The sequence below is a fragment of the Aedes albopictus genome, chromosome 1 (assembly GCF_035046485.1).
Source record: "Aedes albopictus strain Foshan chromosome 1, AalbF5, whole genome shotgun sequence".
NCBI lineage: Eukaryota > Metazoa > Arthropoda > Insecta > Diptera > Culicidae > Aedes > Aedes albopictus.
Window position 1 is genome coordinate 98,178,145 of NC_085136.1, and position 67,945 is coordinate 98,246,089.

General features: G+C 40.7%; 4 protein-coding genes and 1 long non-coding RNA gene across 5 annotated transcripts; 4 read left to right on the plus strand and 1 right to left on the minus strand.

Moving 5' to 3' along the window:
* Positions 1-26,343: 26,343 nt before the first annotated feature.
* Positions 26,344-31,151, plus strand: LOC134285063 (uncharacterized). Its single transcript, XR_009996119.1, has 2 exons — positions 26,344-26,730; positions 30,800-31,151. It is a non-coding gene; the product is annotated as an uncharacterized LOC134285063 (long non-coding RNA).
* Positions 31,152-34,097: 2,946 nt separating this feature from the next.
* Positions 34,098-35,614, minus strand: LOC115256592 (non-homologous end-joining factor 1-like). Its single transcript, XM_029855397.2, has 5 exons — positions 35,351-35,614; positions 35,001-35,195; positions 34,770-34,908; positions 34,427-34,703; positions 34,098-34,366 (listed from the first exon to the last, which is right to left on the minus strand). Exons 1-5 carry the CDS (start codon positions 35,528-35,530, stop codon positions 34,186-34,188), a joined length of 972 nt encoding a protein of 323 aa, XP_029711257.2. The 5' UTR covers positions 35,531-35,614; the 3' UTR covers positions 34,098-34,185.
* Positions 35,615-44,564: 8,950 nt separating this feature from the next.
* Positions 44,565-45,308, plus strand: LOC134288788 (uncharacterized). The gene has a single exon (XM_062854667.1). The coding sequence runs from the start codon at positions 44,565-44,567 to the stop codon at positions 45,306-45,308; it is 744 nt and encodes a 247-aa protein (XP_062710651.1).
* A 50-nt stretch (positions 45,309-45,358) lies between these two features.
* Positions 45,359-47,305, plus strand: LOC134285066 (uncharacterized protein K02A2.6-like). The gene has a single exon (XM_062845079.1). The coding sequence runs from the start codon at positions 45,426-45,428 to the stop codon at positions 47,031-47,033; it is 1,608 nt and encodes a 535-aa protein (XP_062701063.1). The 5' UTR covers positions 45,359-45,425; the 3' UTR covers positions 47,034-47,305.
* Positions 47,306-47,567: 262 nt separating this feature from the next.
* Positions 47,568-48,749, plus strand: LOC134288794 (uncharacterized protein K02A2.6-like). The gene has a single exon (XM_062854675.1). It carries the CDS (start codon positions 47,568-47,570, stop codon positions 48,747-48,749), a length of 1,182 nt encoding a protein of 393 aa, XP_062710659.1.
* Positions 48,750-67,945: the final 19,196 nt, after the last annotated feature.

The following is a 67,945-nucleotide window of genomic DNA, read 5'->3' on the forward strand; positions in this document are numbered from 1 at the left end:
AGGGTAGTGGAGGTATTTTGGACCGGGCAGGTATTTTGGCCCACCCAGGGAGTTTTATGGTATTTATCGCATAATCTCTACTAATTCTTGGTAAATTTTTATTGCAACACGAAAAGTATTCAACTGATGACCTTAATTTTGGATGTCAGTTAAATATGCTGTTCAGTACCAAAAGTAGAGAAAATGTTTTCACTTGCAATGAAACGCACGGAAAAGCACCAAAAACAAAGAAGGTGACAAATTTGTAGTCGGGTTCGAAGAGGTATTAAATTTTACAAATAAATATTTATTTCATGTGAATGTAGTTAGGGCCATGTTAGAACTCAAAATAAACTGTTCTTAACCTCGGTGGAGCGATAAAATTTACTAAAATGGAGGTTTGAGGTATGGCCAAAATATGTTCAACATAATCTGATGTGGACATATTTTGGACCACCTGTCAGATCCATCTCTCCAGTTCCTTCTAAAGGGAGAAAACATTCATACCAACGTAGTGTACTCTGAAAACAGATAAATAGAAGTTGGGACCTCCCGTGATCTGGGTTGTTATACGTTTATTTCACAATGAGATTGTTGTGAGTTCGATTTGTTCTAACAACTTTTCGCCAAGTTATTTCGTCTCGATTCGATTTGTGTCCTAACAACTTTTCGACAAGTTGAAGTTTTCAGGTGTTCAGTCATCCAGTTTAGAAAAGTTGTCTCGGCAATTAGTTGATGACTGAGACAATGTGCTATCTAATGTATGTTTGACAAATTACGTATCATTCAAATTACTTTATTTTTGTTGCCTTTTCATTCATTACAATATGTGTGGAACGCCTTTATATTTAGCAAAATCACTAGACTTTCACACTTCTCATGAAGCGTTACGTAATTTATACATGGTGACTTACGTCATGCAATAGTTAATAAATACACGTTTTGCGTAACATTTTTTTATGAAACATCATACTACAATGCGTAAAAACAAGCAATAGCAACAAAATTTCATATTTTTGCTGTTACGTAATTTTTAAACGTTCCCTGCCTCAAAAAATGAATAGAAAACATTTAAACTTCACGTAGTTTTAACTATGTTTAAGTTTTTGCTGAGGTGGCTTTCATTTAGTCAATCAATTGAAGTTTAATTTGGTGGGCCAAAATATGTGCACTTGGTGGTCCAAAATAAAGTCAGGTGGTCCAAAATAGAAGCCCGAGATCCTTCAGGCGTTTTGATATTTCTTGTATTTACTACAACAGTTTTGAGTTCTGTTTAGCCTTTTTCGACAGAAAACATGTTGCTCTACGTGGTGCCTACTGAAATTATCCATATTTAGAAGTGGGAACCTTCTTTTTTCGCTGAATTGTTCATCCACTTCCTAAAGCGGTCCAAAATACCTCCCTTACCCTAGCCATCAAGCAAAATGCACCGTGATTATCCATTCCCGCGGAAACAGGTGCCCCATTTACACACCGGGTGGCAAGCCGGGTGGTTTATATAGTCACATTATCCAAGCAGCCGCTGGTTTTTATCGTCGAGCCCGTTTCTAAGCAATGACCCTCCGGCTTCTTCTATCACCAATGCAATGCCACGCCACGATTCAAGACCCGCTGTCTGCTGCAGAAGCTCGCCCATGCCATTGAGTATTTGAGGCGGAACAACCTGCAATCATCACCCACACAGCCGCCGCCGCTAAAGCATGCGAAAAGCAGTTTCGCTTCATCGAAAGTACTGCTATTAAACATATTATCATCTTATTAGTCGATTAGCGATTTCTCATTAGACAGTTCCGCATCGAGCGCTTTTTTTTCCCATGACAACGACTACGACGACGATAGAGCCGGATGGACATGCCGCGCCATCGAGAAACGTTGAAAGTGGTTGTTCTCGCACATAAAGCCTCAGATGTCGAAAGAGTAGGCTCGGGGAATTAAAAAAAAATGCTACCGATTGAACATTCCGTTGCATTAGAGTGTCCATTTCCCGGACATTTTTCTCGTCCCGTAAATTGGGGCATGTACTGGGCACGTGGAACTGATCCTGTCGCGGGCGTCGGACATTGGCGTAGCTAGGGGGGGTTCCAGGGGTGCCTGGCACCCCCTAGAACAAATTTGGCACCCCCTAGAATTTTTCCTTGAGCCACCTAAAATTTAAAACTTACCACAATAATTCTAATATTTTTTAATGGTACATTTGAACAAAACTTAATCACACCCGGAAATACTTATATACCTGAACAATCAACAGACTTCTCCATGGATTAATCCAGTAATACCTCTATCTATTCTTACAGTGATTTCTCTAGGCTTCCTTTATGGATTCCTCCCGATATTTCTTCAATAAACTTCCCTTAGAATTCTCCAGGCAGTCCAGATCGGGTCGTACATACTAGAAATTTCTGCAAAGATTGGTCCAGCAACTTCTCCTAGGATTTCTTTGGAAATTCTTATTTTGATACTTTGATACTCGGAATTCTTCTAGGGATTCCTCTGAAAATGTCTATTGGGATTCCTTCAGGAATTCCTGTTGGTATTATTCAACACAATCTTCCTGGGATTCTTTCAGAAGTTCCTCCGGTGATTCTTCCAGGAATTCCTTCAGAGATTTTATTCAGAGATTCTTCCAGAAATTTCTCATGGAATTCCACCAGGAGCTTATATTGGTCTTCCTCTGGGAATTGTGGCTAGGATTCCTAAAGCAACTCCTGCTGTGATTCTTCCAGCAATTTCTCCTCCAAAAATTCTCACTGTGGTACCTTCAGGTATTCTACTGGGGAAGTTGTTCCGGAAATTCTTTCGGAAAACCTCCCTTCTTTTTCTAAAAATCCCTTCGGTGATTCTTCCCTAATTTTTCAACAAATCCCTTCGATGATTCTTCCAGAGATTTCTTGAATGATTTATACAGGTCTTCCTCCAGAGGGTTCTTCCAGAAATTCCACTGGGGATTTATCCAAAAACTTCTATTGACCTTCCTCCATGAATTCCAGCTGGGAATCTTCAAGCAATTCTCATTAGGACTCCTTCAGAAATACTGGCATACTGTAATACATTTGAGAAATCTTTCTGAGATGCCCATAAATTCCAGAAATTCCTCTTGCAATTCCTCCATTATACTTCTACCAATTCTTTCCAGGAGAACCCTAGGTATTCCTTCAGGAATTTGTTAGGGGACTTTTCTTAGGATACCCGGGCATTCATGATTCTAATATATCTGTAGAAATTATTTCTGTGATACCTTCTGGAGCTCTAGGAATCCCTCCATATATTCCAGCTGGGATTACTCAAGCAATTCCTGCGGTTATTCCAGTTATTTTTCCTCCAGAAATTAAGACTGTGGTACTTCAGAAATTATGCTACGGATTCTTCTAGAGCTTTCTCCTGGCTTTTTCTGGGATTTTTCCAGGCAAACTTCCTGGAATTCTTGCAGGAATTCCTTTGATTGTTCTACCACGGGTTTCTCCAAGGACTCGTCCAGGAATTCCTTCATAGATTTTATCCAAAGATTCCTCCAGAAATTCCTTATGGAATTCCTGCAGAAACTCCTTTTGGCCTTCCTCCAAGAATACCTCAAACACCTTCTCCTGCGGTTCTTCCAGTAATTTCTCCAGAAATTTTTACTATGATATACCCAGAAATTCTTCTAGTGATTCCTATACAAATTGATCCTAGCATTGTGCCTGGAAGTCTTCCGGGAAATCTTTCTGAGATTCCTTCAGGAATTCCTTCTGCGATTCCTTCAGGGGCTTCACAATAGATTTTTCAAGAATAGCTCTACCGGTTCTTGCAGGAACTTCTCTAGGTATTTCAAGGTTTTGATCTTTGGATTCCCCCAGGCATTCCTGATGGGGATTCTCTAGAAATTCCTGTATAGTGTCCTCCAGCAATTCCTCCTAGGATTTCTGCTGAAATTTTTACAATGATATACCTCAGAATCCTAATAACACCTTCTGATATTTTTTCTGTGATTTCTTCAGAAGCTCTCCGGTGATTTTTATCCAAGAGATTTTATCCAAGGATTCTTTCATAAATTTCTCATGGGATTCCTCTAGGAACTTCTCTTGGTCTTCCTGCAAGAATTCCAGCTGGATTTCTCAAGCTATCCTTGCTGTAATTCTTCCAGCAATTCCTCCTAGGACTCCTCCATAAATTTTTACTGTAATACCTCCCGGAATTCTTCTAGGGATTCTTCTAAGAATTTCTCAAGGGATTTATTGAAAAATTTGCTGGGATTATTCAAGGCAATTTTCCTATGAGCCTTGCCTTCGGTGTATCCTCCTGGAAATCCTAAAGGATTTCATTTCTGGGATATCTCCAAATATTTATAATTTTTTCAGCAATGCCTCTGTCTCCTCCTAAAATTTTTGCTACGATACCTGCAGGAATTCCTCTAGGGATTTCTCCTGCCATTCTTGCTGGAATTCTTCTGGGCAGTTTTCCTAGGATACTTCCAGAAATGTCGTTGATTCTTCCAGGGGGTTTTCTTAAGACTCATCCAGGAATTCCTCTAGAGTTTTTATTCATGGATTACTCTAGAAATAAATCATGGTATTACTCACGGAACTTCTCTTGGCCTTCTTCAAGGAATTCCAGCTGAAGGAAACTCAATATAAATCTCTAGAGGAGTCCCTAAACGAGTGTCGGGAATACATAGTAGGGATTTCAAGAGAAATGCTAGGAATGTACGAAAAAACTTGTAATTAATTAGAAAGCACAGAATGTTGTTAATTGACAAATTGTGAGATAAATAAAAAAAAAAACGCGTTCTGGTGGGATTTGAACTCACGACTCCGTATTTGCTAGACCGCAGTATGGCTCTTTCTTTGAGGGCATGGTTGTTTTTTTTTTTTATTTCTGCGGTCGTTACATTGGAATTTAATAAGCAAATTCTTTGATTTTTTTCTAGAATTTCAATGGCTATTCCTCTGAAATTATTTCAGCAATTTCTTTTTCAATTATTTTGCAAATTTCTCAGGCAATTTTATCGTGATTACTTTTGTTATTTTTATGATTTAATTGTAGTTATATTTATTGCTTCCAAAAATGGCTGAATTGGAAATTCAGAAATTCTAAACTGGGCTTGCTCGAAGAAAATCCTATGAAATTCACGAAAAACTTCCTGACAAATTGTCGGATAATTTTTCATTACATTTGCCCTAGAACTTTCAATGTAGTTGCCAAAAGAATCCATATAAGAATTACTAGTAAAACTTCTGAATAAAGTTTTAGGGCTTTAAAAAAAAATGGTCAAATCCAATCTCAAAATAAATTGCTGAAATATATTCTATAAAAATTTCTACAAACATTCACAAAACAATTTTCAAAAAAATTCTTGAAGAATTTCCCGAAATCATAAAAGGATGTTCTGAATAAAATTTAGAAACAATTCCAAAAGTAATTGCCGTAGTATCACTATGACAAAATTTTTAAAGAACCGTCAACTTTTTTTCTTCAAATAAATTCTCGAAGGAAATCTTTGAAAAATTTGCCGAATCAATTTCCAAAGGAATTACCGAAGAAGTTCCCAAATTAATAAACGGAGTTTTCAAAATTTCCAAAGGAATTGAAATTCTCAAATAAATTTTCAACGCAAGTAACATCGGAATTGCTGAAGGTTATTACAATCGGAATTGCTGCAGGAATTCCTTACATAATTACTGAAGAAACCTAGAAGAAATTGTCTAAAGAATTTTCATTAAAATTATTGAAGCGATTTATAAACGAATTTCCGAAGGAGTTTTCGAAGGAATTGGCGAAGGAATACCGAATAGTATAGATAATGAAAGTCCAAAAAATAGACGATAATCCCAAAAAAGTAGAATGGCTTGCCGAAGACATTTCCAAGAAAAAAATGTAAGGAAGTTCCCAGCGTCATTGTTGAATGAATTACAAAATAAAAGTATTCCCAAAAGAATTGCCTGAAGAGTAAATGGAGGATTATAAAAAGCAAATATCAATAGAATTGTTGACATAAACAAAACAATGCTTGAAAGACTACTAAAAAAATTGGCGAAGCAACTCCCGAGAAAACATTGAACATGAAGTAAACAAGCCAAATGAATTCCTAATGGAATTGCCGAAGAAATTTCCAAAGCAATTTTCGATGAAAGTTTTCAAAGGATGCGTGAAAGGTGTTCAGTATCAAATTCCAAACGTTTTACCAAAAAAATTCTTAAAGAAATTGCCGAAGGAGATCCAAAGATATTACCGAAGATATTTGCCAAATCCAAAGCAATTGCTGGGAGTTTGCAAAAGAAGACTTAATTGAAATAAATTGCAAAACAATTTCCAAATAAATTACCAGGAATATTCCCTGATTACCAAAACACAAATGTATTGTATTATACGTACAAACCAGACACGATTATTCGAAATGTACGAAGCTGAAATTTTGACTGATTACTACAATGTTTGTTTTAGGTAATCAAATTTTGAGCTTTATACACAACTCCTTTCACCAGATATATTATGAATTAATTCGAAATCGTAATTTGGTGCGAGCACCAGCATCCCGAAGAGAAAAATCGAAGTTCGCTCGCACCAAATTCCGGGTTTCAGTCCTGAATATGCAATTTTAAGTATTTATAACTCTTCCTTGTTCTTGAAAACTATTTTAACAAAGAGGATGTCACAATGAATACAAGTTACATGCAAATTTGTGGATATTTTATGGTTTCAGAGATTTACACTTGCTCTGAAAATGTATTCTTACGGACCTGATTATTTTCAATCCACTAAACAAAAGGGTTGTCTCGATGATTGTTAAGTTCAAACTGAAAATTCAAATTCCATGTATTATACGCAATCAAGTTATCAAGTTTTCAAACCCCTCATATGGCGGGGAAAGTGTTAAATTTGTACAACGGTTCGAATTAAAAAAAAGTGTTCTTTAAAACATAGTACGTTCAAATTTGCGGGCTATTTTTTCCGCTACGCAGTATATCATTATTTCATGAAAGAAATTGAGGATGGTTCGGTATATCCTTTTACGAAAAAGAAGCAAAACAACCTGGAAGCCACTGAAATTGGCACCCCCAAGGCACCCCCTAGGAAAAAATCCTAGATACGCCAATGGCGTCGGAATAGCCCCCGCAGGAACCTGTAACGTGGACATTTCTATCAGGACAACAAAACTATAGTTAAATATATCGTCGTCGCGGTTGAAACCTGAAGTTTCCCCACACCCGACAACCGACTGGTCCTCTATCCAGCGCACTACGCCCGACGTACGTCCGACACGGCGACACACGGTTCAGAAGAAAAATCGATTTTCGCATGTCAAAAATATCGATTTTCAACTGTACGAACAATATTTACCGTTCGACTCGTGGGATGAAAAAATGAGCGAAAATTCTAAAAATCAAAATCTAGTTGGAAGTAGTGGTGCGATGAACCCCTTCGTATGAAGCGGGTTAATGAGGTCTCCGACAAGGAGGAGCGAGGAGTTAGGGTGCCGTTATAGTTACGCGCACGTGTGTGGCAACCCTAACCCTACCTAATGCATCTGACAGGAGCCAACATCTATCGTGTATCCGCAATGGAATCCTTTGTGGATACACAAATGTTTATTACAAGATGTTGGATTCTTAAAAATGGCGGCCTCGCACCCTGGTGGTTACGCGTGAGAGTGAGAGTGCGCGTGTGCGAAGCCGCAAAAAAGAATATCAACAACAGCAAATCCACGAAAATCTTTTGGACGCGCACTCCCACTCTCACTTTGAAGCGGCACTATGGCAGCACCGTTAGGCGCAGGGAGCTGCGTACGCAGCTGGGAAGGTGTTGGCGAAGATGATCTAGATAGCGAGAAAGAATCAAAGCAACCATAGGTTAATATTAAATTTGAATAAAAATTCATTCCTAGTTTGTCTCTTGTCACGTCAAGTTGTTTTTACTTTTAAGAGTAGAAAACCTATCTACGGCCATTTACAATCAAAGAGGTTTTGGGCCCGCTGAGGACATTCAAGAATTCAAGATGGAAAGAACTGGAATCGCCAAACTGACCAACGGAAACTGTGAAACCTGGAAGCTTGAAGTGGAGTTCCTGCTGGTGCGAGAAGGTTTGTGGAAATACGTTGTGCCCGGAGTAAAGCCGGAAGAGGCTGCTGTCGGGACGAATGCGGCGGAGATGGCTGCCTGGGACGAGGGCGACCAGAAAGCACGTGCGACCATCGGGCTGCTGCTGGCTAGGACTCAACACGGCCACATTCGAGCAACGCGAACCGTCAAGGATGTGTGGGAAAACCTACGGAAACAGCACGAGAAGAAGTCGTTGACGTCGAAGGTGCATCTGTTGAAACGGATCTGCGATCTCAAGTTCCAGGAAGAAGACGACATCGATGACCACCTGGTCGAATTCGAAAATTTGTTTAAAAAGATGGCCAACGCTGGAACGAAGCTCGACGACGATCTCCAGGTAATCCTTGTTTTCCGTAGTTTGCCAAGCACGTTTGACGCACTGAACACCACACTCGAAGGATAAAATTATCAACGAAGTCTGAAGGATAAAATTATCAACGAAGTCCAGAAGCGCAGAGAGGCAGTTCCGGCTGTGTTGAAAGTGGACGGAAAATTCAAATCGATCGTGTGCCACCACTGCCAGAAGGTCGGCCACAAGAAGCGGGATTGCACGTTGTGGCAGAAGCAAAATCGTGGTGAAAATTCTCGGAGTCAACAAGCGGTTGCCATGGATAGCAAGAAGGTTGCTAAGCAGCATGCAAAAGCAAGGAAAGGCGGCGTCGACTGAAGAAAATTTTGTGTTCAGTGCACGAGAAGGACCAGCGACAAACTGGATTGTGGATTCCGGCGCCAGCTCGCACATGTGCGCCAACCGGGAATATTTCTTGTCCGTGGAGAAGCCACGCGACGGTACGCCAAGTTTTGTGACGGTTGCTGACGGAAAGAAAGCTGCAGTGAAAGGTGTCGGCAACTGCCGAATCCAATGCTACGGACGTGATGGTGAAGAGAAGCAGGTGGAGCTGACCGGAGTGCTGGACATGAATCTTGTATCGGTAGGAAAGCTTGTCCAGAAAGACGCTAACGTGAAGTTCAATGAAGACGGGTGTACGATTGCTAGTGGTGAAAGGATTGCTGCTGTGGCAAGGCGTTATAATGGTCACTATCATCTGCAAATGGTTGAGCGCGTGGGTGCTGTGGTCGAGCCGTGCAAGGCGAAGAGTTGCTTGCATGACTGGCACCGCAAGCTTGGTCATCGGGACGTCGCGGCCATGCAAGAGCTGGAAAGCCGTGAACTCGCCACGGGCATCAACATCAAGAGATGCAGTTTGGTTTTGCCATGTGAGACCTGTGTGCAAGGTAAGATGACACGGTTGCTTTTCCGAAGCAGGCAGAAAAGAAAACGAAAGCTGCAATGGATCTGGTCCACAGTGATGTGTGTGGTCCAATGCGAACCGTAACACCGGGTGGTCGTCGGTATTTCCTGACACTCGTCGATGACCACAGCCGGTATACAACGGTGTACCTGTTACGGAAGAAATCTGAAACGTTTGATGCAATCCAGGACTACGTGCAGAAAATGAAGACGCAATTCAGCAGACCGCCGAAAGTGCTGAGGTCCGACCAAGGAGGGAAATACCGTGGCTCTAATCTGGTAGCTTTCCTAAAGAGTGAAGGCATTCAACAGCAATTTACAGCAGCATATTCACCGCAACAAAATGGTATTGCGGAAAGGAAGAACCGCTCGCTGGTCGAGATGGCCAGGTGTTTGCTGCTGGAGGCAGGTATATCCAACCACTGGGGTGAAGCGATTAGCACAGGTACGTCATTTTTGCCTTTATCATTTTTCGATGTCCAGCGAATCGAGACGGAGCAACGTGGAACAGCTGGTCAGCCTGAACCGGCAATCGAAGCCAGGAACGACGCAGCCAGTAGCGACAGTGAAGAAGATTTCCCAGGAATCGAGGACGATTCGGATGCCAGCCTATACGAAGATGCGGATACGGTGGATCAAGTCTCTCAACAAGAAACGGAATCAATCCACGACGAGGGTGCGGTCGGCACACCGAGGCGATCATCTAGGATGAACAGGGGTATTCCACCTCAACGCTACGGTGCAGCTGGCGGAAGAGTTGCGCGCCACAATGACGATGAACCTCGTACCTACCAAGAGGCAGTAAATAGTTCAGGAGCGGATATGTGGAAGCACGCAATGAAGGAAGAATTGCAATCAATGGACGATCACAACGTGTGGGAGCTAACTACATTGCCAGCTGGCAAGAAAGCCATCGGATGCCGCTGGATTTTCAAGAAAAAAGCGGACGAAACTGGACAGTGTCGTAATCGGACATGATGAATAAACTCCTACTTCCTCAATAACTGCAGTCACCGCTGTTAAGGACAGACTTGTTAGAATCCCAAAATGGCCACCACAATGGCCGACTTTGGAACCTACTCACGATTTTGAGGGCACAAATCTCTTCGTAAACAAAACCAGAGCAACTGAGCTTCTCATTTTAGGCTTATTGCAAGTGAGCTAGAACAGAATTATAAAATTCATTGTTGTTTGAAACTTGCTTCTGGAGATTTGTGCGTCTGAAGCGGGATGTCAAGACGTTTGTCCTTAACAGTCGAGCAAATTAATTTAGAATAACTAGTGGCCCTGATAAAGGGCCGTTTAGGAAAATTATTACTGGTATCGTGGTGGATAAATTTCTGCAAAAAACTCGCAGCCCTAAAAAGGGCTTTTGATTTGTGGATTTACGCTTACTTTTTCGGAATCAATGCACAGGTCAATCTTCACTCCGCCGCTGTGTTGCGCCGGTACAGTTTACTTCACACTTTGTATCACGCCACCCGCTTGTGGCTCTTCCGTAGTTGGTTACTGCCAACGTCGTCGACGACCGACTGAGGTGGACGCCGCACACCAACGACCGACGGGTGAGCTGGTTTTCGTCGATTCTGTTTTTCCCTTTCGCTACTTCACTACACACTTTGTTTACCGCCGCGCGTGGCCCTGCCGTCGTTGTCGACGGTCGGAGAGATATTTTGCTTTTGCACACGTCACTTCGCTGCTGCTGCTACACTACACGCTACCCGCTCGTGGCTGTGCCGGCGTTTGCTGAACTGCCGACGCTGCTGCTCGGAAAGAGATTTTCTACTCTTCTGCTGTTCACTGCTACTGCTGCAACTGCTTCGCTTTCAACGTTCGACCAAAGAATGAGCTTGCCCAGAAATGACATCGCATTTTATAGCTTGAGAAGACAATCAATCACCAATCACAAACGAGCAAGGGGAAGCAAGGAAGGGGAAGCGATTTAGAAAAGTTAGCTCCTCCTTTTTTGGTTCCGAGTGGAAACTGTGGGGTGTGAATAATGATTAGTGATATTCCCCTTGCGTGTCCTTCCCCTAGTAAGCATCGGTGACAGCAATCATCATGACGAGACAGGGAGTGTGTTGCTGCATCATTGAGGAGTGGAGCTTTGGCGGAGCCAGTCGCCTGAATTGCGAGGTCCCGTATCATGCCAAGTGATTCTACTGCAGTTTGCTAAGAATGTCGGAAACGGATTGTTATAGTGAGTTGCGTAATATTCACATTGGCGATCCTGCCAGGAGTGCATCATAGTTTATTTCAAGTTAATCAAAAGGTAGGTAGAATCACTTGGCATGTAAACAGTGAGAACAATTGGGTTGTTTGTGTGTGTGAAGTGTTTAGTGCTACAAACGCGGCGAGCTGAGAATGCGAAGTAGTTTTTTTTATCCGCGCCGTTGTGGATGTGTATGCTACGGTTCGAGCACATTCACATACACCCAGGCGCGGTGGTATGGTTGACTCTCGTTGTCGACTGATAGCACGTGATAGTTGAATGGGTGGTTCGTTAGTCGATCATTGCGTGCATGCTTGAACATGTTCTTGTTCGGCACTTGTGACCACGCTTTCGTAGGATGGTTCCGCGGATTGTTCATGTGCATGTTGTCACTCGGTTGAAAAGTAAAGGCAAACAAATGACGTGGTGTGTGTGTGGCGGCAGATAAGGTAATCGGTAATTGGGAATAGAGTCGATAAATACTGGCGGTGACTCGAGGCTGGTATGATTGGAAAAACAAGGTAAGCATAAACGGGATTTTTCGCTTTGGAGCGAATTAATGGCATGTGGAACCGCTAAAATTATTCTGCATAAAGAAAATGCAGGGACGTGTAATGAAAACCGTCCTAGAAAATGGCGCGTTGGACAACCGCCGAAACTTGTTCTGCATAAAGAAAATGCAGGGACGTGTAATGAAAACCGTCCAAAGAAATAGCGTGTTGGACAACCGCTGAAAACTGTTCTGCATAAAGAAAATGCAGGGACGTGTAATGAAAACCGTCCAAAGAAATAGCGTGTTGGACAACCGCTGAAAAGTATTCTGCATAAAGAAAATGCAGGGACGTGTAATGAAAACCGTCCTAGAAAATGGCGCGTTGGACAACCGCCGAAACTTGTTCTGCATAAAGAAAATGCAGGGATGTTTAATGAAAACCGTCCAAGCAAATGGCGTGTTGGACAAGTGCCATAAATTGTTTTTGCTAAAGAAAATGCAGGTATGTATAATGGAAACCGTTCAAGGAAATGGCATGTTAGACTGTTGGATAGTCGCCGAAAACCAAGGAAATGGCATCTCTGTTTCACCAATACGAGGTTTCTGTAGCCAAACTGACAACCTGTCTCAACACAGTAGCTTGGTTTTTTTTTTTGCGGGACAAGAAAACAAGAAGACATATCAGTCCCCTACCGAAAACAGCTCAGCATAGAGAAGATCCAGAATCGTTTGCCTTTGTCTGCCGTTGAGAAAAAGCCGTATTACGCGCACATGAGAACTTTTTGTTCGGAATACCATGTACGTCATGTCCCAAAGCAGAAGTTGGATAAGAAAGCGAAGATGATTTTCGTCGGGTACGTGGATGGACAAAAGGCGTGAACAATCCTCGGTACCCAATTACGTAATTTATGTTTAGTCCTTTACTGTCAGATCGGTGTAACACGCTAAATATGATTTACACAAAATGCAATTTACACGGGAAAAATACACGGTAATGCATATTATTGGATACCGGACTGGACACACAAAATTTAATGGTTTTCTTTGGTACATCGAGGTCTTGAAATTAGTTTATGCTAGTATCGTAATACTGACTGCCACTAAAATCGCCTACACTGGGAAAAAATCTTCATTCCTTTTATGTGCCCGGGACATGGATTTTTGCAATGGGGGTAAACCAGGGGGTTGGACACTCTAATCATGATTAGAAAGATTAGATGAGATTAGAAAAGATTAAGCGGGATTAGGAAAATGCTTTACAAAACAAAAATCATCACGCTTTTCGTTCAGTGTTATGAACTGTCATCTTGTTAGTAAAGTAAACAAAAACAAAAAGCAGTTAGCTAGCCGTCCAAAAAGACATCGCAAATAAAAAAAGTCTAAATAAAAATAATACCTAAAACAAAGGTAGGGTAAAAAATATAATTTGGACATGTATGTAATTTGGACAGTCATGGCGTTGTATGTCTTGTTCCGGAGAGCTTATAAAAGTAGATACTTCTCAATATCGATTATTGGATCAAGTAGACCCTATTCTGATGACTTACGGTGAAAATACGCTTAACAATTAAGAATTTACTTCAAAATTATCGAAAATGTAAATTATTTTACTAAAACCCCTCAAATGCACAAGGTATGCAAGACGACATACACTTCGCAGTCACATACAATATTCGCCTCAAAATCGTTGAATTAATAATTGTAAGAAATTTAAAAGCCTTATTACAATGAAACATGTTCAATAAAGAAGCATTAGGCAGCCAATCTCTTAACATTGATCTAGAACGTTTAAAATAGGAGGTGTCCAAAATACATTGCATGGTTTCTACTGTTAATATATTTTGGTCATCTGACGAACTACATGGGGATGCTGCGCGATTGCATACTTGAAGGTGTATTCTGTGGGCCTGGCGATATTTTCTCGATTATAACAAAAACTGCAATAGTTATCAAAATAAATGCCTGTTAAGCGGGGAAAATTGATTATTTGTAAGAAAATATTTGCTAATTTATGCTACTTCCATGATTTAGCAGTATTCATAGCTAAACATTGAGATAATTGCCCTGTCCAAATTATATATACCTGAGGGTGTCCAAAACATATATTCGGTGTCCAAAATGCAATTCTTACAGGCGATCGGAAATTGTGATTTTCTAAGCTTAAAATGCTTTCGTTAAGGTTTTTGTCACCAGGAACGCAAAGTACAATCATATTGTAAGCGTATTGGTAACTTTGCAACATAATCAATTGCTTTCTAAGGAAGCTAGGGGACGATTTTTTCAAAGTTGTCCTCAGCCTGTCCAAAATACATGAATTACCCTAATTACCATATTTTTAACGTTTTATTTATTACTCTTCTTTAAATGGAAGGTAATTATTTATTTACAGCGAAAACAGAACGATCGAACAGAAGAGTTGGAGTTACCCAGCGCGATGCTGCTGGACAAGCTCAAGCCTGGAGGTTGTGTTATTTCCGGAGGATAATCGGATGCAGCATCGTTTCTTCGGTTCAGCAATCCATAACAGAAAATAATAATAACGACCTGGTGGCTGCTGACATGAGAACAGTTGGATCGCATCAAGAACGAAATTCCGCATCTGTGATTCCATTCGACGAACAGCATGTGCCAGAATTCACCAGTACGAAGATCCAATCAAATTGTTGAAGGAGCTCCGCAGGATTTCAAGGGCCGTACCGGCACATGTTTCTATTCGAACAAGCCCTTCAGGGCGCCGGTGGAATGCAGCAGGCTAATCCCAACAATTGTGATGTTGACCTGAAGTTAGCTGGAGGACGTTCCCTGTATCAGCATCAGCAACAGTTTTACGTACAGCACAATTGGCAGCTGCGAGCGGCGCACAAACCATTCCAACGACTAGATTCATCGGATACTACCCGCTGGGCGGAGCCTAGGGAGCGAATCATATAAAAATCCAGCAACACAACATATTGCTATACATGTTAATTATGTACAAAAACAAAATTCACATATTTTGGCGATTAAATGAATTTTTATAACCTCCTGAATATGCTCGGTCTTCTTAATCCTTTGTCCTCCTTGTTTCGTGCCTCCTCGTTAATTGTATGTATTCATCGTGCGTCACCAATCAACTTCAGAGGATATGGCGAACCTTCTTAAACACAGGTTCTAATTACCAGGAGGAATAACTACAAAGAACATTGATCTGTTATCAAAAGAGATATATCATGCTTCACCAAACAACTTCAGGAGACTTGGTGAACCTTCTTAAACACAAGTTCTTATTACCAGGAGGAATAACTGAATAGGTAATTGTTCTATTTTCAAAGTGATGTTTCACCAAACAACTTCGGAAGACTTGAATGATGAACCTTCAATTTGGGAGGACTTGGTGAACCAAATAGGCTATAACAAATTCTAATCAAGAGCAAACTTAACTTGAGAAATTCTGAAACAAGCTCTGTATCATTATGCAATTTTGGAGGACTTGGTGAACCGAATAGGCTATAGCAAATTCTAATGAAGAGCAAATTTAACTTGAGAAATTCTGAAACAAGTTCTGTATCACCATGCAATTTGGGAGGACTTGGTGAACCGAATAGGCTTCTAATCAAGAGCAAATTTAACTTGAGAAATTCTGAAACAAGCTCTGTATCACTATGCAATTTTGGAGGACTTGGTGAACCAAATAGGCTATAACAAATTCTAATCAAGAGCAAACTTAACTTGAGAAATTCTGAAACAAGTTCTGTATGACCATGCAATTTTGGAGGACTTGGTGAACCAAATAGGCTATACACCAAAACCTCCATTTAGGTAATGGGTCGGGACTGCCTAAATAGAATTTTTACCTAAATGGATTCATTACCTAAATGGATTCAGTTCATTACCTAAATGGAGTACAAGGTTGCAAAGAAGTTTAACTAGGGAGAGTAACTCGAATAGGAGATTTAAAGATGGTCATGCGGAGTTTCAGAGAACTTTCAAGGGAGTTTATGTAGGGGAGGGGCTTCAGGGGCGTTTTCGGGGGTTTTGAAGGGTCTCAGGTGAGAATTGTCATGCAAATGACTAGCTGGGCGCGGAACACAAAAAACCCTGAAAAATTCCGCCAGACTGAAAAAGTGTTGAGTGTCGGGTCAATGTCGGGTTAATTTTTATCGTATGTTGGGCCACTGTTGGACCAACATCGAACAACTGTTGGGTCTATGTTGGGTTTGGAGGCCAAAATAAAAACAGGTGAATGATAGGTTAATGCCGGGTATGACGTCATCAATCATAAGTACTCCAACTGTTCTGAACACAACCAAATTCTATTTAGGTAACGTTACCTAAATGGAGGGACCTAAATAGATTTTACCTAAATGGATCCTACCTAAATGGAGGTTTGAGTGTAACAAATTCTAATCAAGAATGTTTTTACTAGAAAAATTCTGAAACAAGCTCTGTATCACCATGCAATTTGCGAGGACTTGGTGAACCGAATAGGCTATAACACTATGCAATTTGGAAGGACTTCAGAAATTATTATATAAAGCGTCACCTCGCAACTTGATTGTACATGTATGTAGAACTGACCCTTGGATTTTCGGATTTTCTGGAGTCCTGGAGAACACTTCCCCCTCCCCCCGCTGGTACGATTTATTATTGATGAACAAATATAACATATAAATGAAAAACAATACAACATTCGATCCAATTCAATGCCGATGATAATCAGGAAGTCGATGTCTATAGTGATGTTGGCTCTCTTGGTGGCTTGGTAATCGTAGTGAAACATATTGCTAGAAGTAAATGTAAGAAAAATAAATGAAATAATAATAATTATAAAACAAATAAACATTTCTGGGGATCAATTTGAATAGGTCGTAAGTTTGCTGTGATTCCTATGCAGATTCGACCTATTCAAATCGAACGCTAGATTTAAGCGAAGACCACTTTATCAACAAGACTTGCAGCACTGCTGACAATCGGGGGTCACTGTTAGCAGCGCCACCACGGATGAAGGTGGAACTATTCATAATAGTGTGAGTAAATCTTCATACTCGCACTAATACACTCTTACACTTTTATACAAAGGTACCACCTTAGTTCAACAGGCGGCGATGTCGTCGGTGACGCTTGCCGTTTGTATGGGAAAACAACAGAGTTCCATGTCTTCTTGATAAAGTAGTCTTCGATTTAAGTGAGAGTTTCAAATTTTTCTTCAGTCATAGATAGAATGCATTTTATCAAAACATATTGTAAGAGTCAATATAGGACATACATAGCAAACATAGGTCAAACTGCACTGTCTTGAATCGCAAGTCAGCCCCATCTGATCCAGGAATTCCCCCTGGGATTGCTCCAGAAATACCCTCCAGAATCGCCCCAGGAATTTTTTCTTAGATTTCTCCAGGAATTCCATCTGGTATTGCTCCAAGAATTTCATACGGGATTACTCCAGGAATTCCCTCCAAGAATGCTCCAGAAATCACCTCCAGGATCCCTCCACAAATTCCCTCTGGGAATGCTTCAGGAATTCCCTGTGGGATTTCTCCTGGAATTTCCCCCGAGATTCCTCCAAGATTTTTTTCTGGGATTGCTCCAGAAATGCCCTCCAAGATTGCTCCAGAAATACCCTCAGGAATCGCTCAAGGAATTACCCCCGGTATTCCCTCCTGGATTGTTCTGGAAACTCCTTCTGGGATTGTTTCAGAAATACCCTCCAAAATAACTTCAGGAATTCCCTCTGGGAAGGCTCCAGGAATTTTCTAAGGGATTGCTCCAGGAATTCCCTGTGATTTGCTTCAGAAATTTCCTCCAGAATCGTTCCAGGAATTGCCCCCGGGATTCCGCCTGGAATTTCCTCCGCTATTGCTCCAGGAATTCCCTCCGGGATTGGTCTGGGAATTCCCTGCGAGATCCCCTGAAGAGATTTTCGTAGACTCCTAGAGAGATTCTCAAAGAACTTCTGCAGGAGTTCCCGAAGAACTCCTACATCCAAGAAGGAACTCCGGGAGAAATGCCAAAAGAATCTACTAGACGTATTCTCAATGGAATCCCCTGACCTGGACTAATTCCTGCAAGAACTCCTGGCTGTAGTAATTGCCGAAGTCATTTCTGGAGGAATTCTTGAAGATTATCGTGAAGAAGTTTCTGTAGAATTCCTGCAAGAATTCCCGATGGAACTCTTGAAGGAATACACGAACTAGGGGCAAGTCAGAACTAACAAGATAAAATCTGCATTCGAAGTGTTGTTCAGAATTCCTCACAGTTCCTCAAATTTTCTCCCATTTATACTACAGTGTGATCTGGCACCAATGTCAAACTGCAAAGTGTTGCGTGTGCCGAATGAAAATTGCAGTTTTAAGGATATCTTCCAACACATTTCGTCGATCATTGATAAAAAGAGTAACTTCGAATTTCTCAAAGTTGCTCAGGTTTACACAGTGTCTTGCCCTAAGTATACGAAGGATCTTCTTAAGGAATTCTCGAAAGAACTCCTGGAAGAATTATCGAATAGACTCGGGATGGAATTTCCGAAAAAAAAACTGGGAAAATTTTCTTGAAACTCCTGTGCCATAATTGGTACATCCACCCTATCTAAGGAAAACTATTTGTACAAAAATAACGAGAAGATCTACGAATGTCATCAATATGTTAAAAGATAGCTAAGTTTCCACACTTTACAGGAAAAATATAGAAACGGAGCCAAAACTACTTTTAGTATTTATTACAGCGTGTGCCAATGATAGGAACCCTGTACCAATTAAGGTTACATTTTTTAACTTCGGTTCCTTTTCGCACTATTTGCATGCATTCCTTATGGGATTAGCCATAACTGGTACACTATGGCGAAAAAGGGTGCAAGGAAGCCGAAATTTTAAGGAAAATGATTTATTTCTACCATAATTTGAGCAAAATGTGGAATAGGGTCCTAAAATGAAAAATATTTTCCCGGTTTTGCTGCATAACACGAAGGAGCATGCTTTTCTGATCTCAATGGTAATTTTTCCGAGCTTAAACAATGACAGAATAGTTAATAAACTCGAAAATAAAATAATGGTGAGCAGGTCTTGTTTGACATTCGAGGTCAACCTTGACGTAACGAAAGTGCAACGGCGGGTTGCAAAAGACATCACATTGACTCACTTTTGACAACAAATGTTCCTGTTTGACATACACGGTAAACAAAATTTACCCTAAATTGAGAGCTAAACAAGGAGCGTTGCAAAAATTATTAAAATTTTTGAAAATATATTTTACGGGCTTTACCTAATAGGAATACTTAAAAAATGAGTAAAAATGTCGTTTTAATCAATGCTCGATCGAATTATGCAGAAATTGAGATAGGCCTTTAGGAGCCTATTTAAATGAGTGCAATTATCTTTTGTGAACGTGATCTGTTGTTCACAATTTTTTTTTTATTGCTGGTTTACGCCGTTAATGGGTGAAAATCAACTATAGCAAATGATTGGTACTATAACCATAATTGGAACACTTACCCTAGTGCCATAATTGGTACATCCACCCTACAAATAAAAATGTTGATTGTTGGCACTAACTGTGTGCGACCGAATCTTACCTGAGTACCAGGAATATTGATTATCAATCTTTGCCAGGTTCGGCGCCTAGGTATATTGGTGGCCGGTATAGGCAGCCTGCTGAAAACGCAGAAACTTGGGAAGAATACAAATTGATTCATCTAAAAGTATTAATTGCTGTGATACACTCACCTCCATCACCGTTGTTGTAGTCTCGTTCCGTGTATCTTGCTCCTATTGGGTACATGTCGTGCATCCATAGGCACTGGATCTCGATTTTCCGGACTTGTTTTTCGACTCATTTGAGCCAGATGAAACGCAATTCCGTCTGGGGGATCCTTTCCGACGGACTTCCGTGAAGAAAATAAACACACAGCAGCTGCAGACGACTGTTTTTGGCCTCAAATTCGGTGGAAAACTGGTTATTCCAGAACCGCTGCAGGGCAGAAAACATCAGTTTTCAGTTTGGCACTACTTGGAACCGACCGGAAAGCCGTACTTTCCCGTAAAACATCGGAAAATATCGAGGAAAATATTAAGAAAAAAAAAACTCGAAATTTATCAACCGAACCGGACCGGTTGACGTGTAAACACTTTTTGGCCGTTTGACAGAACTCAGTTTAACACTGCACGCTAAGGTCAGTTTACCCAAATATGGGTAAAGTTTACCCATAATCGCCAAAAAGTGCACATTCGCATTTTATGGGTAATGGGGCATTACCCATATATGAGTAAGCTGCATTTATTGAATTATGGGTAATTGAAAGTACTCAAATATGAGTATTTTTTTGCTATTAAAGGAATGCAGATTATGAAAATCAGATTAAATAGGAATGCTAATACATAATATTACAAACATAACAATATTCTATAAAAAAAATCATTTATTGTTTATATAGGCAATGTACAATTTATGTTCCATTTTAAACCACTTCACGATCACTACAAAATGTCTTTTCGATCTTCCCCGTAGCACTCGAAAGATTCACCTAGCACAACAGCTGGAAGCGATGTGCTTGCCTGTGAACAGAACAATCATATCTCCATGCTGGCGTCTAATATTCGGCATCAAGTTTGACGCTGTCCTCTCCGAAAATCGCATGCCGGTGCAGGGCCAGTGGATCTCATACTATTCAGTTCCGGTGTTCCGGTCGAAGCACGTACGTCCTAAACTCATCGTTGCTGCCACTTTGTTTCCGCAATTGACCAATCCAAATGCCTGTGTGGTAGTGGTTTGTGTTCAGATTTCCCGTGTTAATCTATCTGTAAGAACTTTGTAAACATCTTTTGTTCTCACGTATATGGATAGGCTTGCAGTAGGTTTCGTGAGACATTTTTTGGACAACTCAATGGCTCTCCGGAACCGTTTGGCATCACGTTTGGCCAGGTGTCAGGTACTTCGGCAACAGCTCTACCAAAAGTTCTCCGCATCGATTCCGTCATCAAAGGAACTTTAAAGGAACAGAGTGAACATTATAATCAATATCAATTTAATCTTATTTGATGATTAATAATCCAAATTCCTTAACTTACCTATCAAAACAAATTCCCCTTATCACAAAACTTCAATAATTGCAAGTTCTCACCCGACTTGTCTCCGTTCTTGTTTGTCGGACCAGAGAAAATAGGTAGAGAACACTGCGAACTCAGCAGTACCCTTTAATGTGGTAAAAATACCCTCTTTTTTGAGATATGAGCCTCTGCACGAATTTGCCCTGTCCTGCTCACTCCCACAGAAAGTTTGAAAACAGCGCGCACAGTAAAAGTCAAATTTGACTTTTACTGTGCGCGCTGTTTTCAAGCTTTCTGTGGGAGTGAGCAGTGGGCCAGATTCGTGCAGAGGCTCATATGAAGCTGTCAAAATAAAGAGTATTTTGAAATTTTCCATAATGGGTGTTTTTTGCCCTCTTCTATGTTCAGAGTATGTACACTTCAATGGGTGAAAACACTCTTAGTAATTCGCAGCAAATCAAAGCTTGTTCGCCTTCTGCCAGGTATCTAACGGTAAGTGTTAACAATTTATGTTAAATATAACTAAAAAGAAGTAAACAAATTTAATCCTATTATTTTCAGCCTGTTTCCCGATTGTGGCGAACTTTTGGCATCGAGGGAGAAGCTCGACATATTTTTCATCATGACAAATAGAGCTAAGTGCGAGACGAGGTTCGAGAAGAGGAATAAATTTAGAAAACTATTGTATGTTTGACATGATGATTATAATCAAACTGAATAAAGTAGTTGTATGTTTAAGTGTTTTCTTGCATTTTATTAAATTTATGAAATAATCTTAATTCCAAAAGCCTGCAGAAAAAATAAAAGAGAGTGAAATTTACCCTTTTTTCCCATAGAAAATGATTTGCGAAAATGGGTAAATTTTACACGTCCATTTGACGTACAGGCGATGTACCCTTTAAAGAGTAAAGGCCGATTACTCTTTTTATGAGTTCACCTAGTTACTCTCGAAATGGGTGAAAAAGTACTCTTTTAAGAGTACTTTGGTTTCTCAGTGAAGCGAAGAGTGTGAAGCCAAAAATACCTTATCGAACCGTCAAACTGGTATCCTATCGAACAAAATCAACAAACCTTGACGATTTCCGCATAATTCAAGATAAGTATTGCGATCGTTTGAAACATTTTTTTACCAATATTTTAAAATATCAAGGATATTACTGCAAATAACATTGATTCATTAAATTGAAGAAAATTGATCCTTTTTGGTATACAATTTAGATGATTTGTTGTTAATAAATCAACAGCATAAATCATTTTCTAATACAGTACACGAGAAAGACACTACCATCAATAGGTGGATTAATCTGTTTTTCGGCAGTTGCCAACATCCGAGTGACGAAATCAAAACAGAAAAAGTGTTGCCGTTTAGACGGCTGTTCACTCTTCGCTTCTCTACCTATTTTCTCTAGTCGGACATTGTCCACCTGAATGTTGTCAATTATTTAGTTTTCATCCAAATATGGGTAATTGCAGTTACTCATATTTGGGTAAAATGGCTTGACTCATAATATGAGTGAGTTTTACCGTTTTTAATCAGTTTATTTCACGCATAAAATAGGTAATGCATATAGAACCCAAATATGGGTAAATAAATTACCTATTTATGGGTAAACTGACCTTAGCGTGTGAAGTAAAAAACGATTTGATTTTTTTTTAGTGGGGCAAAGCGGGATTAAGCGGGATTAAGAAAGATTAGCAGAGATTAGCAAAGATTAAGAATGATTGATATATATCAAAAGATTAATGTCGTTTTCGTTTTTGCGGTGGAGCTACACCGGTGTAGCACTTTTGCACCGAAAATGTTCGTTTTTGATTTTCGTGCTACACCGGTGCAGCACTTTTTCTGCACCGCGCATGATAGTGTAGCACTCAAAAAATCGGGAGTGTAGCAGGGGCACGCCGTGTCCACCAATCAGCGTTTGCAAAGTTGTCAATATTTTGGTGTTTATACACGCACACCAATGCAACTGCACCGAAAATGTTCGTTTATTCTGCAAAAAGTGTAGCACGAAGCGGTGTAGCACCGCCGCAAAAACGAAAACGACATAAGAGTGTCTACCCCCCTGGGGTAAACAAATGTTTTCCATTAGTGCGACTCATACTTTTGATGAGGCATCATACAGCAGCGACTCATACAATTTAGAGCACATACTATTCATGCGCTTATTTGCCTGCGTAATCGGGTATTGGTTGCATATACTTTGGATGTGGTTTGGCACATGGATATTTTCCATTAAGTATGAGGCAATTTTCCTGAGTGTACGAATCGAAGCAGGGACTGAACCCGAGTGCTTTGCCGGTTGCCGTGGACGACGGCTCTGAGTCTGAGGAGGAGATGGACTGACAAAGATAAAGAGAGCAATAGCGTGGATTTGGGGCAGAGCGTTAATGATTAATCATAAATTTAATCATGATTAATGATTAATGGTTAAGATTAATCAAAAATCATTAATCATCCCGCATAGCAAATTACAGTTTGAAATTCACTCCAAACAGTATGTCTCCTCTATATGTTAATGTTACTGTATCACGATCAGGTGCTTTTCGGTTGAACACTATGAAACTCGTAGCATTCGATCATTAAGAACTGTCTACATAACGCATATCAAGTTGTAACAGTATGTCATATTGTGCAAAAACTGTCAAATGTTATAGCCATGAAAACTCGTGAGGCATGATGGCAATATGGAATGACCATTTCTCAAATGGTTTGTGATTATATTTGCGGAACACACCAACACATGAGTATATCACTGTATGCCACCTCAATTCAACAGTTTGTCAAATAGTTGCGCACATTGGTATTAGTATAACGACCGAAGTTTGCAGTTTGTTTTTAGAAAAAAAAAAGCAAAAACTCTTGTGGCCACTCGCGAGCTGAGGAAAAACAAAAAAAAAGGAAATCTAGCTGCGGAAAATAGTTTAAAGTATACTTTACCTGCAGGTATACCTGCTGCGGTATGGAATAAAGGGGTAAGTTTTGAATGATTACATTATTTTGTTTCTTTGGTGGTATAACTCATTGAATGTATTTAAATTATTTTCCAGAATTCGCTTTGAACCCGACAGCATCAGCCTCATCCCGCCTGACTGCGAGAGGTTCCGCAAAAGGAAGGCGAGAAGAATTCGTTCTGCTGTTTGCAGAATTTGTATAAAACAATTGCCCCCATCGCAGGAAGGTCCCGAGCGAGTTTTAATCGCCGTAAGTACTACTGGGTCTAGGATTGGACAACTCTCAAGTCCAGTAATTCCACTAGACATCACCTTGGGCATCATTACCCATTCGTTGGAGTTACCCGAAAGGTTTTTCCATCAATGCAGGATCAACTGCCTGGAGTGGAGGTCACCGAAGGAGAAATGCGATTTTGGAATGAAGTAAAGGAAACGACGGTGCATATTTATTGAATAAAATTTATTCAGGTGAACGAATAACAGACTTTTTATTTTAACGGTTTAAATAGAGTAGAACCATATACCATAAGTTTAAAATACCATACATGATCATAAATCAATAGTACTACAAACAGTGTTTGTTTTTCTTCCAGATTAATTGTTCAACTGTTCTTAAACCAATTGCTATATAGTGAATTGTTAGAAAAACTGGATTATAAATAGACCGTATTCTAAACTGTTTTGTGAAAAATTTGTTCGAGAAAACGAGCGATTTTTTATGGTAACCTATCTTAACCGCCTATTCCACATACTGTTATTTGGTGGATTACCATTTGTCAAACTGGCAAATCTGTACATAGTATGGTTGTATTACTGTTATCTCGGACCGTATGAGAACTGGTTCAATGATAATTTCTAATAGTCATCCACAGTATGACAAATATTGCATTTACAGTTAGTGATTATGCGGGATAATCACTAAAAAATTTTATTTAATCATTAATCATTAATCTTAATCACACTGATTTCGCAATTTAATCATTAATCAGTAATCATAATCATAAGGAAACAGAATTAATCAATCATTAATCATTCATTACCAAAAATGATTCACCATATAAAATATATGATCCAACTTAAATTGGTTCAAATGCTGTTCTAAGTGTGATTCTTTTTTCAAAAATCTCCCGGACAAAGATACTTTTACTTTTGAAACTTCAAAAATATTGTAAACAGCACAAAACCTTTTAATCATTTCCAGTTTTTATGATTGATTAATCATGATTAATCATGATTTTTAATCAATGAGCCGTTTTTAATCAATAATCATAATCAATAATCACAGATAAAACCAATTTTAATCATTAATCATAATCTTTAATCATCCTAAAAATCAAATTAATCATTAATCATAATCAATAATCACCGAAATTAGAATTTTAATCATCAATGATTAATCATGATTAAAAATTTTGTTAGTCATGAACGCTCTGATTTGGGGTACATTGTGGAAACAAATCACAAGCCTGATTGTTAGACTATTTTTTTTTCGGAGAAGAAGGAGAATGTGGGGTGTGAATAATGATTAGTGATATTCCCCTTGCGTGTCCTTCCCCTAGTAAGCATCGGTGACAGCAATCATCATGACGAAACAGGGAGTGTGTTGCTGCATCATTGAGGAGTGGAGCTTTGGCGGAGCCAGTCGCCTGAATTGCGAGGTCCCGTATCATGCCAAGTGATTCTACTGCAGTTTGCTAAGAATGTCGGAAACGGATTGTTATAGTGAGTTGCGTAATATTCACAGAAACATGCTTAGTGGTATAAAAATTGACTAGTATCGGAATGCATTTTCCAAATGAATTTTAACACAGATGTTTTTAAGTTTTATTACGTTTATTCATTGCATCGCCATCTTATACTACAGACAGGTAACCCGATACAAGGCGCGTCTAGTCGTCCAAGGCTTTACACAAAAATATGGTGTCGACTATGCTGCCCATGATCGCATAGTCGACGTAACCACCATTGACAATGTCCGCATTCACAAGCTAATATCTTATAACATGTGCATAATTGTGACCAGTTTATTCAATAGAGCACAAGATCTAATCACTAGCTAGCCAACGTGGAAATAGATCTTGAATTTTTCATTATTCATTGCTAAAATTTCAAGTGTTTTGAAAACTACAGTGGCGCTTACGTCGACTATGCGAATATGGGCAGTATGACGAAGTTTTTGCTCCAGTGGTGAAACAAGTGACGTTCCGGACCCTTTTCTCCGTTGCAAGCCGACGAAATCTTCTGATCAAGCATGCTGATGTCAAGACAGCTTATCTGAACGGAGACCTGGAAGAAACCGTTTACATGCGACTGCCTGCTGGATGCACAGCTCATGACGAGAGCCTAGTGTGTCGGCTGCGAAAGGGGTTGTGTGGTACCTTGTGGTATGCACATAATAAATTATTGTATTACTCTATTACGTTTAGCGTGTATGTTTACATTGAGTATCTGTCATATGTGGAGATGTTGTTATTGTTGTCTAGAGTGTGAATCATTGTATGTTATATTAAAGTATCGGTAATAAAGTGTATACAAATAATGAATACAGTTGTTGAATAATCATTACAGAGAAAGATTCTCACATTGGCGACGAGAACGGTGAACAGTGCATGTGAAATTAGTTTAATTTCGGTTCGGGAAGTGTTGTCTGGAAAAAGAAAGAGATGAGTGGTGTGTGTGTGTGGTGCATGCAGAGTGGTGATGACCTCCAGGTGATGACTTGTGATTGAATTTCAACATTGGAATCAAAAAGGTAAATATTGTGTACTAACTGTTCAATATGAATAAAACGATCTATTTGTACCTTCGACTAATGACAATGATAAACCTGTGAGAGATTTTGATGGTGATCGGTATTGTTTAGTTCAAATCGATGACAATCACTATTGTCAGATAAAGAAATAAAGAACTGTGAAGAAAACCTAAGTTTTGTTGATTGTGATATTGGTACTCGTTGAATAGGGTTGTTGTCCTAAATCTAGACTTAAATGCTGAATGATGAATGAAGTATTGATTTGTTAACCGGATGGCCGAGGAAGGCGTAGAGGTGAAACAATATTTTGAAATCAAATTTTACCGTTGCTGTTAAAAGCCAGTGAAGGCGATGAAAGCCAATGAAGGCGATACAAGCTAATGAAGGCGACATTCTTGAAATAGCCGTAAAAGGCGGAAATGATTACAGATAGAAAAGCCGTTGAAGGCGGAAAGCAGGAAAAATGTTATAGGCAGAAGAGCCGACTAAGGCGAAAAACTGTCGATAACGGAAAGATCCGTCGGAGAGTGAAAAGCTGTTGAAGGCGGAAAAAGCCGTTGAAGGTGGAAATGCCGTTGAAGGCGGTAAGACCTGCAAGGCAGATATAGTCGATTCTTTGTAGAGCCGTTTAAGGCGAATTGTGTTATTAAAAATTATAGTACTAAAAACGCAACAGTGTCGTAAATTTCGTAAGAAACAGATTACCAGCCAACGCAGATTTAAGGGCTGTTGCAGATCAGAAGGAATTTCTCGGCCTATCTTGAGGCATGGGAAATTGCTTGGCTGAATCATTCAAGAAACCGTTTTTTCTTCGATCGCAGTACGCAGTTGCGAAAAAATGACAGTTCAAATGGCAGTCACCGTAGAAAGTTTCTGCCAGGAATCGTTCTAGAAGTTTCTTGAGCGATTTCTCTTGAACTCCAATCTGGGCTTTTTAGTTAAATTGAACCATTCAAAATGAAATTTCACACCAATTAAGTGGCAGCTCAGAAGGCGAAAGACAAAACTAAACTTTAGGCTGAGCGTGACTAGAAAAACAGGAACGAATAGTATTTGAATATGTTCCAAATGCGATTATAACTGAGCTGATACTGAGATTGTTGTGGACCCACCTCAGGTGATATATATTGAAGTTATCATTGCTCAGCAAAGTATAATAAGTCTACGAGACATAAAAAGGGTTGGCTCTTGAAACCAAATTAATATGAAGACATGATTTAACTAATGCTTTGTCATGTTACAAGACTAAAAATGTAACTTCAAGAAAATTAACATCAATGTGTGAGAATAATTAAACTGTCTTGGTAGTTTGCAAGATATGAATTTTTGACTGACAGTTAAAGCATTCGTTGAAGCTAGACGACATATTCAGAGCAGTTGCTAACCACTAACCTGTTAAGTATCATGCTAGTCAAATGGCTAGTTGAATTGGATATTTAAAAAAATCGAACAATAAAAAATGAAACTTTTCGGCTTAACTAGAAGTCTCAGGAATTCGAGTAAAAAGCGCTTTATAACCTATTGAATGTGTTGTCAGGAGGGGCATTTTGACTTATGATTGCCTAACACTGGATATAGTGCCATTTTTGCTAATGAGTGGCCATCTTGCCAAGAACTGTGGCACAAGTTAGAGAACAAGGTACAGCATTACGCTCAACAACAAATTCTGCGCAATAATTTCCTTATAGGAAGAGACAAATTTTGATCAGTTAAAGAAGTATTACCCGTTGCAAGAAAATAGAGAGCGAAAAAGGTGCAAAATCGCAAATAGACCTCCGCTGGTATGTCTAATCATTATGGTGTCTTCTACAATAAGTGCGCGAATTGGCCAAGGAATACTGCGCCGAAAACACAAATATGATTTTTCTTACAGGCGGAGATGTATGGGCGCTTGCGCGTACAAATTTTCGCGCAACGCATAATATTGAAACTATTATTGAGGAGAATAACGTACAGTATATCAAAAGCACAAGATATTGGAATAAAAAAAGATAATCATTTCTGTAACTACAGGAATAGATATATCTAATGAAAGCTGGATTATGAGGTTTGTTTTTCAGTCGAGCTTATTAATGCAAACAGGTACCATTACTAACATGTTACCTTGTTTGAATTTTTAGATTTCATACACTGAAAAAACTGCAAATATTGTATGCATGTGTCGCTCACATAGATTTTTGCAATTTGTCATAGATAACCCTATTCATGTGTAGATACACATAGTTTATATAAGGTCCATCGATTTTATGTGTGATCCAGCGTGGAAAACGAATATGTGTGTATAAATAAAATTTATATATCAAATTCATGGATTTTTACCAATAAAAATGCGTGTACATGTATAAGTGATATTTGTGTTATGAGTTCATTGAAAATTTGAATAAAAACGTGCTTTAAATTGTTTCAGTACAAAGAAATGAATCGTAGAGGCAAGCGTAAGGGCCATCATGACACAGACAATCATGGTCAGTGTGCACTACGTCAGACTTGTAGTCGTTAACAAAAAAAAAATATGAGGATGTATTTCATCGAAAAAATGTGAAATAAGTGATATGATAGACAGATGATTGAGCTTTGCAATAATGCAGAATATTCTAGTCCGATCCAACGAACTGAGAATATTATCAGTATGATAGGCATATGTAGAAAATCAAAGTTACTTAAAGATAAAAAGTTCTAAATTTTGACGGTACATTGAATGCGAATAATTTGGAAAAGGCTTGTTGAAATAGCTTCATTAGGTATCTAGAGTGAGAACATAACATGTTGAGGTGCTTTTGCAATATTTTGGAGGTACACCATTAAAATAAGTCCTACAGTTCAGAACCCAAAAGAGCGACATCAAAGGAACAAATTTTTGGTTTTGTAATGTTAAAATAGGTTTGATTCAGCACGAATCACCAGTTAATGAGGGAAAATATGCATCGTAGAATGTAAACCTATTGAACGACCAAACCGTAAAAATAAACTCATTCAGTTTGAAAGGTAAATGGTAAATCATAAGAATTCCGAAATTATCGGAAACATGGTTCCTAAAACCGTGGACACCTATATAGGTGAACCGTCGAAAAGTGCTCCAATAAGATGATCGATTTATTTTGTTATCTGGAGAAAATTGCTTTGTATATAATAATTGGCTACTATCATTACGTTTACGGTTGGAAGCCGAAGTGACTGGCGGGGTGAAAATTGATGTTTAACCTACTTATAAACATAGCAACTCGATTTAGATTAGTGCTAATTTCAGCTCTTAAGTAGCTTAATGATGCGCAATACCAGCAACCGGTTCAAATTTACGTCACAACTGCAACTTTGCATGTGCTTAAATGCGTGACTTCGATTTGGTACTGCGACAATGATGTATGTATTAAGAATTTGAGATAATTATAGGATTACAACATGAAAAAAAAGAATGAATATTAATATTCTACTATACTTTCAAACAGCTAGTGCGGGTGCGAGTTTTGTGAACAATATATATAAAATTTAATTAAAAAAATTGATGTTTTCAAGTTTTCAAATTACTATTTAGCTAAAACTAGTATTACAAATATTGCTTTGGACAAGTGACGTTTTTCAAAATCGTGATTTGATTTAAAAAAAGTATCAATCCCTTCGATATTTAGAAAACAAAATCTGTTAAGCCAAACTTCTGAATATATTCTGAACAAGAAACGAGTTCCAGCAAAGTTCGCCAAAAAAAAACATAAAATAAAATAGTGTTTGTATGACACTTGGACACTTTGGATCGAAAACGAGTTAATGGATATTGATAATTTTTCCACTGTAACATTCGTGCAGTGTTCCGACATATTAGTTAAAAAAAATGTCTGAATCATAATCTGAATATACATACCTTTTGTATGAGATTCTTCTATGAAAGGACATGTCAAAAAAAATCAGTGGGCAGTATACAATGTTTGCATGCTAGCTGTCATTGAAAACATTTGAGAAGAGGAAAGCAATTTTAATAATTCATCAGCAAAGTTAATATTTAGCTTGACACTCAGTATTAAAAATATTTTGGGATTTGGGAAAATATTTGGGTCAAAATAATATTTCTTTTTAGGTACAACCACAAGTAACGGCCAAGTAATTTACCAAAATGCCGAGCAGAGATGGATGACCAAATGGATGACTGTACTTCTAATTTTGATGTGAGACTGAAGCGAGACGTTTATAAACTGAGGAGACTATAAGCGAAACAACGTGGAGTGACCTTGCTGCGGATCTGGAGAAAAAACGAGATGTGGTACCTTGTGGTATGCACATAATAAATTATTGTATTACTCTATTACGTTTAGCGTGTATGTTTACATTGAGTATCTGTCATATGTGGAGATGTTGTTATTGTTGTCTAGAGTGTGAATCATTGTATGTTATATTAAAGTATCGGTAATAAAGTGTATACAAATAATGAATACAGTTGTTGAATAATCATTACAGAGAAAGATTCTCACAGGTTGTACGGGCTAAAGCAAGCCGCTCGTATCTGGAACCACAAATTGGACGACATACTCAAACGTATGGGTTTCGAGCCATCGAAGAACGACAATTGTCTCTACGTCAGGAGGAGCAAAGGTAAGCTGGCCTACATTGCTGTCTACGTTGATGATTTCGTTATAGTGTGTGAGACTGAACGCGAATACGAGGACATCATCAAGTAGCTAAACCGACATTTCACGGTGACATCTCTCAGGGACATCAAGTTCTTCCTCGGTATTCAAGTCTCACGATCAGTGGAACACGTTGCGCTGAACCAGAAGAGCTATATCCGGAAGCTATTGGCCAGGTTTGGTCAGGAAGATGCGAAACCGTCCAGCATCCCGTTGGATCCCGGCCACCTACATCCAAAGGAGGAGACTTCGCTGCCCAATAACCACCAGTTTGCCAGCTTAATTGGTGGGTTGTTGTACGTGGCCATGTGCACTCGCCCTGATGTTGCAGCAGCAGTTTCAATTCTAAAGTTTGCTTAAGAGCGGTTTATTCCACTCTTGTACAGCAAAAATGTTTGTTGGGTGGACGAAAAACTAGTTGCCCATCACAGGGTGATTGGGTTGAGGCCAAGCGTATCCTGCGGTACCTGAAAGGTACTATTGATCACGAACTGATCCTTGGAGCAGACTCCACTCAACTGGAGGTAGTCGTAGATGCTGACTGGGCCGGCGACACGAAGGATCGGAAATCGATCACGGGCTATCTGATCCGGTACGCAGGTGGTATGATCGGATGGTGTTCCAGGAAGCAAGATTGTGTCAGCTTAAGCAGTTCGGAAGCCGAATACGTTGCGATAACGGAAAGCTGCAAGGAGTTATCCTGGATTCTACGCCTATTCGACGATCTGGGAGTCCAGACCCAGCTACCTGTTACAGTTCACGAAGACAACCAGAGTGCCATCAAGCAACTGGAATTTAATTTCAGTGAACGGCGTTCTAAACACGTGGATACAAGGTTCCATTACGCTCGTCAGTTGAAGCAGCAAGGAATCATCAGACCACAATACCTTCCAACAACCGAAATGATTGCAGACATGATGAAGAAGCCTCTTCCTCGTGTCAAGCAGTCAAGATTCCGGATCGCAGCTAGGATTCTTCCGTCGAGTAGGAGTGTTGGCGAAGATGATCTAGATAGCGAGAAAGAATCAAAGCAACCATAGGTTAATATAAAATTTGAATAAAAATTTATTCCTAGTTTGTCTCTTGTCAAGTCAAGTTGTTTTTTCTTTGAAGAGTAGAAAACCGATCTACGGCCATTTACCATCCAAGAGAAGGGTGGGCCTAAAAAGGCTTGCCCGTCCCGGAACGATGGGAACAAGGGGTTGCGACCGCTTGTGGGCCTTCAGCAGCCGCAGAGTAGAGCGAACCAAGGGGAGGACCCTTCTTGAACTAAGGTTGAGCAGAAGAAGAGGAAGACGAATCCGCCGGTACATATGCAGGACGCCAAGCCAAGGCGCAGGAAAGTACGTGCTAAGCGCGAGAAAGGCGACGCGCTCGTCATCAACACGGAACAGTCCAGGTACTCGGACGTCTTGAAGGTGATGAGAAGCGACGCCAAGCTTAAGGGTCTGGGAGCCGACGTACTCGAACGGGCGAGAAGATCCTGGAGCTGAAGCGCGAGAAGGAACACAAGGGCACAGACAAACAGACGTAACTCTTAGAGGAAATTCATCAGAAATGTTTGCCCAGTGTCTTTTTCATGAGCACACTGCCACCTGTTGGTATAACCGCGCGAGACACTGTCGGCCATGATGAATTTCGATTTGACGTTTGTCTAACACGCACACTACTACACAAATCGCCTGTAATTCTCGTTTCCATCATTCAGCAACGTGTACACTGGTAAACGTCAACGCGATCGAACACTAGCACCTCTGGTGGAAGGATCGTGCAAATCAAATGAAATTTGAATTGATCGTTAAATGCATATGCCAAGCCGTTTTGAAGAGTGTTACGTCTGTTTGTCTGTGACAAGGGCGCCGCCTATAAGAGGTCCTTGGTGAGGGTGTTGAGGTGAGGGCTCTTACACATGAAGCGACTCTGAAGGTCAAAGACATTGACGAGATCACCGAAGTGGAAGAGCTCGTCACGGCACTGCGGCAACAGTGCGATGTACATCTGGCCGACGCAGCCGTTAGGCTACGGAAGGAGCTAGCAGGGACACAGATAGCTTTGGTTCGAATCCGGTTGCCAAGGGAAACGTTTTTTAATTGGAAATCGGGTCCATGGTAAAATTGAAAACATTAATCTGTTGAATTGAAACGAAATTTAGTCTGCACAAATTTAGTGGCGTTGTGCATTTAAATAGACCCTCAGAATAGTAATTTCGACCGCAAGCCGTCTTTCAGTGTAGGTAGTTCTCGTTTGATCGCTGCAAAATTTTTCACCCAGCGGAGTCCTTATTTGACGAAAATTTGGGTTAAGTCAAGATAACCCAAATTTGGCTTCTTCCACGGAGCCGCACGGATGTGTCGGTGCTTCTCTCTTCGTTTTTGACAACATTCGTGTGGGGAGAGGAAGAGAACAACCCAATGCTGAGTAAAAACTAAAAGCTGTTTAGCCAAATTTGGGTTTTTAAATCTTATTCGCTGGGTTTAAATATTTTTCAGTGTACGGCGTAGACGATGTGCCTTGGAATCTGTTGTCCATTGTATTACGTCCGATAAAGGTTCGACAAATAAATTTGGAGAAAAATCGTTTATGAGCGTCAGAAAATTACCCGGGTACCAACAGCGCTCAAAATACCCTATTTTCTCCCTTGCTCAATCACGTCTTTTTCTTGTACATATCCCTAATGCTATTCCTAATATATGTTCTGAGTATTGATTGTGAAATTATCGTGAAAAACAATTTTAGACAATTTAATAAGCGTAAAATTTACAACGGCTATTGCCAATATATTAATTGGATACAAAATGTTAAATCAAACACACAAATGGTAAAATACATAAACAGTCTTCTATAATTTTGTGATTTTCCTTATTTTCACCATGCCCGAAGTATTGTTCAAATCACTTCTGTTGACGGTGGATTGACTAGTGCTCAGTACCTCTGCCTTATCGTCATCATCTTCCTCATCGTATTGACTAGCCTGGAGTCTTTTCAGCGACAGCGATGAGGCCGAAATGGATTTCGGTATTCTGGAAGTAAAGTTCAAACTACCATGAACGAAATAAGATAAACGGCAGCACGCAACTAACCTTTGTTTAGCGAATATCGCTTCCAGACCTTTGGCACGACCTCCGGGACTTTTCCGGGTCGGTGTCAGTATGGTCTTGCTGAGCTTGGGCGAGTTTTTGATGGGACTGCCTCCGGGTTCGGTAGGATCTTTGGATTTAATTTTCAAATGCTTCATCAGATTGAGCCGACGTTCTCTGGTTTTGATTAGATCTCGCATTTTAAGGCCCTCCGACGGAGTGGACAGCGGAAAGGTTTCGGAGAACTTGCGTTCGTCGAATTTGTCTGTCGCTACTAGATCTGAAAAGAAGATTACGATTGACATCCATGATTCCATCAATCCTGCACTGTCTATAAAAAACCTACTTCTTTTGAGAACTGCACCCTCGACCTTGTATTGTTCGATTTCGATATCCTTTTTGAGAATTATGTCCTTTAAGGCACAGTTTTCCTCGTACAACATAAGAATCGTTCGCCATGTGGGCAAAATGATGTTTTCTGCAAGCTGCAAGGAATTTGAAATCAGCATAATATGTGATATACATTTTACTGGTTAATGATCCTGGACCGCATCGATCCGCAATCGTCAATACAAACCTCATCGCTGGTGGCCACTTTAAGCCGCAATGTAAATGTCACCGGAATGCCTTGCACGTAGTACTTCAATCGGAGCGATAGGTCCCCGCCGATGGAGTCTTCGCATCCTTGACTAATGCTAAAATCGTCCGCTTTGCGGTCGAGCAGGGTTTCGGTGACAACCGCCGCAGTGTACTGTATGATGCAATCATTGGTCTGGAACAAGATAGAAACGGGTAAGCTTTAAATCTCCACTGATCCGCGAATCACCACTTGGGAGCCACTGCCGCACCAAAGCAGTAGTTGAGTGCCCGAGCAGAGCCCTTTAAATTTGAGTACCGTCTCTTTTGTTGCCCTTTAACAGCACCTACCTTTTCACGTTTGATCAGGTCTTCCACGGTAATCGTTTCGCACCAGAGCTGGCTCAAATCGAACAGATTGCACTGCAGAACAAGCTTGCTTTCGTGATCTTCTACTGTGGTTTGCTCTCCCGCAACTTTCCGCACTTCCACCACATAGTGCTTATCGTTTATTTTTAGGAATTCTAACATTTTAGGTCGACACAGTACGAGAACAAAATTATTATTGCACAAAAATTAAAAACACGTAAACGGCGCACTTTGTTTTGAGAGATGAGTGACTTGTCACGAACGGAAGAGCAAAGCAAAATTCAAAAAGTTGGACAAAGCTGTCACGGGAGCTTTCACCACATCGAAGCGAAAAGCTAGCAGTGGTGAATAAATAGAATACTGCCAGTGATGCCATATTCGCGGAAAATATTTTATTATGCCTCTCGAGAAAAACTTGAAGGAAAAACCAGAATAGGGTTCATTCACAAATATCATAACGCCAAAATTGGCCTGTTTTTACACCCACCCACCCCTTCGTAACACTGTTTGTATGGGAAGAAAAATTATTTGTTCGGGCTGTAACACCATTAAGGACACCGAGGGGCGAATCACTAGCGCATTTTCGATTCAGCCTTGCGTATTGACATACGCATTAGCGCATTTGGTTACCTATTGGCGTATTAAGGTAGGCATTTCTAAAATCGAACAACACCTGTCAAAATTTCACAGCATGCACTTTTCAACGCATTGATGAAATTGTTCGTATTTTTATACGCATTGACAAAAAACTAGCATTTTTCTACGCATTGATAGAAAACACGCATTTTTCTACGCATTGATAGAATACACACATTTTTATGCGCATTGCTGGAATGCTCGCATTTGTATATGCAATGATAAATTACACATATTTTCCTACGCATTGGCGTATTTTTTAACAAATTGTGTATTAAAACTCCAAAAGTTCGCCAGGCATTCCTGTGCATTTTTCAACGCATTCGATATTTTTACGCATTTTTCAACGCATTATATTTTGAAACGCATTTTTCAACGCATTGGAGCATTTTGTAACGCATTTTTATCAAAACGCATTTTCAATCAGTTGTTTGGGAAGTGATCCGCCCCTCGAAGGATACCGCCCGCATAGCAAATTACAGTTTGAAATTCACTCCAAACAGTATGTCTCCTCTATATGTTAATGTTACTGTATCACGATCAGGTGCTTTTCGGTTGAACACTATGAAACTCGTAGCATTCGATCATTAAGAACTGTCTACATAACGCATATCAAGTTGTAACAGTATGTCATATTGTGCAAAAACTGTCAAATGTTATAGCCATGAAAACTCGTGAGGCATGATGGCAATATGGAATGACCATTTCTCAAATGGTTTGTGATTATATTTGCGGAACACACCAACACATGAGTATATCACTGTATGCCACCTCAATTCAACAGTTTGTCAAATAGTTGCGCACATTGGTATTAGTATAACGACCGAAGTTTGCAGTTTGTTTTTAGAAAAAAAAAAGCAAAAACTCTTGTGGCCACTCGCGAGCTGAGGAAAAACAAAAAAAAAGGAAATCTAGCTGCGGAAAATAGTTTAAAGTATACTTTACCTGCAGGTATACCTGCTGCGGTATGGAATAAAGGGGTAAGTTTTGAATGATTACATTATTTTGTTTCTTTGGTGGTATAACTCATTGAATGTATTTAAATTATTTTCCAGAATTCGCTTTGAACCCGACAGCATCAGCCTCATCCCGCCTGACTGCGAGAGGTTCCGCAAAAGGAAGGCGAGAAGAATTCGTTCTGCTGTTTGCAGAATTTGTATAAAACAATTGCCCCCATCGCAGGAAGGTCCCGAGCGAGTTTTAATCGCCGTAAGTACTACTGGGTCTAGGATTGGACAACTCTCAAGTCCAGTAATTCCACTAGACATCACCTTGGGCATCATTACCCATTCGTTGGAGTTACCCGAAAGGTTTTTCCATCAATGCAGGATCAACTGCCTGGAGTGGAGGTCACCGAAGGAGAAATGCGATTTTGGAATGAAGTAAAGGAAACGACGGTGCATATTTATTGAATAAAATTTATTCAGGTGAACGAATAACAGACTTTTTATTTTAACGGTTTAAATAGAGTAGAACCATATACCATAAGTTTAAAATACCATACATGATCATAAATCAATAGTACTACAAACAGTGTTTGTTTTTCTTCCAGATTAATTGTTCAACTGTTCTTAAACCAATTGCTATATAGTGAATTGTTAGAAAAACTGGATTATAAATAGACCGTATTCTAAACTGTTTTGTGAAAAATTTGTTCGAGAAAACGAGCGATTTTTTATGGTAACCTATCTTAACCGCCTATTCCACATACTGTTATTTGGTGGATTACCATTTGTCAAACTGGCAAATCTGTACATAGTATGGTTGTATTACTGTTATCTCGGACCGTATGAGAACTGGTTCAATGATAATTTCTAATAGTCATCCACAGTATGACAAATATTGCATTTACAGTTAGTGATTATGCGGGCGTCTACCCCCGTTGGTTTGAACGACACCTCATGCAAACTAACGGGGTTCATTTTTAATTTGAACCTAGGGGCAAGACACTGTGCAAACGAGAGCAACTCTGAGAAATTCTGAGTAACTCTTTTTATCGATGATCGACGAAATTTGTTGAAAGACATCCCTAAAACTGCAATTTTCATTCAGCACACGCAACACTTTGCAGTTTGGCATTGGTGCCAGATCACACTTTGGCATAAATGGGAGAAATTCTGAGGAACCGTGAGGAATTCTGAACAACACCTCTAACACAGATTTGCTCTCGTTAGATCTGTCTTGCCCCTAGATTTGAACTTTTAGTAACCCTGTGAGCATCGAAAAACACACTGATGGTAACACTTGTTCCTGTTTTGTTTTGATTCAGCGTTCCGTTTCACCCCGTTCCATGAGCAGAATGACATTTGAGCCATTTTTAATTTGAACGATGTGCAGATTAGCGGGGGCCAAATTAAAAAGTGTTCAGATTAGATGCGGTCAAACCAACGGGGGTAGACGGTATGGCGATTACCGAGATCCCAGCTTAATCACTCAGATACTAACAAAGATATTATAGAACTCTATAATATTTGATACTAACGATCGCAACCAGCCGTCGTTTATCGCGAAAAGATTGTGCCCCGTTTGATTTGTATACGACGGCTAATTATCCATGACAGCTCCCACCCGGCGGCTGCAAAAACAGTTTTAGCCAAGGTGCACACCGTGTGTAAATAATACGGGCGCGGTTTGGCGCGATCTGATGCTGCGCGTTTGGAACGCAGCTTGTTGAGAATCTAAGATAAGCACGACAATACTAGGATCCGGAATAAAGCGACTGTTAGAATATGCAATACTGTTTCCTCTCAGTGTGGCATTCGGCGAGATCGAAGGCGAGATCAACCCTGCGAAAGCTTTCCACAGCAGAGCCGAGCGAGCGAACGCGCCACGCGCGCATCAATGAATAGCATTTCATTCAGCCCCCTATGTTAAACCCGTTCAGACGTGCATAAAAGTATTTTCTAGTTTCATTCACACGAAGTGTTTCATTCCAAGTCCGAATCCCTTTCTTCGGTTATTTCGTTTCCGTTGTGCTTTGTCCACTTCTGCCCAACAGGTTATGGTCCCAGAGAAAATCCGAAAGAAATCTTCCGGATAGTGTAGGAAGAAAGTGTGAGAAACTGTGTTCCTGTTTCGGGTGTTCGCGCCGCGAGTTAATTGATTCCATTTTCGACTGTTGTGATTCAGTGCGGAGACAAAATGGCGGAGCCGAACAAGTTTGCGTTTGCCAGATTGGGCAACAATAATTTGCAAATCTTGAATTTCCGGATGGAGATGCTCCTGACCAGGGAGGAGCTCTGGTACGTCGTCGTCGAAGCGAAGCCGGAGCCGGACACCGAGCAGTGGAAGAAGGACGACAGTAAAGCACGTGCTACAATGGGGTTGTGCATTGAAGACAATCAGTTTGGGTTGGTGAAAACCGCGAACAGTGTAAGTGATTTTTGGAATTAGCTCAAAGCGTACCACGAGAAGAGCACGGTCACGTCGCGTGTGTCGTTGTTAAAGAAACTTTGCAGTCTGAATCTCGCGGAGGGTGGTGACGTCGAAGGCCATCTGGTAGTGTTTGTGGTAGAGTCTCAATTATTATTCGTTCAAACTTCGTGCGTGCCCCGTGCACACCTTATTGATTTCGGCCTACACACTTCGTTGCGCATATCCTCAGTCTCTCTGCTACCATGCGCACGGACAGATCATTTCCTTTCACAGCGCGCGTGTTATTAACCTCTGTCCTTTATGGTCGTTACCACAAGATGGCGACGAGGATGTAGAATCCTGTGATTGTATATTTCGAATAGTCAACAATATTCAGTGAAAAAGCAAAAAAAAAAACGAAGCATAACTCGAAAAAGAAATGGTTTTCTGATGTGTTCAGCGTGGGGAGAATGCTGGAAAAGTGAACAATCTTGTATTTTGGTGCGGTTAATTGTGCAATTATTGAAAAAAACGTGCCGTGCATTCGATGAATTATTTTATTGAAAAGTGCGATTTATCCAGCAGTCGATGGAAATCATGCAAACCAGATAACCAAATTAAGTGAAAGTCTCGCTCACGGGCTTGGGCGCAATCTCCTGTCAAATTTTCATTCATGAAATGAGCGATCAGCTGATCCGAAACGTCTCGTAAAATGCTGGCCCCTGACACGGCCTATATCAATGCATTGGAATCATGGTAGACATGATGTCCTGGGCGCTAATAAATAGCACCCACTGTCACATGCGAAAACATCAAGAATTTTTTGTTTAGCGGTTATTTTGGTTTGTTGATCAGTTTTTGGAATCAATTTTTCCACCGCTTATGATCACAAAATACTTCAAACTCGCTTTAATATTAATGTACGGTAAGAGGAGCATGCGATTAGTTGAATAAAGCAGCCCAACAAACACGCATTGTGAATGTGATTTCGTGTGTGGCTCACAACATCAAACAAAAGCTGCGTTTGTTGATTACACGCTCGTTTTAATTTGCTCGAATACGAGTATAAGGTAGTTAGATGTTGGCTACGATATATCGTAGCCAACATCTAACTACCTTATACTCGTATTCGTGCAAATTGAAACGAGCGTGTAATCAACAAACGCAGATTTTGTTTGATGTTGTGAGCCATCAATTTCATTGATGCCAGGGGCCTGGTAAAATGGCTCATGAGCCATTTTACGAGATGTTTCGGATCAGCTGATCGCTCAATTCATGAATGAAAATTCAACAGGAGGTCGCACCCAAGCCCGTGAGTGTTAATATCAATATCAACACTGTTGTCGTTTCGTAAAATAGACTATTGTCCCATCATCCGCAACAGGTTGAATCATATTTTTTCTATTAGGGATATTTTCAAATGTTGAGCTTAATTCAATGGTCTCCTGATGGCAGCACTGCAAAAAAGCTTCATCAAACTTTTCGATAGTTACTGTCGTAGTGGTGAAAAACAATGAGTATTGTAATCTTGCGGTGCATTTGAACTTTGTTGGAGTGTTCTAATTGGTTCTTCTTATATTATGTTAGTTTCCAATAAACTATTTTGTCGATATTTAATAATGAAAAAATCAATATTTCGCAATGGTGGTATCGAATGACGTTTATTTGTTCCAGAATGCTAACACACTTGCACTCGGCCTGCTAGGGGTCTTGCTCCACCCCACCTCTGCTGCGGTGCTAGCTGTTGAGAGGGCGTGATGTTTTGCGTCGTCACTTTTTCACCCTCTCTTCTTTGTTTACAACTGCGCGTTTCATGTTTTTGTTGTAAGCTTCGTACATCGGATTTCAATCTGTCAAAATCTTCCATCGCAGAATCGAAAGAAAAAATCGGAAATCCTGTTGATTTTTGCATTTCGTGTTTTAAATTTTTGAGATTTCATGTAAAATTCATGTGCATTCGTGAAGGACGGGCTTCGAAAGTGGTTAAGAAGTGAATTTAGGTGAAAAACGCATTTTTTTGGATTGGAGCTTCCGGAGGAAGATGTAGGGCGCGATTGGGACGTTGTGTGTACGTGCGTTCGAGCATAAACTCTGTTTATAAACGTTTCTGTGTGGAAATCCGGCCGAATCACGATGGAGGATCAAATAAGTCAAGATTCCAGCGATGTCGAGGTATGTTGGATATCTTTCGTTCAGTTTACAATATCATCCGGAACGCGTTTCTCTATTTCGCAGATGAACAACTCCAAGGGGGTCCTGCTGAAAATTGCGAACCTCTATGCGGAGCAGTTGATGTCCGATGTTTGCCTGGTGGTGGGTGCCAATCGCTATCCGGCCCACCGGGTTATTCTATGTGCCAGCAGCGATGTGTTCCAGGTGATGCTCATGAATCCGGAGTGGAACGAGTGCCGCGAGAGTGTGATCGAGTTGAAGGAGGATCCCATGTGTTCGATGGTGTTCCCCCAGTTTCTCAAGTACCTGTACGTGGGCCAGATCAAGGTTTCCATTCAGACGGTGATGCCGATGCTGGAGCTGGCCGACAAGTACAACATCAAGGATTTGGTGGAGCTTTGTGTGGACTATATGATGAAGCACATTGCCAAGGCGGCCACCCAGGGCTACATGGTTTCATGGTTCCAGTACACCATCTCGCTGGGGAGTGGGCATGTGGAGCTGACGCAGGCGCTGAAGAGATTCCTGAAGTGGAACTTGGACATTGTGTCGGAGTCGAACGATTTCAACGAGCTGTGCGGGATGATTTTGGTGACGCTGCTGCAGCAGAACGATTTGGTTGTCCAGAGCGAATATACGCTGTTCGGGTAAGTGAAACAAATCCATTCGATTCATAGTAATTTCGAGTAGAATTCTTTCAGATATTTTAAGACAAAAGCACACTGAGCGTATGCATATAGGAAAACTTGTGCAATTTTTGACAGCTTCGTTTAATTCGAATGAGTGTAATCAGTTTTGTACCTTTTAATTCCACTCTAATTGCTTATCCTTTGGCAGATACGCGTATTTCGACTACCACTTGCAATCTTCCTCAGTGTCAGTGTCAGTTATCTAATAGAGTGGATAACTGACACTAAAAAAGATTACAAGCGGTAGTCGAAATACACGTATCTGTCAAAGGATAAGCAATTAAGGCGGAATTAAAAGGTACGAAACTGATTACACTCATGCGAAGAGGGTATTCTGCTTAGAGGGCTCGAAAAGTCGGTACAAAATCGTCATGAGATGTTTTCTAGAACCTCAATCTCAAAGTAGACCTCAAAATTCGTCCTATCAAACTGAATAATGATGCTTGTTCCAAGATCCAGCTATTTTGTCCGACAAAAATCTCTCGCTCTTGATTAAAACAAAACTGCCAAAAATACCAATCACTTTATTACACAGAGAATGGTTCTCTGTGCTTATTATTTTTCGTCTGATCATGCTGGATCAAAACAATGAGCTAAACATTTTTTTTTCTTGCCCACTGCACTTCCCACTCGTATAACAGTCCCATATGAATAGGAAACCCAGCAAAGATGGGACTGTTATACGAGTGGGGGCAGTGCAGTGCACTCTAAACAGAAGTGCAGTGCACTGCTTCTATGGGGCACGTTCGGTGTAGTACTAGATTTGTAGTAATGAGCTGAATATTTGTATGGTGAGAAGGTCAATTCTCCGTTTCTGCAATGAAATGGTACAAAAAACGTAGGTATTATGATTCCTTGCCTAATTTGATGCTGTTTGAGCAAAACTTTGGATAACTATGTTGTTTATGTTGCAAGAAATGGAGAAAACAACAACACTGTTACTCAAAGTTTTGCTCAAACAGCATCAAATTAGGCAAGGAATCATAATACCCACGCTTTTTGCACCATTTTATTGCAGAAACGGAGAATTGACCTTCTCACCATACTAACATTCAGCTCATTACTACAAATCTAGTACTTCACCGATCTGTCTTAGTACCCCACGTCTCCACTAGACAGAAATGTCTTGCCATTTTGCTGCCAAAAAGAGAAAACGTAACAGAAATGATCAACACCGCTGCTTTCCATGCAAACAGCGAGAGAACATTTCTGTCATGACACATCTGTCCAGCAAAATGGCTAGACATTTCTGTCTAGTGGAGTCGTCGGGTTATATAGGAATATTATGGCATGACCCATATTTGCTTTAGTGCTTATCAGCTTATTGAGTTCGAAAAGTTTTTTATTTTGATTTTTTGAATTAATTTGACTGATTTGACATCTATCCAATTGTATACCGTCGATGGGGGTGACAATGGGTCTGGGGGGTGAGATTGGGTCAAAACGGAAAAACAAAAAAATTGGAATAGCTCATCAAACCTCGCTGATTTATATTGAAAACTTTATATTATTTCAAAGAGGAGATGTTTTTGCACGTCATGATGCAGAATAAGATGTTTAGAAATAATCGTTTTTTGTAAAATTTGTGGCTAAACTTATATGATGAAACTACTAGTAAATCACCCTGAAAAAAATTCTCCTGCGTAATGTTTCATACAAGTACCCTAACATAAATTTTCTTATAAGTGGTTAGCTGTATGTATTACCTGGTTGATGCAACGAAAAAAAGTGGGTTGTCATTGCTCTTTTTATTCAAAAATTCAATACTTTCGATCCTATGTCTAAATACAATCTAAATATTAAGAATGGGGGTGAGATTGTGTCAAGCAAGTTATCGAGTGCACATAACCTTAACGAAAAATTCAACTTGTTATCCAGTCCACATTTGACGTAAGAGTGGTGCCATGTTTAGCGCACCAGGTTTTTTTGAAAATATGTCGAATAAATGTCAAGCAAGTGTGTTCATAAGTTTAGTGCCTAAAATAACCTATTTCAATAAACCCATGCGTTTGAACAGCTCCTCTGATCATCAGCTAATCTTTAGTGTACTGTAATATCGTAAGCTCACAAAATAGACTTAATAGCTATTGGAGACTTAATACTTAATAGCTGTTGGAGACTAACATAGTAGCCAACCATCGATCAGTTGTTGTCCAAGCAATCATCGCTCATAGCTTGGAAACCGCAGCAACCACCATTCAACCTAACAACTTGACACTATATAAGTACCGATACCTGTGAACACTATTCATTCTGTACCTACCACTCGAACAATAAAGATTAGTAGTAAAGTACAACAGTTGGCGATGAGGTAATCAAGAATTCAACGCTCAAGAGGAAGACCCATGGCACCACCTGGCGGAGACAGCGAAACTCTGATGCAGCAAATTGTCCGGCAGAACCAGCAGATGGCAGAGCAAAACGCGCGGTTGATGGTCTTGCTGGAGCGATTCGGCATTCAAGAAGGCTCCGGATCCGGCCGATCTTCAAGCAACCCGGAGTTCATCATTGAATCTCTGGCATCGAACATTCACGAGTTCTCCTACGACCCGGACAATGGCCAAGTTTTCGACCGGTGGTATCGCAAGTACGAGGATCTCTTCCTGAAGGACGGTGCGAAATTGGACGATGCAGCGAAGGTACGTTTGCTCCTGAGAAGCCTCAGTGTCAACGTTTTCGACCGTTACGTCAATTTCGTGCTTCCGAAACATCCCCGTGAGTTCACCTTCGAGGAAACTGTCAAGAAACTCAAGGAATTGTTCAGCATCCGGATTTCGCTCTTCAGCAAACGGTATCAATGCTTCCAGCTGACGAAGAACGATGCGGACGATTATGTGACTTACGCGGGAAAAGTTAACAAGGCCTGTGAAGATTTTGAACTGAACAAGCTAACTCCAGACCAGTTCAAGAGCTTGGTTTTCATTTGCGGACTTCGCTCAACGAAGGACGCGGACATCCGGACGCGGCTACTCTCGAAGCTTGAAACGAACGCCGACGAAGATTGCAAACTCGAATCGCTCATCACGGAATGTCAACGTCTTCAAAATCTCAAGCATGATACCGCTATGGTGGAAAAGAAGCATACTTAGATCAGCTCCGTCTGCGCAGTCAAACAGAAGAAGCCTCAATCGAACCCATCTGAACCGAAAACCAAACCTAGTGGCAAATCAAGCACCCCGAAGACACCCTGTTGGCAGTGCGGCGGCATGCACTTCGTTCGCGATTGTTCGTTCTCCAACCACGTTTGTAAGGACTGCAAGCAAACCGGACATAAAGAGGGCTACTGCGGCTGTTACTCAGCGAAGACATCTACCAAGAAGAAGAAGTCGAAGGTCAACGGTGTTTTCGCGATCAACCAGGTTAGTAGTGAGTCCCGGCGGAAGTTCCTGACCGTGAATATCGATGGATCTGAAGTGACGCTGCAGTTTGACACGGCTTCGGACATCACCATCATCTCTCGGAAAATCTGGAACAAATGTCTTGGATCCCCTCAACTACTTCCCACAACAAGAGCAGCAACAACAGCGTCTGGCAAGCCTCTTCAGCTTCTTGGTGAACTTCAAAGCGCAATCACACTTGGAGGTGTCACCAAACCAGGAAAACTTTACGTGGCCAGCAACAATCTCAACCTGTTTGGCCTGGAATGGATCGACTTGTTTGGACTATGGGACAAGCCATTGTCGGCGATCTGCAATCAAGTTCACGCCGATCAACCCAACGCAATCCAGCACTACAAGGCAAGATTCCCAGACGTTTTCCGGCAAGGTTTAGGACACTGCACAAAAACCAAGATACGCCTGTTCCTGAAACCCGAAGCTATGCCAGTCTACAAACCGAAACGGCCTGTACCATTCACATCCGTGGAGAAAGTCGATGCAGAACTGGACCGTCTTCAACAACTGGGTATCATCACCCCGGTTGACTTTTCCCAGTGGGCTGCACCAATCGTAGTGGTCAAGAAACCAGGAGGAAAGATTCGGATCTGTGCCGATTATTCAACCGGTCTGAACGCCGCCCTGGAGTCGAACAACTACCCGCTGCCAGTTCCCGACGACATCTTCAGCAAGCTCAACGGATGCAAGTATTTCAGCATAATCGACCTTAGTGATGCCTATCTGCAAGTAGAAGTGGATGACGACTCGAAAAACTTGCTGACCATCAACACACACCGTGGACTATTTGGTTTCAACCGGCTAGCACCTGGGGTGAAGTCGGCTCCAGGAGCATTCCAGCAGCTGATGAACACGATGATCGCAGATATCCAAGGTGTCGAATCGTTCCTGGATGACCTGATGGTATTCAGCAAAACCGAGAAGGAGCATCGTGAAATCCTCACCGCTCTTTTTCAACGACTGCAAGAGTATGGCTTCATCCTCCGTGAAGAAAAGTGCAACCTGCTACAGCTTCAAATCAAGTATCTTGCACACATCGTTGACGAATCTGGACTACGACCGGATCCTGCCAAAATCGAAGCCATTGTCAAGATGCCTGCTCCCAGCGACATTTCCAGTCTACGATCGTTCCTCGGTGCGGTGAATTTCTATGGCAAGTTCGTATCAGAAATGCACCAGACCACTCGACGCGCTTCTCAAGAAGGATGCCAAGTTCGTTTGGAACAACGACTGCCAGAAGTCTTTCCAGAAGTTCAAAGAAGTGCTCCAGTCAGATCTTCTCCTAACGCATTACGACCCGACTCTGGACATCATCGTAGCAGCGGACGCATCCCAGTCAGGAATTGGAGCCTGCATCATGCACAAATTTCCCAACGGCGCTCTCAAAGCGGTGGCACATGCACCCCGTTCCCTCACCGATGATGAAAAACGTTACGGACAGGTGGAGAAGGAAGGTCTAGCCCTGGTATTCGCTGTAACGAAGTTCCACCGGATGTTACTTGGACGCAAGTTTACGCTACAAACGGATCATCAGCCACTCTTGAGGATATTTGGATCGAAAAAGGGGATTCCAATCCACACCGCCAATCGCTTACAACGCTGGGCACTGACGCTTCTGTGTTACGATTTTGACATCCAGTATGTATCCACCACCCAGTTCGGAAATGCCGATGTTCTTTCCCGTCTCATCAGCGGTCATTCAAGACCGGAGGAAGATTTCATCATCGCTTCAATTCAACTGGAAGATGACATTGAAGTACCTCTTCAAGAAGCAGTCGGATTACTTCCTGTGACGTTTGACATGGTACGTAGCACTACAACGAATTGCTCCGTTCTCAGGACGCCCTGGAATTGGTAAAGGGATGTGTTATGCTTGGAAACCGGTTGGTGATTCCTGAAACATTGCGAAAACGGATTCTAAAGCAGCTCCATAGAGGACATCCAGGGATGGAAAGGATGAAAGCTCTCGCTAGAAGTCACGTCTACTGGCCCAAGATCGACGACAGCATTTCCGATTACGTCAAGCAGTGCGACAAATGCGCTACTCATTCGAAGACACTTCCGAAAGTTCCTCTTCAATCATGGCCGCTCGCACAATCTCCTTGGGAACGCATTCACATAGATTTTGCTGGTCCAGTCAACGGCCTGCATTTTCTAGTGGTAATCGACGCCTTTTCCAAGTGGCCGGAAATCAGCATTGTACGCTCACCGACCACAGCAGCAGTCATCAATTTCCTGGACGAAGTGTTTGCTCGCTTTGGAGTTCCAATCACCATCGTATCCGACAACGGCACACAATTTTCATCGGTGCAGTTCGCGGAATTCTGCAAGAAGAACGGAATCCAACATTTGAGAATCTCTCCGTATCATCCGCAGTCGAACGGCCAGGCGGAACGCTTTGTAGAAACCTTGAAGACGGCATTGCTCAAGATTAACGAGGGGGAAAAGATCTCCGAATCACTGCAAATCTTCCTTCAAGCCTACAGAACAACCCCAAGTCGTACCCTGAATGGAAAAACTCCGTCTCAGCTGATGATCGGAAGGAACATGCGGACAGTCCTGAGTCTACTCCAACCACGACAGCCGATGACCTCAATCATCAATCAACGACAAAATGACCAGTTCAACCGGAAACATGGCGTAGTACCTAGGAACCTACAAGCTGGTGATGCAGTTTATGCCAACGTCTACCAATCCAATTCAAAATGGAAATGGGCTTCCGGAGTCATTATTGAAGTCATTGGGCAAGTAAACTTCAACATTCTATTGGACGAATGGCATGGCCGACGGAAGTTGATCCGTTCACATGCCAACCAAATCAAGCATCGCTTTGACGACCAACAACCAACAAAGGAACCAACGGAAAAATCTTCCCTCAACATATTCGTGGACGAGTTTGGGCTGCAGGATAATTTTCAACAAAATGAAGTCACTACCGTTGCTCCTACAGAACCAGCACCAGACCAAGAAGTTTTCATTGATGCCACTGATGATGACGAAGCACTACCAGAAATGGAAGTAAGCCTGCCGGAATCAATTCAGCATCCACAACCTGATGAGGAAGCCTCTACGAGTCGGCCCAGGCGAATGATCCAGATGCCATCTAGACTGGAACCTTTCCTAGTATTCTGGAAATAAGATGGGAGGAATGTTGGAGACTAACATAGTAGCCAACCATCGATCAGTTGTTGTCCAAGCAATCATCGCTCATAGCTTGGAAACCGTAGCAACCACCAATCAACCTAACAACTTGACACTATATAAGTACCGATACCTGTGAACACTATTCATTCTGTACCTACCACTCGAACAATAAAGATTAGTAGTAAAGTACAACAATAGCGTTCTTCTTCTCCACTCATTTTTGAAAGTTTAAGGAAATATCGTGAAACTACCAGACGGTGGTGCGATCCATGAAATACCGGTGATAAAAAACCGGTACCATAGCACAATGTCGGAAAGCGAACGAATGTCTACTAAAAATATCATGTTTTTTTTTTCAATCAATCTTTTAATGCGCCCCTCCCTCATTGTAATCCCCTTTCCTCTCATGGAGGTTGAAACTTTAAATGAGGATGATTATGGTGGCTAAAAATGAAGATAAAACATACAAACGATATTTTATCAAATTTCAACTATTTTAGGTTGTATTAGCCCTTTTAGGTGGAATAATCTTTTTTTTTTAATTACCTAAGTTTTTGTTCGTCATGGTTACATTGTATTTTAAGTAGGTTTACTAGATGTGATCAATAAAATTAACTTATATTCTTTGATAGGCGATTTCGAATACTTTGACCCATTCTCACCCCCTCTAAGAGGTGAGATTGGGTCAATTCTCAGTCATTTGTAGTTTAGTAAGCAATTCATATAATGTGATACTTTCTTGCCAAACTATCATTACCACATAGAAGAGTATTCATACCAAATAAAAAGTTATTCCGACATCTATTGCATTTGTTATTTAACAAACAATCTTTGGGTACCATTTTTTGACCCATTCTCACCCCTAACGACGGTACCACACGTTGTTTGATTCTCTGTATCCGTATATACAAGCAAGGATCCGATTCAGCTGGTTTGAAACCACTCTGCAGGAGAACTTCGTTCAGCTTTCGATTCCACATTCTCGCCGAGTGCTTCAATCCATACATGCTTTTTCGACAGACTTGACCTTCTCCGCAGTGAACTCCTGAGGGAAGCTTCATGTATACTGTTTCTTCAAGTTCTCCATGGAGGTAGGCAGTCTTCACATCCACGTGTCTTACCAGCATCTTCCTCTTGGCAGCTATGGTTAACAGCATTCTGAACGTAGCCTGCTTAGCTACCGGCGCGAAAACCTCATCATAATCCACTTCTGATCGTTGAGTGAAGCCCTGGGCTACCAAGCGGGCCTTGTACCGCATAACTCTTCCAGGATTGTCCTCTTTCTTCTTGAAGATCCATCGCGAACCAATGGCTTTCTTTCCAGCGGGTGACGTCGTAAGCTACCAAACACCGTTTTGCTTCAGTGACTTGAACTCGTCCTCCACTGCTGCCTTCCAGGATTCTTTCTCCGGACCACTGATGGCTTCTCGATACGTACGTGGTTCACTAGACGATTGATCCACCATTTTTCCATTCGCAGAAAACCGCTCAGGTGCCACACCTTTCGTTGAACGAGTCGATCTTCTTGGTGTTTCAGCAGTCAACTCCTCCTGCAGGATATTCATGTCCTCCTGAATTTGGCAATCCTCATCCGATTCATCATGGTCGTTTGCATCCTCATACATGCTGCAGTCATCGAAACCATAAAAATCTTCTTCATTGTCATCAGGTAGAACTGGCGCCTGGATTTCTTCTCGTCTGGTCGGTATCGGCGATAGAAAAAACTTAGCAGCATCGTTTTCCTTCTTGAGAACTTCACCAGAATTCTCCGCTGTAGCTGTGCTTGTCATCAAAAACCGTGCATCACGACTGACTACGATCTTGTTCGATTCTGTATCAATGAAACGCCACGCCTTGTGTTGATCCGAATATCCAACAAAGGTCATCTTGACTGACTTCGGCTCCAGCTTCTTCCGTTTCTGTTGAGGTACGAAAACGTATGCTTGCGATCCAAAGATTTTCAGTGGTCCAAAATCCGGTTTGGTTCCGTGCCAAATTTCAAATGGAGTCTTTTGAACAGATTTCGTCGGCAAAATATTCTGGAGGTAATTGGCAGTACTGACGGCTTCTTCCCGAATAGCGATAGTCCAATCCGCTGTCCAGTATCATACATCGTGCCATTTCCACTAACGAACGATTTTTCCTCTCTGCAACGCCGTTTTGTTGCGGCGTATACGACACGATGAACTGTTGCTTGATTCCGTTGCTTCTCAGGAACTTCTTGACTTCGTTACCGCAGTACTCACAACCTTGGTCCGACCTGACTATTCTGGGTACTCTGCCAAACTGGGTTTTCGTATACTGCACAAAATCTTTCAGCGCTTCAAATGCACAATGGTCCGAGGACCAACATTAAGTGGAAAAAATTAATAACTCAAAAACCATCCAAGATAGAGTCTTCATGTCTTCTAGACATTTGCTCGTGAGTCCAAGCCGCGTTATATGCAAAAGTGTCCTAAACGCCAAATCTTAAAATACTTCATATTTCAGCACCTAACTTTTTTATTTCAAAAGATATCGAAATAAAATGTTCTGCAAAGTTGAAGAAGGTAAAAACCCCGACAACTTTCTCGAAGAGCAGTTTTTTCTATCTCTTCAATCTGAGGAGATATAACTTATTGAAGAAATAAAAAGTCCGAAATCGGTTTTTTTGTCATATGTCAAAAACTATCATTTTTTCAAGCCTACTATGTTCAGAGCAATTGTACATATTGCCAAAATACACATTTCGTCAAAAGACATCAAAGCTGTACGATGTTTCTATCAAAAGATATAAGTATTTTTGTACTTTTTTAAGCCAATTTTTCTAGCGTAACATTTGAAAAAGGCGCAAGTGAATCTTTAATTTTCTCCCACCACCGGATCTAGTATGACAAAAACTGCATTTTAACAAAATTTGGAGAGGGTGTTTTTTTGTTTTGCGTTTTAAATGTGATTTGACTATGACCATATTTTAGGCATCAAATTCACGAAAAATGACATCCATAATGTCCGAGTTCAACATCTACTCGTGTTTCAAGATCACTTATCTTAAACATTCGAGTAGCGATGAACCCAATGTTGTCTTTTTTGTTTTGTTTTGTTCCTTTGTGTAAGTGAGCAAAAATATAAAACAAATTCCCTATAGTTTTTCGATTTCTTAATTCATCAGATATATGCATCTGGTGATCGTATGCAAATTTTAAATTGAATTGTGGACCGTCCAGTTTTATATGTTTGACATATATTATGAAAGGCCTTTGATCCTAGGATAGGATGCGACACGTAGTTAGTCAATTTCGTCAACGATCAAAATCAAGTGCTGCCACTTTTCTTTATTTCAAATTTTTAAAACTATTTAACTTTAACGATTGAAGTTTTGATGCATATTTCGCACCGAAGCACTATTTGCAATTGCAATAGCGTAACTTGCTACTAAAATTGCTTTCAAACGCAAGCTCTTTCAATTATGATGAAATCTATCAAAAAATCAATTGATTTTGCACCAAATCAATGGTTTTAACCGGTGTCAAGCCATGGGAGTCACATTAGGTTGATTTGCTTTTGAATGCTGACATATTTGAGGCGATAAAGCTTGAATAAAAAAATACAATGATTTTAAATATTGGTATCAAATGCTAAACCTACAAACTAGCAACACGGCCAAGCCAACAACAAAGCGATATGATCGCAGCAAACGGATATCAATTTCGACCAATCAGCGACGACTGGTCTCTGTTTGACAGCAAATTGGTCTCAAATTGACTGACTACGTGTCGCATCCTATCCTAGGATCAAAGGCCTTTCATAATATATGTCAAACATATAAAACTGGACGGTCCACAATTCAATTTAAAATTTGCATACGATCACCAGATGCATATATCTGATGAATTAAGAAATCGAAAAACTATAGGGAATTTGTTTTATATTTTTGCTCACTTACACAAAGGAACAAAACAAAACAAAAAAGACAACATTGGGTTAATCGCTACTCGAATGTTTAAGATAAGTGATCTTGAAACACGAGTAGATGTTGAACTCGGACATTATGGATGTCATTTTTCGTGAATTTGATGCCTAAAATACGGTCATAGTCAAATCACATTTAAAACGCAAAACAAAAAAACACCCTCTCCAAATTTTGTTAAAATGCAGTTTTTGTCATACTAGATCCAGTGGTGGGAGAAAATTAAAGATTCACTTGCGCCTTTTTCAAATGTTACGCTAGAAAAATTGGCTTAAAAAAGTTCAAAAATACTTATATCTTTTGATAGAAACATCGTACAGCTTTGATGTCTTCTGACGAAATGTGTATTTTGGCAATATGTACAATTGCTCTAAAAATAGTAGGCTTGAAAAAATGATAGTTTTTGACATATGACAAAAAAACCGATTTCGGACTTTTTATTTCTTCAATAAGTTATATCTCCTCAGATTGAAGAGATAGAAAAAACTGCTCTTCGAGAAAGTTGTCGGGGTTTTTACCTTCTTCAACTTTGCAGAACATTTTATTTCGATATCTTTTGAAATAAAAAAGTTAGGTGCTGAAATATGAAGTATTTTAAGATTTGGCGTTTAGGACACTTTTGCATATAACGCGGCTTGGACTCACGAGCAAATGTCTAGAAGACATGAAGACTCTATCTTGGATGGTTTTTGAGTTATTAATTTTTTCCACTTAATGTTGGTCCTCGGACCATTGTGAAATGTCTCGGACTTCTCTCGCAACAGGTACATCGTAGAATATCGACTAAAATCGTCAATAAAGGTGAGGAAATATCGCCGCCCTCCAGGTGTAACCGTGTTCATTGGTCCACAAAGATCACTGTGAACCAGGTCCAGTATCGCGCTTGATTTTCTTTTTGAAGCTTTCGGAAACGGTAGACGTAACATCTTTCCTTGGAGACATGTTTCGCAGGTCATCTTCATTCCACAATGCCGAACCTCGATGCCACTTGCTAGCTCTCGGCGCTCCAATTCACGGATAGCTTCAGCATCATGGTGTCCAAGTTTACGATGCCATTCATGAATGCAGTCCTTCGTACAACACTGTTCAACCACCGTGGTCGCTCACTCCACCAGACGAATATGGTACAGTCCATTTCTCCGAGGTGCAACAGCAGCGATTCGGTCTCCATTTTTTATCGTACATCCAATCTCGTCAAACGTGACTCCAGCACCTTTTTGGACCAAACTGCCGACGGATACCAGATTCATGTCGAGGTCCGGAACGAAGAGTACATCGCTTAACAGGAGTGCTTTTTCTTCCCCATTTTGTTCGTAGCAATTGATCTTGCACTTTCCAATTCCTTTCACCGCAGCACGCTTACCATCAGCAACTGTCACATAGCATGGCGTGTCGTTCCGAAGGTCTTCCAAAGTGACAAAATACTTCTCGTTGGCGCTCATGTGCGAACTGGCTCCTGAGTCCACTATCCAGTTAACTGCAGCATCTTCTCCGACGGTGAATGCAATCGTTTCTTCATCGGACTTCGCAACTCTCACCTTTGGTTGTGGTTTGGTCTTCCTCTCATATTCGTCCTTTTCCTTCAGCCATAACTTGCAGTTCCTTTTGAAGTGTCCAACCTTCTGACAATGGTGACATACTATGCCCTTGGTCTTCCCGTCAGCCTTCAACACCGTTGATTCCGCCGATGTAAATTCACTTCGCTTCTGAACCTCGTTGATGATTTTCGTCTTCACGATTTCTAGCGTAAGTTCGTCTTCAGATCGGTTCTCCAAGGTCGTTGTAAGAGCGTCAAAAGAACTTGGCAGGCTTCTGAACACCAGGATCACTTGCAAATCATCGTCCAACTTTGTACCCGCATTCGAGAGCTTCTCAAACAAACCTTCAAATTTCATCAGGTGCTCTTCAATATCGTCCCCTTCGTGGTACTTCATACGCAAATCCGCTTCAGAATATGTACTTTTGACAGTAAGGATTTCTTCTCATGCTGCTTCTTGAGATTTTCCCAGACGGCTTTGGCAGATGTAGTGTTCCGAATGTGACCATGTTGACTTCTGCTTAACAGCAATCCAATCGTCGCTCGGGCCAGTAGAAAAAATAGCCACAGAATGTCAATGTCGCGAATGTTCGTGTGACCAACATCTAGTTTGCCACGTCCTTACAGCGTCAGTACCGGTCCTTCAAGTGTCAAACTATTTTTTATAAACAAAACAAAACATCCACAACAACATGTGTATTTCAAAATTGTGGATCAATACATCTGAGGTATGAAATAAAATAAATTAATTTATTGGCTACAGCGCCATTAGCGATCTAATTTCTCATACATCTACTCTCGGGCCCTTTGGTCACCTTCTTCCCAAGCAGCAACCTTGCAGCATTCGACCGATTGGCATTCAACTCGGGCTTCAATCCAGGCACAACGTATCTCCACAAGCCTTCCCGGACAAGGAGGAACTCATCCACTTCTAACTTCCAGGTGTCGTAATTCTCGTTCGTCAGTTTGATTAGTCCCGTTTTCTCCATCTTTACAGCTTCAGATAGCGCAGGTCCATAACCTGTTAGATATATCTAGCTTGAAGAAAAAACCTCTACTTGTTGAGGTTAAAAGAACAATTGAGAATGAGCTTTATTAAACAAATTTTACATTATTATGCTGACGTCAATAGTTGCTACGTTGCTACTGTAAACGATGCATGGTAACAGCAACATTGAGCTACGATTGTAACTCCATCACTACTTAAGTACTCCATCAAACTGGAGCCTCTCAAGTTAATGTCTGAGCTGTTCCAGATGATATGGTGAGCATTAGCATCACTGCCAACAATTAGCGGAAGGCCTTTTGAAGTGCAGTGTGCGATGACTTGTTTGAAAGCATCCGTAGGGGATGGTTCATCATGCGGTAAATACACAGAACAATAGACGTATTTCTTGTTGAGGTTTCCAACAGATACATCAATTGTGATAGCACATACATCTCTGGTGGTTAGTTCAGAGATGAGTGTAGCAACTATTGCGTTGTTGACAAGCACACAATTTAAACTAATTAATAACATCTTCATAATCCCGCCCTTATTCAGCCTCAAGTATGAGATTGAAGAAGGGCAGCTGATTGTCTCGGAGAAACACAAGGTCCACCGCACTATTGCTCCGGTTAGTGCAGTAAGGGCAAAAATACTGTGGAGGGTGCCCTGGTACTCCACAGGCTCCGTTTGCGATTAGGTTTTTATAAGACCCCCCTAATCATTTATTCCTAGGCACGGTAAGCGTAAAGCCGCATAACACCTTGAATTAGGGGTCACCTGATTAGTGGACTCCTACCACTGGAACAGGCGTTCCGTAGTGCTATTCTTAGCCAGTTGAACTAACCGCTACCGACACTACACAGCTATCTAGGCTGATCGGGAAAAGAAGTTAATATTAATGATCAACTTCATACGGGCCTGTTGAAGTTGAAATAATTCTAAGTAGGGGCTGTCCATTACAAAAGGCAATTTTCGCGATTTTTCGATACCGCCTCCCCCCTCTTGTAAGATTGTTTGTATGAGAACCAAAATATTTTTGTATGGCGCGTAAGATTTCTCAAACTCCTCTTCCTCCATAAACTTTTGCGTAATTAATGGACAACCCTTTAAAAGTACACATGTTTAATAGTCAACATTGAGTTGTTATATCCTCGGATTCAACGAACCGAATTGAATATGGACTAATATAATAAGATCTGCAAAACGTTTGACCAGAGGCGTCGCGTCCGCATGTACATCATACATGTTGCTGATATTGAAATTTCGTAAAAAATATATTTGGCGCTCACATGAACGCAATGGAAGAGTTTCGAACGATTTGTTTCAGCTTCCTCTGATCTTTACTGGGTATCATAAACATCGCCCGCACACCACAAGCGACAAGCGAGAAGCCTAGCACAAAAATAGCGCGGAAATCTTGGTGAAATCAATTTGACTGATCAGGCGTTGGAGTCATTCTTGATTCCAAGCTTCCTTGGACATCCCATATTGAGTTCAGAATCAAGAACGCTTGTATGGTCTTCGGGTAATGCCGGAGAACCTTTGGTACAACGTGGGGTCTAAAACCCAAGTACATTTATCAAATAGATTTGCACAACTGTTTTTTCGACCAATGTTGGTCTATAGATGTCTTGTGTGGTGGCAAAAGGGCGAAGTGAGAACGATCCAATCAAAATTAGGCCATCTCCAAAGGATGTGCTTAATGCCGATGTCTGGAGCGTTCTCTTCAACTCCCACGCCAACGTTCGAAGTTCTCTTTGACGTAGCTCCACTACACATTCATCTCGGTCTACTAAAGGAAACTCCTGTGAGCCGCAGATCAACACACACCTTTTAGTGAATTGGGACAAAGTTGTCCTTGTTTCAAAGAATTTTACAATTGCTTGTAATTTTCCATATAGGACATTTTCCACGAACTTCCTTTCCCAATAAGAGTGGATATCTGGTTTACCTGGGGAGAAGTATTCCAGACGCCATCGTATGTTACACTGAAGGCTCCCTTTAAAGTTAGTTATAGCTTGTCGAACTCAAATCGAGGAGCTGCGAGTGTTACGGCCTATACCATTTTTTTTTGGTTTTTCATACAAAAAACGTGGGGGTGAGATGGAGATTGAAAAATGTCGATTTTAACGTTACGTAATAAATGGATGCTGCCTAGGCTCTCTTTGTTGGTCATTATGCGTTATCACAGTACCCTTTTCAGGGTGCTGTTTGAACCCATAGAGTTTTGCATCGAAATTTAACCTCAATTTTCTCTCCGAGAGAGAAAAGAACGCCAACGAATGGGAATTAAAACAGATCACCGGAAAATGTCAAAATTTGCGTGAGAGGGAAAAGGAAAGGACGAACGAGAATGAAATTCTTTTGTGGTACGCGTATGCGTTTATGATGATTCCATGCTCTCACCTTATTTTTCCCTATCCTTTCCCTAAATGGAGGAGAACGTGCATCTGGAGGCGACCTACTGATACCTGATACACAACTCTTAGCTGGCGGTCTTTGTCATCGCTTGATCTGTGAAAGCATGATGTAGAAACTTGTGAGGACGAGTGTTGAACGCTCCTTGTCGACTCACCATTTTTCATAACTAGTTAGATAGAGCGTTACGTTACAAGTATAATAAGACTGAATCAATAATTCTTCGGCCACAAAACTCGCTTCGTAGCTACAGTCCTTCATCCTTGGCCGCGTTCCAAATTTGTGGAATCGGGCACCCCCCCCCCCACCTTGCAGGCCCCCAGGTCCTCATCCGGATCTCTTGCAAACACCGGCTTCGCAAGGTTGTTGTCCGACATTCTCACAACATATCCTGCCTATCGTAGCCTTCCAGTTTTTGCGGATGCTAGGTTCGTTGTAGAGTGCAGCGAGTTCGTTGTTCATGCCAATCGTAGTAGCCAGACTTGATAGAAATTCCCTCGCGAAGAAATGAGGAGGAGGTTTGGGTGATTTTCTGAGGAGTGAAAATAAAACTCAGAAATCACAACGCAAATCCTCAACATCAACCGAGTGCGAGCTTGTCGCTAGACATGGATAACTCACTCGCGAATTATAGATTCAGAGTCGATTTGCGAAACTTAGTGAATGAATGAATCATGATTCTTTTCAAAAGAGTTACGATTCACTAAAGTTTTCTTACAAGTCCAACAAGTTGCTGAGAATAGTTGGTTCAACTGCGCAATTTCATAATAATTAGAAGCAGAATATCACAATCTTTGCCAATAGATGATTTTTTCGCTAGTTTGTTGTATATCTGGCTCCCACAAGTTATTCGATTCTTTAGTGGAAGGAACAAGAATCTGTGTATTTTGCATTTTATCAACAGCTTTTAGTCGACGTCGACATCCAGTACGACTGCAACACACGACACGTTCGGTCGTGTTTCGCGGCGTGCTCCCAGAAAGAAAACTCCACCGGAGTATAAACGAAAATTAACTGCCAGTATAGAGCTAGATCGCTGTGCCATTTTTCGCTTTTTTGCTCCTGTAAAGAGCAATCAGAAGTAAGAAGAAGAAGACGTCGACATCCGTACCAAGGGGAATGGGTTTTTCTCGAATACCGGACACATAAGAAAGAATTCGGCTCGAAAAAGAAAATTTTTCATCAAATTCCGGAATTCAGTTACTGAATCTATCAAAAGAGTCGACTCTTTTTTAAGAGTGAATCGGGAGAGATTCGCTCTCAAAATTCTAACAATTTTCCCATCTCTACTTGTTGCACAGCGAGGAGTACGTCCAACATTTATAATTGCATGTTGTGTTTTTGTCACGTGTTCACTCACACTCTAAAAGCACTCGCGAGTTCCACTCCCATACAAATAAAGACCCACTAGGTTCAAAGCTCTTCCACTAATAAGCAATCCAGAACAAATAAATTATTATTGAAAAATAGTGGTTTTCGCACTTTTCGCAGTATTTTCCACTAGCAACGTATTTAAGTTATCAAATAAGTTATCTATATATATAAAAATGAGTTTGAAGTTCTTTTGAGGCAACAAAACTCAAGAACGGGTGGACCGATCGGCATGACTCTTGCACGGTTCGATTCGTATTCGTGGTGGCTGTGTTTATTATGTAATAAAAAGTTACGAAAATCAGCTGGAAATGTAACAAAATTGATAAAGAACTGATTTTCCATGAGCTGGGAAGGAAATCAACACGACCGAAATGAAATCAATCTAGAGTGCGGTGCTATTTTGAGTCCAACAGTTGTCAAACCACCACAAGACGGCAAGACAAAGTTTGCCGGGACAGCTAGTTATCAAATATAAAAAGAGTACTCCACATCCGACGCATACGGCGCCGCGACATCGGCCTGAGGCCGCGCCAGTACGGTAGAATATATTGTCTATCCGGTTGTAATCAAGACAGACATTCAATCAAAAATTGACATTTTCTTGGTCCACAAGTGTCGAAACGGTTTCGCATCTAGTGCGTTGTGTTGCTGACAACAACGGGAAGGACGCGCACTACTTTTGACTAGACCTGTGCGCCGCCGCGCCACGCCGCCGCCGCCGACAGTTTTTGCCCCACGCTGACGCCGACGCCGATATCGGCGGCGCGCCATACGCCGATGTTTGTCACGCCGCCGATTTTCATTTTTCACGCCGGTGATCAGGGCGCGAACCAAATTTTGTTTACATTAAGTTGAGGTAAAATAATAAAACTCTTTCGAAGATTTCTCTGAAATTCCAATCAAAGAATTTTTCAGAAGTTCCTTAAGAGATTCAGGGATGCCTCTAGGGGTTTCAACACGCATTTTTTCAGAAGATCTCTCAGGAGTACGATCAGATTTTTTTCAGGTGGTTTCAGGGATTCCTCCTAGAAATACATCCGAGATTCATCCAGAAGATTCATCAGGGGATCCAATAGGAGGCCCTTCAGAGATTAATCAGAAAGTTTCTCCAGAGATTTCATCGGAAATTCCTTCAGGAATTCATACAGGAGTTTCTTCAGGAATTAGTCCAAAAGTTTCTTTAGAGATTGCTCTAGGAGATCTCTCAGGAATTCCTCTAGAATTTCAACAACGGGTTTCTCCTGGCGTTCTGTATTCTTCAGAAATCACTCCAGAAGTTCCATCAAGGGTTCCTTCAGGAAATCCTTCCTGGAATTTTTCCAACAATCCCTCCTGAAATTCCTATCGATATGCCTCACGGAAATTTTTCAGAAATCCACTCAGGAGTTCTTTTAGGGATTTATCTAGGAGTTCCTTCAGATATTCCTACAGAAGTTTCTCCATAGATTAAGTCGTGAACATTTTCAAGGATTCATGCAGTATAGTAGTTCTTTCAAGAAATGCTCCAAAAGTTCTTTCGGTGACCTCTTCAGGAGTTCCTTCAGGGATCTCCTCAACAATTCCTGGAGGATTCAGGAATGCCTCCAGGTGTTCATTAGGAATTCCTTCAGAGGTTCTTTAAGCTATTTCAACAGAAATTCGCTCGGGTATTCTTTCAGAAGTCCCTTCAGAGATTTTTTCAGAAGGATTCATAGATGCCTCCTGGAGATCCATCAAAAGTTCCGTTAGAAGTTCTTTCAGGAAGAAGGTCCTAGAAATTAGTCTAGGAGTTCCTGCAGGGATTCCTTTTGAAGTTCCTTTAAAAATTTTACTTTGTAATGGCTTTTCCAGTTTTGATACATTTAAAATACAGCTATTATTATATCTTGTCCGACGTTTCGGTTACATTTGGTACCGTAATCCGGGGTCAAATTGATCACTTTAAAACTACTTTTGCGGATAACATTAGTGGAACTCCAAATATTGCCAAAAGAATTTCTGTAAAATCAGTACCCAGTGGATCTCCATGGAACCACGAGACAGAATTTTGTTCAACAAATTTAAACTTTATGTTAAATAACTCCAAATATCATTAAATTGGAAATGCCACTTTGGGGCGAAATTGATCAGTATACAATTAAGCATCGGTTGGAAAGGAAAATTTCCTTGTCCACTTAATTTTGCCCTTCTACAACTGAATAACGCGTTTAAAAGCTTACAACTAGTGAATTTATTACATTAAATGCAAAATTAAATTTTGAATTTTCCACTTAGACGCCTACAGGTAGGCAATTTCATTTGAAATAAGTCATTTTTGTCACAATAATTGACTATTTCAACATAAAATGAACTTTTTTATAACTATTTCATGTTCTTATTAGCTACATAACTTTCCAACCAAGGCTCCACAAAAATGTTAAAACAGAGAATTTACGGGAAGTCCTATTAGCAAACGATTGTTTAGTAGTCATGATTTCACCTAAATGAGTAATACATTGCAAATTCCTAAAACAAATAAGGCAAAACTAACTCTTTTCTAAAAAAATAATATTCTACACTCATCTCTAGACATCTACGAACCAGATAACGTAAAACGATTAAGATCATTACGACGCTTAAGAGTTCCTAGTATGGAATTACAATGTAGTACCCGAATGATCAATTTCACCCCGCTGATCAATTTGACCCCGGTTTACGGTACCTTCCCCAGGACTCAATTATTGCGGATTTTTCGTCCAGTGTTGTTCTGTCGAACAGCAGTTAACGATTTTTGGATTCGACTGCGATAGAATTTAACTTTGAAATGGCTTATCTAGTCTTGACGGTCGAAATCTAGACTTGACAAAATTCGAATACAGCTATTTTATTAAGTTCTTTTAGACATTCATACAGGAGTTCTTACAGAAATAAGTCCAAGAGTTCCTTCATAGATTCAACCAGGAGTTTCCGGCATTCATGAAGATGTTTCTTCAGATGTTTCTCCTGAATTTCTTCAGGGATTCCTTCAGAAGTTCATTCAGATTCCTTTAGGATAACCTTAGGGGATTCCTCGAGAAATTCATTTAGGAACTCATCCATGAGTTCTTCAAGGGATCGCTCTTGGGGTTCTTTCTGAGATTTTTCCAGGTGGACTTATGGATGCACCAGGAGTTATATCAGAGACTTCTTACAGGAGTTCTATCAGGGAATCTTGTTAAAGTTCCTTCGAGAATAACCTTAGGAATATAATCAGGCATATCTCCAGGATATTATTGTGGGATCTCTCATGGAGAATTCCTCAAGCATTTCGTTCTGGAATTCATCCAGGAATTCTTTCGGGGACTCCTCCTGACAATCTTTCGGGGATTCCTCCTACAAATCATGCAGGGATCCCTCTACCCAGAAAGATTCCCTCGGGAGATGCCGCTGAAAATCCTATCAAGAATTCCACCTGGAAATCCTTCGGAGATTGCTACCGGAATTCTTTCGGGGATTCCCCCCTGGCATTCCTGCAGCAATTTCCCCTGCAATTTCTTCGGGGATTCCACATGGACTTCCTCCGGACATTCCTCTTGAAATTCCTACGGAAATTCCACCTGGAATTTGTTTGGAGATTCTTCAAAGAAATCATTCGGAAATTCCTCCTGGAATTATTTCGAAGACTCCTCTTGGAATTCCTACGGGGATTCTTCCTAGATTTCCTTAAGGGTTTTTCCTAGAATTTCTTCTGAAATTCTTTCAAGGATTCCTCCTAATATTCCGTCGTGGATTTCTCCTGAACTGCCTTTGGGGATTCCTCCTGGAATTCCTTCGAAGATACAACTTAAACATCCTTCTTGGAATCCTTCCTGGGTTTCTCGTACAATTTCTTCGGGGGTCTCTTCTAGAGTTTCTTCAGGAAATCTTCCTAAAATTATTTTGGAGATTTCTTCTGGGATTCCTTCGAGGATTCGTCCTAGACTTACATCATTGATTCCACCAGAAATTCTTTCAGAGTTTTCATTTGATACTCCGTCGTGGAGTTCCCCTGGAAATTCTTTAATAATTTCTCTTAGAACTCCTCCTGGATTTCTTCCTGGATTTCCTCATGGAATTAAAGTTCCTTCGGGATTCCTTCGGGAATTCCTTCAGAAATTACTCCTGGAGTTCCTATGGGGATTCCTCTTGGAAATCAAACAAGGATTTCGGTTTGAAACCCTTCGGGTATTCCTCCTAGAGTTCCTTCGGAAATTCCTCCTGAACTTCTTTCAAATTCTTCGGAGCAGAGATGCCAGTTATTCAGATTTTTGACCTTCTTTACATACAAGATACAGAGTACAGGAAAATACAGATTTTTAAAATATGATACAGATTTCTCCAGAAAGCACAGAATTTGAAGTTATTTTCCATAAATTTAATGAAAACTTTATAAATAGCTGCTTAAACATTAAAGAATTTATGAAAATTTGTACATTTTCACACAAGTTTAAAAAAAAATATCAGTAAAAAATAAAACCCGTCAAAAAGTAGTACTGTATTGATACAGATTTTTGATAAAAATAATCTGGCATCTCTGCTTCGGAGATTCCTCATAGCATTCCTTCTAGAATTTCTTCGGGGTTACCTTCGGTGAGTCCTGCTAGAATTCCTTCGGGGATTCCTCCTTTCTGAGTTCTCCTGGATTTTTTTCGGGGATTCATCTTGGAATTGGCTTCTTTAGCGATGTTGAGATAATCCCATATTCTGAATCTCCATGCCAAACTGAGCCGAAATCCAAATTTCCATAAATTTTGGTGCTCGGGAACCTATTTAAAAAACAGTTTGAAGTTTGTATGGGAGCGATTTGTCGAATCACCCCTCGTCGCATTTTGTACTGGACAGAGCTGTCAAACAGTTGCCCAGCTGTCAAAAGGTGGTTTTGAAAAATCTCTTTGAAATTCATTTTAGGTACCAAAGTGATGTTTTAAAAATCTGAAAAAAATCATAGCGGCTCAGAAAAAGGTGCTCTTTTGTATAAAATCAAAAAATTAATACATTTTTCTTAATTTAAAAACCCAATTCCTTCGGTCCTCTTAGATTTTTTTTTAGGAATTTCTCCCGGAATTTATTTATTATTATTCATTCATTACGTAAGGAAATTTTCTCGAATTTTTGATACCTGCACACCTCCCCCCCTTGTAAGATTTTTGGTATGAAACTCCAAATATTTTTGTATGGAGCCAAACCCAAACTCAAGGGTAGGTATATTTCGTTGGTTCGTCCTCACAATTTTTCGGGGATTATTTCTTGAATCCTCCTTTAAATTCCCACTGAAATTATTTTAAGGATTTTTGCTGGAATTTCCTTGATGTACTGCTTGAATTCCTTTGAGATACGCGTAGGTATTCTTTCTGAATTTTCTTTTGGAATTCCTGCGGGAATTCCTCACAGAGTTCTTTCGGGGATTTCTTCAGGGTTGTGAAGAATCCTCCCGGAATTCCTTAAGGGGGTTCCCCCTGGGATTCTTGCAGGAATTTCTTCTGGAATTTTGTCAAGTATACCTCCTGGACTTCGTTTGGGGTTTTCTACTGGCATTCATTCTGGAATTCCTTCGAGGTTTTCTCCTAAAATTTCTCCGGGGATTCCTTCTGCACTTTTTTCAGGGATTGCTCCTGGACTTTAACGAGGATTCCTCCTGTTTTTTTTTCTAGAGATTTCTCCTAGAATTCCTTTTGGGGTTTCACTTCAAATTTCTTCGGAGATTTCTCTTAGAAGTTCTTCGAGGTTTCCTCTTGGAATTCTTTCGGCAATTCCTCTTAGAAATCCCTCAGAGATTTCTCCTGGAATTCCTTCAGAGATTCCTCTTAGATATTTTTCGTCGATTACTCTTAGAAATCCCTCAGAGATTTCTCCTTGAATTCCTTCAGAGATTCCTCTTAGATATTTTTCGTCGATTACTCTTAGAAATCCTTAAGGGATTCTTTTTCGAATTCACTTTGAAATTCCCACTGGAATACTTCCGAGGATTCTTTCTGGAAATCCTTTGGGGATTACTGCTGGAATAATTTCGGGATTTCCTTCTGCAAATTCTGCGGGAATTTCTTCTGGAATTCTTTCAGGGCTCCCTCATGGAATTCCTACGAGCATCACTCCTGGAACTCCTTCCAGGATTACTCCTAAAATTCCATTGGGGATTCCTTCTGAAATTCCTCCGGGGATTCCTGTTTTAATTCTTTAGGGGAATCCTCTAGGAATTCCTTCGGGAATTCTTCATAAGTTTTTTCCAGTGATGTCTCTAAGAGAGATTCTTGAACTACATATCAGTGATTTCAGCAGAAGTTTCTTAAGGGTTTCATACGGCAGCTCTTGCAGAGATTATTCCAGTACTTTATTCATGGATTCATCCAGGAGATTCTTTAAGGCTCCTCCTGGAATTCTTTTGGAAATCATTTGAGGATTCCTTGAAAATAGTGCGACCTTATTATCAAATGTGATAGCTTCTGAAAATTCTAAGAAAACAAAATTCTAAGGTAGCAAAATCTATATTTTTACCCTTAATTTGCAATGGAGTAATGCAACATGCACTAATACGGATACTGGTAATTTCACAATAGGTCAAATTACTGGGCACAGTGATGGACCCGAACATGAATAAAAAAAAAAGGTGTTCATTCAGACGTAAGGTTATAATACACAGGGTCAAATATTTGAAAAATGAACTCCAGAAAAAAACATCTGTTTGACACTAATGAAACAAACAAGATGTTTGAGCATTGGTTTCTTTTTGGTCAAATACTTCATCCTGTGTACTGACATAATAATAATTCATGTCATAAACTGAACTACAAATTCTACAGCGTAGAGACAACTTCTTTGTTTCGCCAATGTTGACATTACGATCAAATTTTGGTCACGCCGATTCGCGCCGCCGCCGCCGCCGCCGAAAGCTGCCACCGGCGTGACGCCGATGACGCCGCCGCCGCCGGCCAAAAATGGCCCTCACGCCGCCGCCGAGCAAAATAAAGTCGGCGCACAGGTCTACTTTTGACATGATTAAAAAACGTCGTGAGTTGGGACTTGATTGTGCAACGTTCGGTTTGGTGGCGGCCCGACAATATTTGTCTCAAACGAGCAATGTGCAGTGCATCCGCATTCTCCCGTGTTGGTGTGCTCACGCCGCGCCACGGCCATAAGATCCAGAACACTCACCCACAGGGATGGGAACACTCACTTGCAACGAGTTACATTCACTTGCTATTTTCTCAGCTCAGAAGCGTGCAATCAAAAAACGATATATAGGCGACTTTTGCCTTGTGATTTCGTCTAAAACTTTGCTGAATAGAGTAGGGGTCGCACACGAATCCAAAGCTCGTGACAGAGCTGTGAAAGCGACTCTCCACGAGGTGAGTGTAATTTACATTCACCTCGTGGAGAGTTGCCTTCGCAGCTCCCTCACGACTTCGGTATGCGAGTGCGACCAGGGGACTGTTATGGTCTTCTTGTTTTCTTACCCCGCATTAAAATTATGCTGCTGTGTTGAAAGATAGGTTGTCAGCTTGAGCCCTACGCTTGAGCCGCTGTTATGCTGGCTACGAAAACATTGCATTGGAGGGATAGGGATGCCAATTCCTTGAGTGCGACCCCTACTCAATTCGGCAAAGTCTTAGACGAAATCACAAGGTAAAAGTCGCCCATACATCGTTTCTTGATTGCACGCTTCTGAGTTGAGAAAACTGCAAGTGAGTGTAACTCTTTCCAAGTGAGTGATCCCATCCTTGCTCACCCAGTACCCTCAAATCAAAATTACCACTATTTTCCAACAAAATCCATGACAAACGCAACACCATCAAGCCGCACCATCTCCAGGTTATGTTATGGCGAGTTATGTCAAGTCCGTCGGAACTTGCATTTGAATGTTAGCTTATTTTTTTGTGTAAATCATATCTGGAGGATTTTCCGGATGAAATTAGAGTATCCTAAAGAGAAATACAATAACTAACTGAGTAATAACTCATGTTCTTCAATTTAAAATATAATTTATGATTTTAAGCATACGCATCGCAGACTTTGTAGCAACCTCTTGAGCAGACTACAAATTTCTTGTAGTAAATACTACTTTTATTCATACCAATTGTGGAACATGTTCCACAAAAGTAGTAAGTTCGAAAGTTGTAGTGTAGTAAATGCTTTATTTACTTTTATTCATGCCAATAATACTTATTTATGCAACAAGTTGCAAAATGATGATTTTTTCAGCATAAGTCGTACATTTATCCAACGAGGCTTGGTCCAGAACACGAGATAGGTATACGACGTTCAGACTGAACTGGAAGCACCTAAGAATACTAGTACCACGCAGTGAGTGATTCTCGAACTAAATTGTTTCCTATGTGATAGCTCTTAGTCTTCTGAGCAACTTTGCTGAAGACAGTATCCTTCTAAGAACCGATGCACACGGGCGACGCGTCCACGCAGCGTGCACGCAAGTGCGTCCTGAGTTACACACAATCAAATGGGAGGATGTACACGAGAACGCAACGCTACCGCACCGCAACCGCTGCGGCGACGGAGCGTGCATTCACGCAGCGTCAATTAACTAAGTGGTCCAGAACGCGAGATATTCCACAACTACTGGCAAAATGTAGTGCTATCCCACATGTCCGAAATGGTGCCCTGTGTAGCAGATTCCCGGTGGCCAATGTTCCCGGAACCACTATTTCAACATATCAACACATTCTTGACGAAATTATCTATCAAATAAGACTTTGGTCATTTGAATTGGTGAAAAAATCATCATTCTATAAGAGTTTGATTTTCTGGGTCATAATGACCCCAATGTATTATTCGTAACTTTTTTAATGCCCGAAGAAGGTTAAGATTTCTAATCGATCACACGTGCGAAAAGCGCTTGAATCGCTAGAAAATAAAGGGGTGCGTTTTGCCCCGGTGGGGCGCATTATACCCTTTTACCCTAACTGCCTAATTACTTTAAATTACTGCTCAAATAT

What these genes read in the sequence shown, in the direction of transcription:
- LOC134288794 (XM_062854675.1), top strand. Translation starts at nt 47,568, where the DNA reads ATGAAAGCTCTCGCTAGAAGTCACGTCTACTGGCCCAAGATCGACGAC.
- LOC134288788 (XM_062854667.1), top strand. Translation starts at nt 44,565, where the DNA reads ATGGCACCACCTGGCGGAGACAGCGAAACTCTGATGCAGCAAATTGTC.
- LOC134285066 (XM_062845079.1), top strand. Translation starts at nt 45,426, where the DNA reads ATGCACTTCGTTCGCGATTGTTCGTTCTCCAACCACGTTTGTAAGGAC.
- LOC115256592 (XM_029855397.2), bottom strand. Translation starts at nt 35,530, where the DNA reads ATGTTAGAATTCCTAAAAATAAACGATAAGCACTATGTGGTGGAAGTG. An exon ending in ACCTGATCAAACGTGAAAAG is followed by an intron (nt 35,196 to 35,350) that starts GTAGGTGCTGTT and finishes ATCTTGTTCCAG; the next exon opens with ACCAATGATTGCATCATACA. An exon ending in GGGTGCAGTTCTCAAAAGAA is followed by an intron (nt 34,704 to 34,769) that starts GTAGGTTTTTTA and finishes TCTTCTTTTCAG; the next exon opens with ATCTAGTAGCGACAGACAAA.